This window comes from Miscanthus floridulus, chromosome 7 (assembly GCF_019320115.1).
Source record: "Miscanthus floridulus cultivar M001 chromosome 7, ASM1932011v1, whole genome shotgun sequence".
NCBI classification, from domain to species: domain Eukaryota; kingdom Viridiplantae; phylum Streptophyta; class Magnoliopsida; order Poales; family Poaceae; genus Miscanthus; species Miscanthus floridulus.
The window spans coordinates 18,350,881-18,421,459 of NC_089586.1; the positions used below are offsets into that span (position 1 = coordinate 18,350,881).

General features: G+C 44.5%; 3 protein-coding genes, 2 long non-coding RNA genes and 2 pseudogenes across 10 annotated transcripts in view; 1 reads left to right on the forward strand and 6 right to left on the reverse strand.

Moving 5' to 3' along the window:
* Positions 1–3,368, reverse strand: part of LOC136466653 (uncharacterized) — a 9,134-nt gene extending 5,766 nt beyond the window's left edge. For 3 of the 5 annotated variants that reach the window (XR_010761400.1, XR_010761399.1, XR_010761398.1), the window contains exon 1: positions 542–912. This is a non-coding gene — a long non-coding RNA (uncharacterized lncRNA). Of the gene's footprint in view, positions 1–511; positions 913–3,174 lie in introns of those variants that run through there. The other 2 variants (XR_010761401.1, XR_010761402.1) reach the window with 2 other exon arrangements.
* On the reverse strand, positions 2,550–3,167 carry LOC136466656 (uncharacterized). Its single transcript, XR_010761403.1, has 2 exons — positions 2,914–3,167; positions 2,550–2,810 (listed from the first exon to the last, which is right to left on the reverse strand). It is a non-coding gene; the product is annotated as an uncharacterized lncRNA (long non-coding RNA).
* Positions 3,369–12,970: 9,602 nt separating the features above from the next.
* On the reverse strand, positions 12,971–28,250 carry LOC136466657 (DNA-directed RNA polymerase V subunit 1-like). Of its 2 annotated transcripts, XM_066465120.1 has the most exons (20): positions 28,019–28,250; positions 27,457–27,675; positions 24,928–25,015; positions 24,707–24,833; positions 24,480–24,595; positions 24,290–24,346; positions 22,869–23,039; positions 22,603–22,761; positions 22,355–22,510; positions 20,394–22,124; positions 20,130–20,305; positions 19,556–19,631; positions 19,348–19,475; positions 18,197–18,363; positions 16,935–17,209; positions 16,457–16,630; positions 16,230–16,370; positions 14,411–16,053; positions 14,121–14,229; positions 12,971–14,000 (listed from the first exon to the last, which is right to left on the reverse strand). In XM_066465120.1, exons 3-20 carry the CDS (start codon positions 25,009–25,011, stop codon positions 13,461–13,463), a joined length of 6,030 nt encoding a protein of 2,009 aa, XP_066321217.1. In that variant the 5' UTR covers positions 25,012–25,015; positions 27,457–27,675; positions 28,019–28,250; the 3' UTR covers positions 12,971–13,460. The 2 variants fall into 2 exon arrangements, with proteins under 2 accessions (XP_066321217.1, XP_066321218.1); XM_066465121.1 differs by lacking the exons at positions 27,457–27,675; positions 28,019–28,250 and adding an exon at positions 26,560–26,578.
* A 3,009-nt stretch (positions 28,251–31,259) lies between these two features.
* On the reverse strand, positions 31,260–33,543 carry LOC136462709 (protein YELLOW LEAF 1, choloroplastic-like). Its single transcript, XM_066461768.1, has 5 exons — positions 33,420–33,543; positions 33,159–33,293; positions 32,923–33,008; positions 31,888–31,975; positions 31,260–31,729 (listed from the first exon to the last, which is right to left on the reverse strand). The coding sequence occupies exons 2-5, from the start codon at positions 33,232–33,234 to the stop codon at positions 31,509–31,511; spliced, it is 471 nt and encodes a 156-aa protein (XP_066317865.1). The 5' UTR covers positions 33,235–33,293; positions 33,420–33,543; the 3' UTR covers positions 31,260–31,508.
* Positions 33,544–37,989: 4,446 nt separating this feature from the next.
* Positions 37,990–43,836, forward strand: LOC136462710 (uncharacterized). The gene is made up of 12 exons (XM_066461769.1): positions 37,990–38,314; positions 38,421–38,568; positions 39,009–39,092; positions 39,186–39,302; positions 39,422–39,619; positions 40,253–40,456; positions 40,546–41,033; positions 42,182–42,281; positions 42,456–42,515; positions 42,587–42,679; positions 42,761–42,880; positions 43,128–43,836. The coding sequence occupies exons 1-12, from the start codon at positions 38,226–38,228 to the stop codon at positions 43,494–43,496; spliced, it is 2,070 nt and encodes a 689-aa protein (XP_066317866.1). The 5' UTR covers positions 37,990–38,225; the 3' UTR covers positions 43,497–43,836.
* Positions 43,837–44,870: 1,034 nt separating this feature from the next.
* LOC136465166 (1,4-dihydroxy-2-naphthoyl-CoA synthase, peroxisomal-like) lies at positions 44,871–49,320 on the reverse strand (annotated as a pseudogene).
* Positions 49,321–62,362: 13,042 nt separating this feature from the next.
* LOC136462711 (1,4-dihydroxy-2-naphthoyl-CoA synthase, peroxisomal-like) lies at positions 62,363–65,253 on the reverse strand (annotated as a pseudogene).
* Between the last annotated feature and the right edge of the window lie 5,326 nt (positions 65,254–70,579).

Here is a 70,579-nt window from a genome sequence, read left to right on the forward strand (position 1 = left end):
TCACTTTTAAGAACATTGTGCTTCCTCTGGGATACTAAGCCACTATTTTTTTCCCTGTAGCTTTACATTCAGGAACTTCTAATAAAAAAATGCATTGAAGCTAGAATTGCAGACACTAAAATTAACATATCCTAGATAGTATTAGTATGCTAAGCAGATGGTCCTTTTTTATAGCGGGAAAAGGATTTTTTTAGCCTGATAGTCGTACTTCTATTTGTGGTTAACAATGATCAAATAATGAGCCTAATTTCATTTGAAGCACTGTGGTTTGAATAGCTAATGAGCAGACCCTAGCAAATTTACAACATTACTTTTTAAAATCTCACAAAGTAGTCAAACAACATCCTATTCTGGTAACATAAGGTAACTTAGATCAATATAAGGAATCAAAACAGAACCCTTTTTTTCTAACCAGGAAAACAGCAGGGGAAGCCCCCACTGTTAGATGACATGAGACTGAATTTTTTGTACTTAGTATGAACACCATGCATTGAAAAGAAGCATTCCTTACTACAAATGAGGCATTAAGCAAGTTGCCAACCTGTAAATCAATCACCTTGTGCTTGCCGTCCCTAGCACAGTTTTCTCCGCGGACACCTTTTAGTCTGCACTGTTTTCATCTGACATCATATTTTAAAGGGAGGAGGGTCAGTCGAAAATGATAAAAAAGAAAAAGTAGCAGACTATCAGAAAAATTGGTTTCAAAAGGCTCTGAACCAATTAATCGCAGGAACTATCCTATCATAATGTGTTACAATGGGACAACATGAAAAAACAAAATGGATTATCTTGCAAGCAAAATTAAAAAAAATTCACAGTACTGTGTATGGTATAAAAGTCCCCAAATAAGTGCAATAGCTATTTAACATTCAGCAATAAATGGGCATATTTACAAAGGCTCAACACATATATGTATACCTTGCAGCAACAGTGCTTTGCAAAGGAAGCAGATTCAGCACAACCTGTGCACACATAAAAAAACAATTACATAAATTAGGCGGAACACATAAAATTAGTCAGAACAAATGAAATCATGTATTAACTGGTGCTAGAACAGATGGAGCCAGGTCGATGCTCTACGCTATTCATTTTAGGTCTTATTCGGTTGCACATCGCATAGTGCAATAAAAAAAGTGTACATGAACTGCCTCAATGTGAAATCAAAGTTTCAAAATTCATAAACTTGGGAACACACCTACAATCAAAAGTTGGCAGATATTTAGATATATCGGGAACAAAAAATGAATTTGAAATAAAAGCAGAAGAATTGAATAGTCGATTTTATACACCATAGTCAGGCAAAAATTGCACCTACACAAGATCCACTACAGACCATTAGCAGACTGACTAACTGTACAGAAATTGTTGTGAGACCAATAATTCAATGACCACATTACTTGTTAACAGTCCAATGCTGAGGATCCGAGCGGTCGCGTCGCCGGGAGCAGCTCGCGGTCGTCAAGCACAGGGAGTTAGGGTTTCGTGGAGCACACGCAGACCGGCGGGAGCAGTCAGCGCCGTGGGGCAGCCACACCGGCAGCCACCGGCGGTGCCTGCTAGCGTCGTGCCATGGTGGGGACGGCTGCCGCCGGGGTCCACGCGCGCCGCCGTGCACCAAACCGGCGGCGCCGTCGCCCAGGCAGCGCGCCGCGCGGTGAGGCGGCGGCTTTGGGGCCCGGCAGGCACACCGCGACGCCGGGGGAGAGGGAGAGGGAGAGGGAGAGGAGAGAGGAAGGGAAGACGGCGTCGGGAGCGGCCTAGGCGCCGTGGTGCGGGAAGACGTCGGGGTCGGGAAGAGTATGGGCCGAGGACGGAAGAAGCTGGAGTCCTAACTATATATTTGGGAGCTATGATTCTGTAGAGAAGCTAGGAGGGAACGGTCGTAACACAAGAAATCTGTGGAGAAGCTGGAGAAAGCCCACAGTGTAATCCGAAGCCGATTCTAGAAAATTCTTGCTGGGGGCCTGGGCCGTCGGATCGGGAGATCTAACGGTCAAAAAAATTTCTGCCGATGTGGACACGGCTTCCATCTCAGGAGCTAATGGGTTTTGTAACATAAAAGGGAGAATAATGCTTTGCTAATGCCATGGATCCGCAGAGACGGAACAAAGAGATCTATTTTCATTACATGGCAACCAAAGCATGGACATATTAGCAATTCAGACACATGATTCATAGGAAACATCTGTCAGCTCAGGAAAGACCATAGAAGAATGGTAGCAGGACAAGACCAAAACTACTAACCATGTGAGAGAAACACCAAGTTAGGACATTGCGGCAGAATTCAGCAAGACAATTGTCACTTTTAAGAACATTGTGCTTCCTCTGGGATACTAAGCCACTATTTTTTTTCCCTGAAGCTTTACATTCAGGACAACTTCTAATAAAAAAATGCATTGAAGCTAGAATTGCAGACACTAAAATTAACATATCCTAGATAGTATTAGTATGCTAAGCAGATGGTCCTTTTTTATAGCGGGAAAAGGAATTTTTTAGCCTGATAGTCGTACTTCTATTTGTGGTTAACAATGATCAAATAATGAGCCTAATTTCATTTGAAGCACTGTGGTTTGAATAGCTAATGAGCAGACCCTAGCAAATTTACAACATTACTTTCTAAAATCTCACAAAGGCGCATACATAGGTGCTGATTTGGGTACAGGACACTGCAGAAATGCGATGGTCGCAGCCAGAACGCACAGCACAGGTCGGAGACTGCAGACTACGGAGGTTCTAAATGGAGGATTGCCCTCAGGCAAGGAGAGGAGACCAAGCAGCACGGTGCAGCAGGAGCCAAATCGGTTACCAAACTGCAATCCACCAAAATAAAATACAGATTCACCAAATCAAATGTAGATCGACCAAATCAATCTAAAAACGCATCAATTAAAAGCATAAATGAGATGAACACACCCGCCCCGCGCCACAGCGCTGTTCGGCCGTTCCGCCTCCTCAAGCCACCACATGGTCGGTCCTGCCAGGGAGAGGTCCAGGAGGATGGCTCTTTCCACCCGTATGTCGGGGCCTAGAGGAAAAGGCGGAGCGAGGGGAGGTGAAGCGAGCGGGCCTCACGGGGCCAAGCTCGTTCGTTGCACGGCGCCGACATCGGACTGGGGAGAGGGGATCTGGAGGAGGAGGCATGGGAGGAAGTAGGAGAAGAAGACGGTGACGTACCGGCAGATGCAACCGCCGATCTGAGCCGCCGCCGCTAGGGTTTCGTCGAGCGCACGCGGACCGCCGGGAGGAGGCAACGCTGGGGGCACCCACGCCAGCGGCCAGCCGCCGTCGGGGCCTGATCGCGCCGCGCCGTGGCCGGGGACAACGACGGCCGGTGGCCACGCACGGCGCCGTGCCGCAGGCCGGGAGCACCGTCGCACCCCGCCAGCGCCTGGAGCAGTGAGCCAGCAGTGCTGGCACAGCCAGCACGCCGGGGGAGGAGGAGGGCGGCCGCTGCCGTGGCCCGCTCGCGCAGGTGGCCGTTGCCCTAGCCGCGTTGGGAGAGGTTAGGAGAGAGAGAGCGAAGAGGAGAGAGTGGAGGGGGAGAAAAGAAGCGTCGGAAGGAGAAGCAGAAGCTGGGTATATATTTGTTTCGCTGGATTCGGACGAGAAGCCAGAGAAGCTGAATAGAAGCAGAAGAATTGTAGGAGAAGCACGAGAAGCCGCTTCCCATCAAATCCGCTCCAAGCGATCTGGACCGTCCATCACAAGATCTAACGTGTGCGAAGATCTGGGGCGACGTGGAGGGTGGCTCCGGTCGAGGAGCTGGCCATCTTTTTGGCTTTTAAATGACACGCCAGGTGAACGTATCAGCGGCGTGGCAGCGAGCCTGAGGGTCCTGATTTGGCACGGGAAATGACCGATTTACTCATGCTACTTCTCTCCCTCCGTCCTCTGTCGTGTGGGCCCCACATGCCAGCTTCATCTTCGTTCTCCGACCATCACTTAGCAGCGACGGAAGGGGAGGAGCTCGTGCGCCCAGCTGCTGCGCTTGCTGGAGCCAAGGTCGAGCACATCAGAGCCGGGGAAGGAGCTGCGCACACCGTGCTCCTGGCGGCTTCCGCACCAGCGACTCAGGAGATGGCCTCCTCGCTCGCCGTTGTGTTCGGCATCGGCGCCTCGGCGCAAATGTGGGACCAGTGCCACGGGTGCGTGCGGTGCTGTGGTGTCACCCTGACCAGATGCGCTGCAATGCTGGCACGTCTGGCTCGACGAGCAACCCATGAGCAGTGGTCGGCGGTGATATGCCTGCCGTACCTTTGTCTCGGTGAATGCTCCCGATTCAGGGACCGCGCGTCGGCATCGCGGATGGCCTGGATCATCGCAGACGTGTTCCTGGCCATCGCGACGGAGCTCGGAAACGGACACCATCTTCTCGGACAACCTGGCGGCCGTGCTGTGCAAGTACAAGCACACGAGGAGAATCTCCTCAGGAGATGTATTATGTCGGGGCACCATCGGAGAACGTGGAGCAGGATATCATGCACTCGTGTGTCGTGCATCGCACTTCCTCTTTGCTCTCTGCTCGTCGCTTAAGCTGAGAGCACGCCCGCCATTGATGGACGCCAGGCAGGATCCACAACTGCCGCTTTATCCCAGCAATGGTCGCCATGGTGCCCACTGCCCAGGTACGACGATGTCCAAGCTGCTGCTGAGATGAGAACAGCGCGGCAAGTGCGGCTGAGCAGCTCGCCTGCGGCGAAGCTCATGTGTGCCGCGCTGGCGGAGTGGGCGTGCTGGCACGCGGCAGCTTGCGCACGGCACAGCTCGCCCGCAGCCCCTTGCGCGACCATGGCCAACTGCACGAGCTCCGACCTCGATTCGGGGGCAAGGGTATATCTGGGCACAAAGCCCGAGCCCGTGAGCCCGGCACGGAGCCCGCTATTTAGGCCCGGCCTGGCCCAAAGGTCAATGGGCCCAGGCTGGCACGGCACGGGGGTGCAGGCCGTGCTTGGGCCGCACCCTAGGCCCACAGGCCAGCACGGCACGGCCTGCAAAATAACGGCAGGCCTGTAGCGGCCCAACGGCAAGCAGGCCGGCGGCCACCGGCCCAAGAACTCCCCCCTCCTCCCCATATATAAACCGCGACCCCCCCGGCCCCCACCCCCACCCTAACCCTAACCCCATTCCCCTCCCAACCGCCGCCGCACTCGACACCCGCTCGGTCGCTCGTCGCTCTCGCTCGTCGCCACTCGCCTCCTCTCGTCGATCCATCTTCGCCGCCGGTGCGACCGTTGTCCTTGGATCCGGTGATATCGCCACCGCTCCATCACCTCTCCCTAAGTTCCCTGCTCCCTCAGTCCCTCTCCGTCTTCCTTTTTACTCCTTCTCCTCTGTTTGTCGATGAACATGTGAGTCCGCCTCCCCGTCTCTCTTCCGTCGTCGCTCGCCGTCCTTCTTAATCCTGTCTTGCCCTTGTGTGGCCCTCGTCTTCTCTGGCACCGGGCTCCGGTTGCGCAGGCAAGTCCATCCCCATTCGTAACCCTAACCCTAGCCCCTAGATCTATACGTTTCTCAGTGTTTTGATTCTGTTTTTGGGATCATTTTCTCATCCTTTTCTTCTTTTCATGTTCTTTTTCTTTGCAGGTCTGCTGCCGATGCCTCATCGTCAACTAGCCTTGGCGTAGACGGATGACGGGCAATGGCACCGCGGCCAAGCCGTAGCCGCGCACCGTTGAGGAACGGTGCTGGAGTTCAGCCATCCGCGGCCGAGGGCCCCATGGCGTGTGACCCGCAGGGCGACGATGCCATGTTCCCTGTGACTGGCGACGATGACTTGGTCGCGGCTGGGCTGTCCCTGGAGCGCGACGATGACGGCCGTGACCCCTTTGCGGTGTTTGATGACGCCACCCGCGGGACACAGCCGGCGATTGACGTCGATGCCATCGATGCAGGGGCAACGGGGACAGGGACGGTGGACTCCAACACCCACTTCAACAGCACTGGTGTTAATGGTAATGCTGATGGTAATGGTACTCGTACTCCTTCCTCTGGTGTTGTTTCTGGACTTGGTAAGCGCAAGTCTAAGTGCTAGGGTGACTTTGAGGAGGTTTATGAGAAGATTAATGGTGTCGATGTGCGTGTTAGAGCTATATATAAGATGTGTAGAACTGTGTTGAGTGCTAGATCTGCTGCTGGTACTGGTCACATTCTTAGGCACCAAAAATCTTGCAAACAGAAACTTGATAATGCTTCTAGGGTTCAGTCTCGACTAGCTTTTAATGCTGATGGGTCTTTGCATAATTGGAACTATGATCCTACTGTTGCTAGAACTGAACTGTGTAGATTGATTGCTAGGCTTGATCTTCCTCTTGGTTTTGGTGACACTGATGCATTTGAGGAATATATTAAAAATTCTCATAACCCAAGATTTGTTAGATCATCTAGAAGAACCACCACTAGAGATCTGGATAAGTTATTTGCTGAACGTCGTGCTATGATTAGGAACTATGCATGCTTCTGCATCTGTTGCTTTGACTTCTGACATATGGTCTGGTAATGCTAAAGAGGATTACATATCTGTTGTTGCTCACTATGTGAATGCTGATTGGGAATTGCAAAAGAAGATTGTTGGTCTTAGGTTGATTCAAGTTAAGCATTCTGGTGAAAACATTTTTGCTTCCATTGCATCTGTTGTTGAGGAATATGGCTTGGTTGATAAAATCTTTTCTATCACTTTAGATAATGCATCTTCTAATGCTAAGGCTATGGAAACTTTGACACCCATGTTTGCTGGTTATCTTGGTTGTGATCCTGCACCTGGTTACAGTCTTGTGCATCAACGCTGTGTTTGTCACATTATTAATCTGATAGTCAAATCTGGACTAAAAAGAATCAAACCTTATATAGAGGATTTTAGAACTGCAATTAATTTCTTGAACTCCTCTAATCAAAGAATTGCTATGTTTAGAAACTACTGTGAAGCTAATGGTATGAGACCTAGAAAATTTGGCTTAGACATGGATGTTAGATGGAATGCTACTTATCTCATGCTAAAACACTTGGTTCCTTATAGTGAAGTATTTTCTGTGTTCATAAATTCAAATTGTGGTTCTGCACTGTTGTCTCTAGCCCATTGGCACGTGGCTGGGAAAATATTGGAGTTCCTGGAAGTATTTATGACTCTACTGTTACACTGTCTGGTGTTTATTATCCTACCAGTCCTCTTGTGATGCACCATGTTCTGGAGATTGCAACCCATTTGCATGCATGTGAAAGGGATGTTAATCTTAGACCCTTTGTGTACCCTATGCAACATAAATTTCTTAAGTATTGGAAGGACATTCCTCTCTTATACTCATTTGCATTCATTCTTGACCCTAGAGCTAAGCTCAGAGGTATGCAAAGGGTCCTCCATTTACTTACTGAATATACTGGTACTAATTACACTACTTACTATACTGATTTGAAAACTGAGTTGCATAAAATGTTTGAGAAATATTTGAGAAAGTTTGGTGCAACCAGGTCACAAAGGGTTGCTGGTCCTACCCCACCCACTGGTAAGAGAAAACAGGCTTGGGGTAATTTTTGGAGGATCAGGTTTGCCTGGTCCTTCCAGTGGCACTGCCTGTTCTTCTTCTCACTCTACTGCTTCTGAACTTTCAAGCTATTTGGACAGCGACTGCATAACTGCTTATGAGGATGGTTTTGACATTCTTCTGTGGTGGAAGGACCACAAACTAACATATCCCATCATGGCTATTATGGCCAGAGATATCATGTCAGTTCCTGTTTCCACTTGTTCTTCACAGTCTTGTTTCAGCTTAGCAGGGAGGATCCTAGAAGAACGGCGTCGGAGCTTGAAACCAGAACATGTTGAGATGCTGACCTTGTTGAAGGACTGGGAGCTAGGAGAGAAGAGGGAACAACATGAAGCTGCTGATACCAAGGAAATTGAAGATGCATTCGAGAATCTGTTCCTGGATAAACCAGAAGGTGAAGATGATGCATCTGGTGGCTGAGAGTGGCATTGGTTGGCTGGGAGTGTTGGAGTACTTTTGTGTGAGTTGAGAGTGGATGTGTCCCTCACTCACTTGCTTAGTTTTCATTTGAACATTTGAACAATGGTCTGTAATAACTATGTAAGATTAAGACATTTTGAGCTAGCTGCACTCTTTTTTCCTGCCTAGGGTTTCTCACAAGGGTGAGTTTTACCTAGGTAGGTTTTTAATAAGGCAGCATTGCACAAAATAGCTCTTTTTGATATTTAAATCTGTTGTCTTCATCTTGCTGTTGCTGCTGTTTATTGCCTAAGTGTCCTAAATGGCTAAGTGTGAAAAAATTGTGTTGGTCAAAATTCATACTTATGTGTTCATGGTTGAAAAAATGGATTGAGATGTTTATTTGGAGGTGTTTTAGATTTAACGGGCTGTGGGCTGGCACGGCCTGCTATTTTTGCCGTGCCTCACGGGCCAGCACGGCACGAAAAATGGCCCACAGGCCCGTGCCTGGGCCGAAGGCCAGGCCCGCAGGCCGATGAGGCACGGCCCACAGGGCATGGCGTGCCTCCTTGGCCCAATAGCCATCGTGCCATGCCGGCCCATGACCGTGCCGTGCCGGGCCGGGCTGGCCTGATGCCCAGATATAGGCAAGGGAGGCAGCGGAGCTGTTGACAGCCAAAATTGTTCATTCCGTGAAGTTGTTAAAATGTGGAATGGACTTCATCATTGCGTTCCTCTCATCGAGACAGTAAAAAAACATATATGGAACATCAAATTCGAAGTCCAGATTAAGAAGTTATGCACCCGAAAAGATGCTCCTTTGTCGGGAGTTCCGACTGTCGGAAGTTCCGACAGGTGTCGTGATTTTCGGAAAGCCTAAAGAAATCTGCTCGGGAGTCTGAGGTTATCCCCACATCGAGAGTTCCGATAAAGTTCGGGAGTTACGACAAACCTAACAAAAAAAACCCTGTTCGGATCTGACCTTTTGGATTCCGATCCAAACTGTTCTAAATTCGTGGGAAACTTAGAAAATAAGGCTAGGAGAGGTTTCCTACTAGGATAAGACTACCCCCCCTCTCTATATATGAGAGGATCAGGGCCAATTGAGTTCTCATCTATCCAATTGACAAACAAATCAATCTACTACCTCTACTCCAACCCTTTTACTCTCTTCTCCAACCCCCATGCTGTTCGTCTCTTGATTCGACGACCAAGGATGGCGTCCTAGGTTTGTCGGCTGACCTAGGGCAACCCGGCGACGTCCTTGCCCTGATGGGGTCTCTCCCGGGTGAGAGCTTCGACGGTTTCTTTGCTAGTTTACTTGAAAACTAGCCGGTTTTTTGTCACGCAAGCACGTTAGTTATCATTTGGTGGTTTGCTTATAAACCTCTCCATTCTTCACCATGAAAGTGTGACATTATTGCTGTGTTCTTCGGTCCGTAGCGGCCCAGGCGTCCAAGGCCCTGTTGGTGTGTGATTTGGATCACTTCCGATGTCAACACACTTTTTGGCGACTCCGCTGGGGAAGATTGGTTCAGCTATCTCTTATAGACGATCTCTCTGACCTAGCCTTACTCCTCATTGATATATCTTCTCGTGCTTGCCATTACCGTTGTATTTGGCCTAAAAGGCCGATCGCATCTGGTTTGACCCCTTGTGATCTCGTTTGTGACTTTGCAACAAGTTACGCAGCTTATTGAAAATTTCAGCAAGGTGGTCAAGTTATAAACCATGGAGTACCAAGGTGTTGCATCACAATATTACTATAATCACCCCGAGATACAACTTGCAAATGCATCTTATGATTCCAATAGTTATTTTGCAAGTTCTATGAGCTCTCATGTTGGTGTTGCTAGCTGTAATGATACTAGATATGTTACATCGGCTAATACGTTTGTTAATGCTCATCATAATACACATCATGATTATGAATATTATGGTCAAGAGTCGATGTAAATTATAAATCCTTCGAGTTTTGATGCTACTAGCAACATACAACATGTAAATCATTATTCATCGGCTATAAGTTCACAATACGTGATTCCACCACATGACATGCCGATGAATGAGAGAATTGGCTATGATAATGCTAATTATTTAGCCAATTGCTCTCAAAATTCAGCACCATATGCCAATGCTAATATTCATAATCTGGCTTCACATGTTACTCTCAACTCGAGCCGAATTAATAAAAATTCAGCAAGGTATTTAAGTGCTAATACTCATGATTCGGCTTCACGTGTTACTAGTAACCATAGCCGAACTAATGAAAATTCAACACCTTATGCAAAGATCAATGCCCACAATTCGGCTTCGTATTTTGCTCATGACCATAGCTAAATTAGTGAAATTTTAGCAAGGCATTTGAGTGCTAATTCTCATAATTCGGCTCCACATATTGCTAATAATTATAGCCGAATCAATGAGAATTCAGCAATGTGTGCACATGCAAACAGTCATGATTCGGCTTTATATGATGCTATCAAATCAAGCCGAATCGATGAAGATTTAGCCCATACTAGAAATCTATATGGCTCCTCTAAATGGAAGGTGCCCGCGTATCATAGACCATACCCGTTATGCATTGATTACTTAAAAACTCCTGATGGATGGTGGGTACCGGATTTTTATGAATTTAGTGGTGAAGATGATAAGACCGTTGTGAAACACATTAGTATATAACTCTTACTGGTATTGCCTTTACATGGTTTACATCTTTGCCTCGGTGCACTGTTGGTTCATGGTCTCAATTAGAGAAGCAATTCTATGAATATTTTGTAAAGACCAATGAGAAAAGGTTGATCACAGTTGAGTCATCGGCTAAAAGAGGACTGCTAGTGGGCATGAAAGAAAGAATTGATTCGGTAGAAGCAAAGGTTCGGCTACAAAAGCCGAACAACGCAATATCCTTTTTGAATCAACCACATATCAAGAAACAAGTCTTACTACAGAAAAGCATGAGAAGCGTAAAAAATAGCTAGACTTGATTTTTTAGAGATAAAGGGGTTGTACACTTATCTAGTGATTACCGCATTATTGATGGAGATCAAGCCCCTACAAGCAACAAAGGAGCCGACTGAGCCGCTTGCCTGCTCAGAATCGGTTGAGCCGACTTTAAAGTCAGCTGAGTCGATTGCTGCCTTTCCAAAGTCAGCTAGGCCGACTACCTCTACCGTCTGCCCTAAGTCGGTTAGGCTGACTTCCTAGTCGGCCAGGCCGATTGCTCCTACTAGTGCCCAAGTCGGCTAAGCTGACTTTCTCGGTTCCGATAGCCGCTGATGCATCTTCAGATGATTCAGCACCTATTGTTGATAATTCTCTGGAGATGAAGAGCAACATCATTCAAATCAAGGACGTGAACTTCTCCAACATGATCAACAAGGTAGAGAACACAAATATTTTGCTCAAATTCAAATCTGGTCATACTATTTCAATTTATGTATATGTTAGAGATATCCTTGCTAATAGTTGTAAAAGACCGATTAAGAAAGGCATTTTATTTGTAGAGGATAACATAAAATCAGATTCTATTGGCCAACATATTGTTCCATATGGCAAGGCCAATAGTGGTAGTTTGTCAAAGCAAAAGCTTCTTAAAAGCAAGTACAAAAGTGTGGCCAAATGGATTGATGTCAAATCTGATCCATTCGTTTGCCTAGCTTTAAAGCCGACTCCACAAAAGAATCGGCTAAGGAAATCAAAGTACAACTTTGACTTTACTTTTTGTGATCATATCTTTGATATCTTGCTCAAGAATAATTTTATTAGAATCATTAATCACAATTCTTTGCCATATATTAAAAATTTAGAAGAGCTTAAATATTACAAATGGCATAATTCTTTTCATCATAATACTTCTAATTGCAATATGTTTTGTCGAGAGATCCAATCAGCAATTGATAAAGGACGATTGAGATTTTATGAAGCTCAACAAATGGACCAATTGGATTCAATTGGTCTTGATGGCAAACAGTTTTTGAATCAGCTTGCATTATCTGATTCACTCAAAGATCAAGGCTCGAATGCCCAAGAGAGAGATGTGGAGCCCTCAAGTAAAGACAAGTTTGTTGTCCATGAACTGCAAATAAAAGATATTTTAGAGGACAACGAAGTTATCATAGTTCCTGAAGACACTGGAGGGCAGGTGAAATCTCTCCAGCCAAAGCAAATGCCGATTGATCCCGTTGAGCAAGGGAAATCGGCTAAGTATCCTCCTTTGGAGCATATTTTTCAAGATGGTGAAGAAAAGGAGGATGCTCACAAAGCTATTGGAGGCAAAGGCCGAAGCTCAGCTTCGAGGAACTTCTAGCTAAATACAAGAAGGTAGTAGAAGCAAATGTCACTAATCGGCCATAGCGTGACATCCTCGCTGCGTTCTTCGGTCCGTAGTGGCCCAAGCGTCCAAGGCCCTGTTGGTGTGTGATTCGGACTTCCGACGTCAACATGAGCCTCGACCCCTCCTCCCACGCAAGCACCGAGTGATGGGTGTAGGTTGAAGGAGAAGCTGATGTGCGAGGCCCACGCGTCAACGAGTGGAGGAAGAGGGCCCACGGGTCAGCAAGTGGAGGAAGAGAGAAGCTACGAGGGTAAGCAGGTAATTTCGCATGCCCAATAGAGGTTCTCAGGGAGGCTGGTGCGCTAGCGTGCCCACATGGCATGCCACGTCAGCAAAAATGGTAAAAACGTAAGAGATTAACTATTTTGGATGGCAATTTTGTATGTGCCATTCTAAAACCGGCAAACGGAGGAGTGCCATTGATGGCAAAAAAGTTAAAAATCTCCGGTCAGACACTCGAGAGTCAAGACAGAAACGGCTTTCGTTTGGCGGCCCAAGCGGCGTGGTTGGGCCGTGGGTGGCCGGGCAAGTGCGTCTGGGCCGTTAGATGAGGATTGGAGGGCCAGATGAGGTTACTAAGCATGGTTTTTTTTTTATATATATAGCAGGTAACCATGTTTGTCCGTGAATGCAGATAGTGGAATGGAGTCATGGACCATCTTTTAACAGACCTAAATATCATTTTACTTATAAATATGCGATCATAATTTTTGTTACACTTGTTATTTCGCTCATACTGAGTATATTCCAACACGTGTTCAAGTAATGACAGCAACACCAAAGCACAAACAGAAAGACAGGCAGCCTGGAGTTCCAGACAGCTCAAACTAGTCATCCCTTCAACATGGCACGTAACGTAACACTATCTACTAGCTCAACAAGCACATCTCTGCAGGGCTCATTTGATGATCCACCTGACAACCAAACAACCGCACCAAACATAATACCGAGGTTTCCTGAGCTCAACAAGATACGGCTACAGTAGACGGGATAACATTGTTCTCAAGGATTTACATAGTTCCCATCAGGTCGAGGCAAAAAGGACGAGAAAGTGGCCGCTAAGGACTAAATGTTTACCGCTACCGCCTCTCCAAATGAAGTCAGGGGGAGTAACCGACGACTAGCAAGGGAATGCTCACTTGCTCAGAGCACAAGTCTGGCGTTTACATGCCGTAGTTTCACACAGCCTAAATATCAGTCCGCGTTGAGTCTGGGTCCGCAGTCGCTTGCATAGCCTCACCTGGAGAAGATGGAGTCAGATCAGCTTCCTTAACTAGAAGCCCAGCATCGTCGGTTGGGTCTGGCTCAGGAGCCTCTTGCGGTGCTGCAGCTGGAGAAGCCGGAGCCAGATCAGTCTCCTTTCCTAGAAGCCCTGTATCGTCGGTTGGGTCTGGCCTGGGACTGTGAGTTCCTTCCAGAGCCACTGCGGGAGAACCCAGAGTCTCTTGTGGGACCTCTGCTGGAAGGGCTGGAGTGCCTTGCTCGGTCTCAGCTGCGGTAGACGGTGGAACCTCAGCCGGAGCGCCTGGTGCTGTCCCAACATCAAGTGGTGGTGCTTGCCTGCGACGAGGCCTTAAGTATTTCATGCAGAATGAGTCGACATCCTCCGTGTAGTTCTTCCTCACAAAATTCTCCAGGCACTTCAAGTAGGAGAAATCTGCTTGGGTTCCATCTGTGGAGACCACAAAAAAGCACCGAGTGTCCTGGAAAGTATGATGCTTGTTGACCTGTCAAAGCAAGGCAATTACAAACCAAGCTCCAAAATAAGACTTATTTTTGCCATGGAATCTTTGATGGATGATCATGTGACGAAATGCAGAACCCAGAAGTCAAATGTAAAACCATACCATTATATGGTCGATTTCACCAGACACCTTGGATTGCTTTTCCGGGTGGTGCTCGAGAACTTTCTCCTGGATAAACTTTTCGTCTTCTGGCTTCAGCCTCACACCATCACTGAGAAAATTGAGATAGATAAAATTAGAATTCAAAATTATCATTGCATAAAACAATATAGCTGTCTTGCATATCGCATTCTTTCATGTAAAACATCAGTCACATTTTTCATTGTTTAATTAAAGAAACTTCAAGTACTAAGAAGCACGTAGAATCAGCAAGCGATTGTGAGTTAATTTACCATGCTTCCCGGAAGATCCTTCTCACACGGAATATTATGGGTTCAACTTCTAGAAGAATGTTCTTCTCCTCTATTGTTAGTTCAAACCGTTGTCTTGGTGGAGGTGGACCTCTCTCATCCGGTCTTCTTGGGGGTCTCCCAGGATTGTTTCTTTGGCTGCTCCAGTTACCAGATTTGGCACCCCATCCATCTACTTTCCAGTCCTTGTTACCAGAATCAGTTGTCTCTTTCCATTGAGCAGTACCTTGTGAGTTCTCAGCAGGCACAGCATTCCAGCCATCCCAAGAATCTGATTGCTTAGCATCTGAATTGCCCACTGGTGTTGCAGCCAGATTACCCCAGGAGTCTTCTATGGCAGAATTCGGGGCCTTATCTGCTACATTGTCCCAAGAATCATTCTGTGCATCATTCTTCTGGATTGTCACATTACTCCATGAATCTTGCTGTGAATCAGGATCCTTTATAGCTACTACTTTGTCCCATGAACCATCCTGAGTGTTGTTATTGCGAGTTGCACTGTTAACCCAGGAATCCTGTAGTGCATCAGTGTTATCCCATGGACTTTCATTAGATTTCTCCGTATTCCATGTGTCTGATTCTTTTGGGACTTTCAGATGCTCATCAGACTCCATCTTATCTTTCTCACCCCAACTGGATCCTGCATTAGACTTGGCATTTGGTCTTCCAATTCCATCTCCAGCATTCCAAGCATTGTCTGATGGTGGCATCACATTGTTATAGGAGGAATCATGATCAGCATTTGTCTTCTTCCGTTTGTAAGTGCTTGGCTGCTCCTCCCATTGGCAGTTACCATCTGCCTTCTTTTTGTCCCTGGCATTTCCCCACGTGTCCTGATCTACATTCAAACTCTGCCCATTCCAGTTGCTGGGATGCTCCCAATTGCCATGGCCATCATCAGACTTCTTCTCCCAGGCACCATCACCTCCATCTCCTTTTCTTTTGTCCCATGTATTTTCTGATTTGCCCCATGGGTAATTTTTATTTGATGCCTCAGGAGTGCTGGACTTCTCCCAATTATCATCACCTGCATCTGAATCCATTTTAGCACCCTTATCAGCCCAAGTATCCATTTCAGCTGGTTGTCCAGATACAGTTGTCTCGCCTGTTGGCTTCTCAGTGCTCCAGCCTCCCCAATCAGTGGAATTGTCCTGCACCTTAGCATGCACTTCCCATGAATTATCTTGATCTGCTGGCTTTGCAGCCACTCCACCTCCACTACTCCAGCCTCCCCAATCAGTGGAATTGTCCTGCACCTTAGCATGCACTTCCCATGAATTATCTTGATCTGCTGGCTTTGCAGCAGCTCCAACTCCATTACTCCAGCCTCCCCAGTCACCAGAATCATTTGCAGCACTAGCATTTTGTTCCCAACTAGAGTTCATTGTCGTGCCATTTTCCCATGAGCTGCCTTTCTGAATATTTTGCTCTTCGAAATTATCCTCAAAGGTGGGCTTACCAAGGGTCCCATCAGGCTCAGGAGATAAGCACATGTCATCTACTGCATTCTCTTCTACAAGGTAGTCAACATCATCCAAGAACATGTACCCTGTCTTTTCTTGGTCGGTTCTGACCAACGCTAAGAAATCATACAGCCCATCACCATACTCCTTGTTGCTTTTCAGCTGCAACAAAGAAATTAACCATTTTAGTGAAAAATCCATATGGTTAGATCATATCAACCAAAAGAAGAGCTTTCTGGTGACACCAAAAATAGTCTGGCCTGATAAGATAGGCTCAACATTTGCTACTGATATAGTGATACATAAGCAATAAGCTCCAGTTGATAAGATAAGCATACCTGATTTTCATTCCAGAGAATTTGAAAAGATGAGCCAGTACCAACTGCTGCATGCTTGCCCCATGAGGATGATGAGACCACACATCCCAATGAATCAGAATCGCATTTTTCTGCAGCCTTCTCAAAGCATTTCATAGGGGTCTACAAAAACAGAATATGTTATTTGAGTACAAAGCGCCAATGACATGTAAGAAATTATGGACAAGATATTTCAAGCACAAACTTACAAACAAAGTGGACTCGGTGAAAGGTACTTGAACTTTTAACGAACGGAAAGTTGCCTTGTAGCCAGCAATGTTGAACCCAATCAAACTTCCAGTGCACGTCATGCTGTTTGCCACAAGTATCAAATGGTCCTTGAGAACTCCTTTATTAACCATTTTTACAGTCGTTGAAAGCCGCTGAACAAATAAGCAAGCATAAGAACATCAATGCAAATGATGCAGGATGAATAAGAAAAGTACTCTCACTGTAATAAGTATTATACAACACGAGCCAACTGGATGCAAAATAAAATGCTGAGTCACGACACACCTCAGAATATCTAATTAACCCAATCAAACTAGAATAGACACTGATCCTAAACAAGGCAAGATCTACCAATCCCCAGAAGTCGTTGGGTGGGGAATAAATGTCCCTGTGGTGTTGCTGCAGTCAAAACTGCTGACTTAACCATTAATATTAAAACATGCTTGGTTGACAAACCTGCACAACTTGATCGAAGGCACATGAGATGCCAATAAGTTCCCTCACTTGCTGAATGCCATATGGAATAGACCTCCGTGTGTCAATGAGGTCAAGTACAGGTAAGCAGGCATCAATTGTTGTTCTCCAGGCATCACCAATGCTTACAGCATCATCTTTTTCAACAATGATTTCTAACGCCGGCTCACCCTTTGATACCTTCCGTGTGTTTTTTACCCAAGAGGTTGCATCTGATTCAACCCAGATAACTTTTGCCGCTTGAATTCGAGGATCACCTGCAGAACAAATGAACACCAAACCATTAAGATGGTCAATTCCCTTCATTAGGGAACATCTAATGGTGAATTTAGGATCATCAATGAGTTGACAAAAGAACATGTACGACCTCAAGCGTAAAAATAGTAAAACCCAGAATAGTGTAACATTTTAGTCACAGCTACCATTGCAGATAGTGAATGTAATATTTTTCCTGAAACTCAAAGGTGCCAGGAAGTAAATATTTTGATATAAGTCCAAATGTGTATCATCCACATTCACTATATTAATTTTAATATAGAGAAAGATTGACTATTATATCAGCAAAATGGAAAACATCTATTTGGTAGATGGGTGCATATACATCTCATGCGAATACTGAAGTATGTTCAGTGTATCTGAAATACAGAGTAGGCATCAGAAACCAAAGTTCTGCTGAGACCAGAACTCATAGTACTACGTCCTGACAAGAAAAAAACAAGTGTTTCTGCTGCATAACACTCTAGACAAATTCTGCCCAGTTTGTCGATTCTGCCTGCTGCCTGTATACCCCCCCCCCCCCCCCCAAATAAGTCATAAACATGAACTGGGCCTAAGGATAAAAGCCAAGGTTCTAAACGCTAGAAATGGGGGCCACAGGACTAGAAATAAAGATCCTATCTATTGGAAACAATTTCCCTTCAGCCAAGATAGTTATTTATGGAGATACAAGACCAAGCTGATGTTCCACCAATGATCCCGCATCAGCAGAAATAAGGAACCATGGTCCATTGGGAATGATGAGAGTTCAACCAAGATAAGCTTAATGTCTTGCCATCACAGGTATCCACTGTACAACCTCCCTACTCTACATGTGTCACTATTGTGAAATAAAAATTAGGCCCGCAGCAGTCCTCTCAATAAGATAGGAACAGTAAACTTTTATTTGAATGGATTAAGTGAAATTTGAAACTATCCAGTAAATGAAATTATAAAGGAAGAAGCTTAGTTTGTACAACTCACTATACCTTTAATAATTGTATCTAAAAGCACTGAGCAGACAGAGTCAGCTATCACATTCACCGCTCTCTCAACAGACTCAGATAATACAGTGTTGTCATCAGAGAAAGAGAACTGCACACATGGAACCTTATGTAGCTTTCCATCGATTGGCATCTGAGTGAATGAACAATCACTGCAAAGGATTAAATTGAAACCTTTTAGATCAACTATAACTAATGTAAATAATGTAAGGATCATGTCAAATAAACAGCAATGAGTCATAAAAAAAGTTACAGTGAAAAGACAGTAATACTTATAGATATAACAATATATTGATTCCCAATGCGCATGTCCCCACACAAAAACCCTGACAATACATTAACTAACACTGCCTCCCTTCTTCGTATTAACTCTTTGATACAAACAACATCAAACCCACTCATTAAACGTACTAGGAAGCAAATAACATTAATAAATGTATAATGCAACTAGCAAAAGATGATTCCTTTCAAATTTAAGCATAACTTAAGCTGATAAGCATGCCCTTGTAATGCTACAGAATAGACAAACTCACACCCAACTAACAAAAGGCAAAGGAAATGTCCAATTTTCATGCTGTTAACACTAAGTTGCTATTGTATCACTTCCCCTTTCTTTCATGTCAGCTGTAGTCTAGCGAATCCATTAGAGTTTTGATCTCTTTGTCGGCTTGTCCAAAAATGAGATGGCTCTAGTTTGCAAAGCAGACTGAAATTATTTTTGATCTCGTGTACTACAAGAGCATACCTTTCTAGCTTGATTATATGTCCATTCTACAACACTGAAAATTTGAATTTAGGCCTCCATGTGGGACTTGGTAACAAATCTGAAGTAGGATCACACCTCTCATCAAGAACACGTTCCCTCCCTCCCTCCCTCCCCCAATGCTAGGCCTCCAACTCAGGACCCTTGACTATGATACCCCCAATGAGTTTCATGGACTAAAAAGCTTGTCCAGAAGATTAATCTGACAAAATTTGGTAGCACTGCAGCTGTGCAGCATCGCCAACATCGATAGCAGGTAGCCTGGTACTAACACTATAACCGGAGGCATATCTAAACAAATCATGTATGTGATATTTAGGGTTGAACAAATGAAAGCTCACAGGATTATAGTAGGAAACTAAGAAAAGGTTACCCAGTAGCAAAAGTAATTTTTTTTAAGAGGTGGCAAAGGTGTCCTTTCTTCTTTCCATATCTCCCAGAAACTTCTTGGCATTTTTGGAGAATGTCTTGAATACGAATGTTTATCCTTTCTAAATGTCCCTGCAAAAAAAGTTATGCATATTTTTTTACAGAAACAGTTTATGCAAAAAAAAGCCAGTATAAATCATATACGATTATACCTTGTCCAGATGAATATGGCCTACAAGAGTTGGGGCAGCTTCAGATGTTCCATCTAAATTTATTTGCTTCTGATGCCTGAATGCAAACAACATATTTGTGGTTAACCCCAACGAAATAAGCACAAAATCTGCACATAAGCATCCTGCATCTATTCTCACTTTAAGAATGGTCAGACCATGCATTTAACCACTTTGATTAGAAAGCTTGCTAAGTTTTCTCATAACAATTGCTGCTTCGGTAAGTAGGCATGTCTGACCCAATTGCAGATGTAAACAACCAAGTGCTAAACTGATCTGTCAACTTGCATAGCATTGCACAATCTGACAGGGAAATCAGATGACTAAGGAAGCTCAAAAATGCTGCTTACACAAACATGGAAAATAAGCATCTAATTCCAAGGAACGTGAATATATGATCATTAAACGATCAAACAGAAAGGAGAATCAGAGTTTATCTAGAGAAAAACTGGTTAACTGGCTTTTACTAGCCATAAGACGGGATCTCAGAGCAATCCACAAAAAGAAGGGGGCAAGGTGGCAGTGATATTTGAGGATTTCATTTATGGTAACTTACTCAATGCAGATGTCAGTAGCACAATCCCCAAGTGTGACTCTCTTAAGACAACTCTGTACTGCAAGTGCAGCCCTTTCCTTGCAGAACTTCTTAGCACAAGAGCAGTCACTCAGGAACAGGACAACTTTCCTATCTTTCAAATCGTTGTTATAGGAAGTTCTTGTCTGAAGAATTTCCTGTTATGGTAATAATAAAATAAACTTGTTAAACAGTAACAACAAGGCCCCTTGATTAAATGCCAAGAAATATTTATAACGTTACTACCTTCATTGACTCCCAAGAAGCATTGTTACTTTGGGAGGAATCCAAGACAGCCTTGTATGCAGGGTTCGAGATAGCTGTGGCAGCTAAGACACCCACAGGTTCACCAGGAGGTACAGCACTTGAAGAATCAGCTTCATCATCTTCCCCATACTTAAGTTGAATGATGGAATTGCTACAAATGTTTCTCACAGTTCCATCATAACATATAACTACATCCCTCAAGATGGCCATTAAATTCTTAAACAAAGTTCCAGGTTCTGACAGCCCTCTAGATGAGCGGATCATAGTTTCTCTAGTACATATAGCATGTACCAGCTCTTCATACGGATTCAGACCATGAAAATATGAACTTTGCACGAGGCCAAAAGCTTCTGGAGGATACTCATCTCCAATGGCTGAGTGTTTATTCACAAAGTTCGAAAAGCAGTCCTCTACCAAGCGCCTTGAATACAACTTTCCTTCGCGGTAAAGTTGCAAGCCAACAAAACCAACTTGTTGTACTACTTTTGTCATTGAGGCTTCCTTTTTCGGATCAATAAGCAACCCAAGGTCAGAGAATTTCCCAACATATTCCGAAATCTGTTGCTTGACACTTTTCAAATTGTTTTCGACTCGTAATTCTACGAATTGACTTGTTGAACACCTTGACTGCTCAAGAATAAGGGACTGATTCTGAATGTCCTTTTGTGCTTCCTCCAATAGAGCCTTGGGAACATTAAAATCCCGCAGGCTTATACTCAAACCGTCGAGAAGTAAAAACTCCATCAACAATGGCTCCAGCACATTCAGAAATTGCAGAGCCTCTCTTGGACCCTTCTCACGAAGGATGGAGGACACCAAATCTGGGAATGAGTCCTGAACAGATTCTTTGTCAAGATCCAGCTTTATGATTGTGCTGTCCCTAACCAAGTGTGTGTCCCCTTGGCAAGTCAATTTAGCTGGTAACGCACCTTGCACTATCTGTGTGATTGTCCAAGACGGAATTGGCTTCATTACGGAAGGGGACAGAAGTGAAAATGGCACAAACATTGCCAGCTGGTTTGCTAGTTCCTTGTGTAACATCGTTCTGTGAGACATGAACTTCATAGCTACCAAACAGTCGTTACCTAGCTGGAGGTTAACCTTCCCACTGTGGGAACTAATCAGTTGTCTCTCAACACTAAAAAGCTCCAAGGCTTCAGCTTTTGCAGCAAGCGATTGCGGATAATATATATGCACGCAATCACCATCAAAGTCAGCAGAAAAAGGGCCACACATGAGAGGATTGATTTTCACCGTATGATCATCATGCACATATGCGTAGAAAGCTTGAAGAGAATGCTTATGTGTGCTAGGCGGCCTATTGAGGAACACAACATCCCCATCAACAATTCTCCTACTGATAGTTTGACCAACTTTAAGTGTTGTATGCCCTTTTGATCCAACAGTTATGGCATATGTTGCTTGACCATCTCTGTAGGTCAAGCAGAGTCCCTTGTCTACCACCTCTTGCAGTCTGTTAATGTTTATGTCAGTGACCTGTTCTTCAAAGGTCATCCTCTTAGCAACTTCAGAAGGAAGCCCTACTACACCTAGCCCAATATATGGGTCTCCTGTCAGAACGCTGCGAGATGAAAAACCTGACCCTTTGCTGATAAACAGAGTCCGCATCTTTTCTAGCCACTGTTTTGTTGACAATGCAGCTGAATCAGCACTGCCAACAGTAAACCGCTTGGTGTTGTCTTGAGGGCCCTTCAAAATAAGATGCAAAAGTTATCGTGGAGAATACAAAAAACAACTCAGTCAGAAATAAAAAGATTGATCAGAAATAAATGCCAGTGTGCACTATATAACAGATCAAAGCACAATAAGGTACTGCAAAGGTGCTGGGCTTTCTGTAATTCTAGTGGTTATAAACAAATTGTGACTGTGTTTTCCATGCACCATGTAAACAGGTTTAAATTATCTAGTTTTCCACATACCCTTGTAGTGCCCCTTAGACGTATGTACTGGCCAATCGCAAGCTGCAAATCGCATGATTCAAGATCATGTGATTCAAAGTTTGGGGAACCAGATCTTGATCTTTTAATTTGTTCTATCTTCTGAAGAACCTTCTTCAACAAAGCTATTGAAATGTCCTGATATGAGAAGCAAGTAAATCAGGACATTAGATAGGACTCAACAAGAAGTAGAAGAAGAAACTACCAGATACGTGTACTAGAAAACTCACATATGACATGATGCTCTGCCCATCGGTGAACTCTGGAATATATAGACAGTTCGGAGGTACCGGAAGGTACTTCATCACATACCCAGTCTGAACAATGTATCCCCGTGCAGCTAGCTTTCTCCTAGTATCATCAGGAACCTTCTTCAATATATTCAGAGCCTAATAAATAATGATGAATCAGTGGGTTATTCAAACAACCTGGAATTCATCAAAGCTACCAAAACAAATCTCTTGAAAACATAACTCATGACTCATGAGAATATCACCTCTTCTGGAAGCAGTGTCCTAACTTGAGAACATCCACCATGATGAAATCCATATTTATCAAGAAAGTTCCATGAACGTTCTGTCATGTGTCTCTTATGAGGTGCTCTCAACTCTAAACGAATCCAACCATCTGCTGTCTTGACTTCCTTCACAGACAGAGCTGGAATATCCTATAAACAACAAGTTCTGGGATGATCAGGAAACATGAGTGGACACTCATCCAGCCAACACAAGTTTAGTGTCAGCACTGGCACCAGACCAGCAGCAAGCAAGGATGCAAATTAGGAAGCCATCCACTAATGAACAAGGACATATGACTGAATTCAATGATAATGCTATATTTGTCAGCTATACTGAAGTCACTTATGAAGGATCAAGGATAAAAAAAGGCGACGCCTCCTCCCCGCCTAGGCGCGCCTAATCGCTGGGCGATGGGGTCCCGCCTGGCCTATGGGGGTAGGCAGACCCCTAGGCGCTCCCATTCCCGCCGGACGAGCTCCTCCCCGCCGGGCGCTCGCATCCCCGCCGGATGAGCTCCTCCCGCCGAACGCCCTCCTCCCCACCGGGCGCGCTCCTCCCCGCCGGACGCCCGCCTCCCCGTCGGGCGCGCTCCTCCCTGCCGGATGCCCCCTCCCGCCGGGCGCTCCCCTCCCCGCCGAACGCGCTCCTCCCGCCGGACGCGCCCCTCCCGCCGGTCAGTCCCCTCCCCACCGGTCTCCTCCCTAAGCGGCAGCAGCCAGCAGGTCAGTCTGTCCTCCCCTGCTCCTCTCCTCGGTTTTCTTTGAACTTTGAAGTGGTCTGAATGACTGAATCTGAAGCCTGCTCCTCTCCTCTGTTATTTGACTGAATCCTTTGATGGCTGCATGTATGTATCTGTGATTGCCTGAACTCTGAATGTATAGCTGATCTGAATGACTGATGGACTGAACGTATAGCTTAGCTAGTTAGCTGATTGACTGAATGCATAGCTCAGCTAGTTAGCTGTCACTTACTCACTTGTTAGTTTACATGCTGAATGCAAAATTAGGAAAACGCCTAGAAAAACGCCTTGAAACGCCTAGGCTAGCCTAGGCTCGCTTAGGCTCTAGGCCGTGGGTTGTCGCCTAGAAACCGCCTAGCGCCTTCTTGAACCTTGTGAAGGATATATTACCAGATTAGTTGCATTTTAATAAATTTCAGTGTGAAATGACACCTCCCTAAAGCACTGACTCGGTGTATCCTGTTATGTCTTCATTGTCTTAAATAACAATTCATGAATCATTCAGACCACAGAGGAAGGTGGTTGAATTTGAAACACCGGTATACTTTATTTTAGCTTAGGCATTTACTTCCATATCCCTACATATACCAGTAACTAGTCCAATGTATCTATTTACTCTTACTTCAAGCCACAAGAAAAAAGAAGAATGCTGGCATGTACCCGGCAATAAGAGCACAATGTTGCTGACACATTTCCTTTTCCATTACTTTGTTTCACCTGCAAAGGTAGAAAAGATTTCATAAATAGTAACCCAAGGTGAAGCATCAGTGTAAAAACACATATGGTTGGTTCAGGAAAACCAGTATAGGAAAACAACAAAGTAAGGTTATGCAGTTGGGTTTACAAGTACCTTCCCTTTCTTGATTCGAAGGCATTTCAGACATATCAAGCTCAATAGTTGCCTCAGTTCACTGACATGGCAGGGATGGTATATGGGTACAGGTAGCTCAATGTACCCAAAATGCCCTACATATGCAGAGAAACTTAATTGTTAACAAAGGAAAAAAGGTGTCCTCGCTAAGTCGCTCTCTAGAGCACAATGTATGAAAGTGTTACGAACAAAAAACCAGTGTGTACCTTCGCATTTGTCATTTTCAGACGCCCCACATGATTCACATTTCCCAGCTTCAAGGGGCAACCCAAGGAATGGATTTCCAAGCTGGCTAGGGTGGGTTACTGGACACTCGTTTACCGAGTAGGTGCACTTCAGAAACCCAAAAAAAATTAGTCATCATTGGAGAAAAAGCATCTCGGTATGCTAGAATTACTGGTAAAAGCATCAGATTTGTAGAACTTACTATCTCTTCTCCGGTAGAGAGGCTAAGTTTGATGCTTTTAATAGCACCTTCAGAGACTAGTATCGCCAAGTGATCCTCCTCCATTTCTCTGCAACCAACGAATGGATAAAAGGTGTCAGGTACACAGTTCGCAAGACAGAGAAAAAGGTAGCAAGAATACCAACAATGAACAAACTAACGGACCTGTTTGGAACTACTTATATAAGAATTGATTAAAATCTAATCTAAATTTGTCAAATAATCTGCAGTCAAAAAAATCTACAGTACATAAAATCAAAGTGTTTGGCAATCCTGATTATTATGTTGATTTTAAGTGTAAAAAGACCTTTGTGCCCTCTTTCCCAAACCACCATCCGTTATACTCCCCTTATTCTCCGTTGTTCGGCAACTTTCCCACCGCTCCTAGATCCTCGCTCCCTCGCCGCTCCTAGACCCGAGCTCCCACACTCCCTCGCCGGACACCACACAGCCACCTCCCTCGCCGCCACGGACGCCTCCCATGCGAAACCCGCCACCTCCATGCTCCTCCCCAGGGCTGAGCAGGTACAAAAAAGTGCTGGCCAACCGTGTTGGCAACTGGCAGTCAGAAGACTTTGGCAGTACCATGGTGGTTCTTAAAGATTTTCTTTTGAGGGCAGTAGCCCTTAAAGCTCATATGCTAACTTAAATAATAAAATAACATCATGCATATGATCTAGTACTGCATACATAAGGGTAAACAATTAAAAACAAAGACAATGAAGGAAAATGATATGACAAATGACCCATTTCGCTGCTCTTGGGATAATATATTGTAATACAACTATACAAGTATATTATACCCAACAAGCAAGAAGGCATAAGCACAGAAGTGATGTTTACCATACAGTTCAAAGTAAAGATGCTCACTTCTCTGCTTACAAAGAGTCATATGAATTCCCTAAAGCCTTAAATTGTAAATAAAGTATTAACTCACAACTAACATTCTCCAAACAGATTGCAGAGAAACACATAAAGTGTAAACTGCAAAAATACTCATAACTAACCTATCTATGTAGCATATGCATGGAATGGAAAGTATTGTAAATTCAACGGTGCCAGATTTTTTGCTCTGAAACCAAGAAATTAAATGACATCTACGACCTGCTTATCAAGACTGCTATCAGGAATGTCCTGTGAGATGCCAAAACCAAATGAGTATGCTAGACTTTCAGTCACAGGCTTCCATGTAATACCGAAGCTATCTTTTACAAGAAAACAGTGCTTAAGGTTACTCAGTTGCGTAAGAGAACGAGGCAACTTCACGAGATAGGGTGAAAAGAAAGACAGCCAAACAACCAGCTGGCTATTTTAGAGGACAAGTGTACGAGGTTAAAACGTAAAGGAAAAAATAATGCATGTCACATTCACATGAGATGTAAGAGTACTGAAATTGGTGTTAGCTGAACAGGATGGCATGTAACAAGACACTAAATTTGATTTCAAAGGACTTGACATGGAAGTCAAGTATCAATCACATCACAGCTTTTCAAGTTAATGTAGTCATTGCTACAAAGTGATTTGCCAGGTCCTTTGGAGCTCATGCTATGCAATTACAACTGGCATGGACAATTTATATGTTAGTGGACAACATCATCAGCAAGATCTACTCACGTCGCAAGAAGCAATAGCAGGCAGCCCACCAGTGGCTAACCTTGTCCTAGTTGAGAGTTTGTTCAAGTTTGTTTGAGCTCATTGCTTAAGTTGAGAAGAAATAGCAACTTTGTTAATCAATGTTGTAACAGCTGACTGTATATAACAGAGTATGGCAGATTCATTTGGTTTAAGCAGAAATAAACATAAAAACTAAGAGCCTCTTCAGAGGGTGAGTCCAGTCTATCTCTGCCTGTACTACTCCGTACTCTATCCACAAACAGTAAGTACACTTACCTAAAAGCCACAATAACAGTGTACTAAGAGAAATCACATATCACAGTCATGGAGAAAACAAATCAGCGAGTGACCACGGACTGAGCATGCACATGTATACACACAAATGGTCATTGACTGGCAAGATCAACCAATGCCAAGGCAAATCCAGCAAAACCCAGTGTTTAACTACTCTAGCGACCTGTTGAAAAAGATGGTTGAGATGCTAAGGATCATACAGTAGGAAACCCCGCTAGGAAACAGGGTCACGTCAGTATGGTTTCTTTTATCCTATCAGTTACTCCCTCTGTTCCAAATTATAGGTCATTTTGACTTTTTTGGTTCATCACCAAAGTCAAAGCGACTTATAATTTGGAACGGAGGGAGTATTTTTCTAGTTTTACTCATAGCTGACAATCTACATGCACAGATGTGCTAGCCTATGGCGACGGCAATTGCTCTAAGAACAAATACTGCTTAACGAAATCCCCAGAGCCTGAGGACATTTTGATAGGACCCATTCATTCAACAACGAAACTTCACAAAGAGTGGCACTTTACTGTCATTCAAACAACAAGACGACTACACAAATAGCTTGTGCCAGGACAAGTGGAAATGCAGGAGCTTATCAGCACAACTGACCTCGCCGGATGCACAAAACTCCCACTCCCCGCTCCTCAGCAAACCCGAGGCAGAAATCAAGCGGAGCCTCGTCACGCGGATCTCGCCATCTCCCCGCCTCCTCCCTGGACCCGACGCGAGCGGGAGATCAGGCGGAGCAAGCGTGGCGCTTGCCGGCAGAGAGCTGCTCGCGGTGCAGGATTATGCGGTTGTAGTAGAAAGGGCCGATTGTTTTCCCAGCTGCGGTCAAATAAATCGAGAAATAATCAAACAAACGACACATGGACGAGGATGACGCATCCCACTGGCTCAAGCGAAACGCCTCCAAATCAAAGCGATCAATCTCCCAGCACCACAAACATGCGCTGCACCGCCCTCAATAATCATTCCCCCCCCAAGAAAAAAGAAACCCATCAAAAACCTCGACAAAGGGGCAAAAGCCACACCGCCGCGGCGCCACCAGAACCCCCATTCCAAGGGACGGCTCGCGTCAATCCCCGATCGCCGGAAGACGGAGCCCCACCCGCATTGCACGGACACGGCCGCAGCCCTTCCCGCGGGCCCAATCAAACCCGCCACTTACCAGTACGCGCCGGCGAAGACCCCCGTCTCGGAGGCGTCCGCCGCCCGTCTCCTTGGCCGCCGTGACCCTCCCGTCGCGGTCGCGCTAAAACCCTAGCGCGCGCGTGGGGAGGGAGGGTTTTTGCTCCGCCTCGGAGAACACGAGGAGGAGACGGTCACTGTGCGCGTGTGAGAAGGGAGGAGAGGGGACAGGGGAGGGAGGGAGGCGGAGGAGGTGGAAGAGACGACGGGTCAGCCGAGGCCGAGGCGCACCGGTGCTCTCGGTCACAAAAGGAGAGGCGGGGTGAGCAGGTGAAGGGTGGTGACTGGTGAGCCCAGCTGCGTGACTGGCGCGGCGAACAATGCGCGTTCCACTGACCGGTGGGGAAACATAATGGCTGGACCTACCTGGCAGGCGGGTGGGGTGGAAGGGGCGACGTGGGTAACGGCGGCTGATTCGCCCCCTCCGCCGTCGGGAACCGTGACCAGCAGACTGGAGAGTGGGGGCGAGCATTGATGCCGCGAAATGACACTTTTCTATGCTGTGTGTTCCAGCGGACTGGCTGTGTGCCCCCGCACTCAATCCGTCTGTTCTGCTGGCGGCTGATTAATTAGAGAAAATTTAGGCCCCTTCGGCTTACCCCGACTTTTTTTTTTTCTCCAGACGAAACGATATTTTTCTCTTACAATAATTCAGTCAGAACAGTGTTTTTTAGCTAGTTTTAGCCAAAATTCTGTCAGCCGAACGGGGGGTCAATGGGTCGGGGCGGGTAGCGAAGCGGCTCGCCGGTGGCCGCAAGTGGTGGGGATGGAGACGGAGGCGGAGGCGGGGGCGGGGCGAGGACGCAGAGGTTAGGAAAGGGCGGGGTCGAGGGGTGCGGGCGGGAGGTGAGCGGCGTGGCCGGCGGCAAGGCAGCCGCAGTCGAGGGCAGCGGGGAAGGAGACGGGAGTGGGAGAGGCAGGGCGTGGCGGACGGTGGAAGGAGTCACGTCTCAAGGATGAAGACGTGCGGAGTCGGTCACGCGCTTCGCGCGCTCCTAGCGCGCAACAGGTCGTGCAATAACTCTGCCTGTATTGATTATTTTCAATAAAAATGAAGATTTGATATGAAGACCTTAACGTCACGCGCTTTGCGCGCTCCCAGAGCGCTCAATAAGTCACGCAATAACTATGCCCATATTGATTATTTTCAATAAAGACAAGATTTGATATGAAGACCTTAACATCACGCGCTTCGCGCGCTCATAGAGCATGCAGTATAACTCTCTCTATATTGATTATTTTCAATAAAGAGAAGATTTGATAATGAATACCTTATCTAGGCCATTGACACCGAGGATAGTCTAATAAGTACTCAGTTGTCCTCGTGAGATAGTGGAAAAGAAATAATCCATCTCTTTTATCTACAATATAGTGCATTCGTATTAATAGAAACATAAAAGATGCAGGACTATTCACTTTATTTCTTAATCAGATGTTATCATCAATATGATTAATAGTAATTAATTAATAAATAGAAAGTATTAAATGCAAAATTGTTTTTCGTCTAGAATCCATTATGTTTCCATGCAAATTTTGAAGGCTAGAATGTGGTATATTACATGAAAGAGGGTGTATCTGTGTTATAAAAACATAACCTTTGATCTAAAATTTCGTCAACTCTAAGACCTAGCAACTTAATCTTTCAAGAATGCTCGTAGAGATAGTTTTACGTTTGTGTTCATATAAGGTGAATAAAGGTGTGTGCTTGCTAGTGTTGGTGGTTTTGTCTGCGGTGTGGCGCAGGGATGGCATATGCTTCGAGACGGTTGTCCCTTCGGTCCTTGCGGACTGAGTAGGCGTGCCTGTCCTTGTCAGGACAGTCGTATTTGGTGGAGCTCGGCCCCTCTCCGTTCCTCCTAGGGGCCGGGACAGAGGAGAGGTCATGCAAAGCTATACAATGTGTAGTGAAGGGAGAGAGAAGAGGTCGTGGCCGACCTCCTGTCTCTGCACTTGGCCCAGCCTTACATAGTTTAGTTGGGCCACGGTTGCTTGGGCCTGGACTCGCTGGTGTGTCGTGGGCCGCTCGAGTGGCTGACTAATCGGTGTCTTAGATATCCGGAGTATTATAACCCCGACAGCTAGTGTCTGTGCATGTACGGTAGAATTCGTAAAAGGGGGGGGGGGGGGGGGGGGGGGTCAACTTTAGCTGTGGTTGGCTTGATTAAATCAACGTCATGCCTTCCTATGTGCCTGGGGGTTTATTAGGTTAGCGGGCATTAATACCTAGAAAAGTATGTACCATCCATGTCTATTTCATTTGACGCGCGCGTGAAATTAAAAAATGACTTCTATGAAAAATACTTTGTACCTCACAACTATAAAAAAAATAACTTTATATGTAAATTGAAAGTGCATCTAGCTATTTTTTAGTGTTTTTTGGTGAATTGAATGAAAACACAACTAAATGGCTACCATGTTTGATAAGTGTAGAGCAGGTATTGACTATCATGTACATTTATGATATGGTTTATTGAGTAAAACGTTATGAATTAAAGTTGTAATTGGATGGCAAACATGTATGGTATTTCATATGTGCCCTGTGCACACTTAGCAGTATGCATTAGACACTAAATTAGGACTTAACTGCACTCTCATAAGGAATTCTCTAGTCCTCTACTTTCTCTATAAAAGCACATAAATTTTTTTTTGTCAAAAAAAGTTCATGAAATTTATTTTGCAGAAATAGAGTTCATAATCTTTCATCTGAGACTTCGAACTTTTTTTAAGGTCACCGGGGGGGCGGGGGGGATCCCCACCTGAATACCGTTATTGATTGATCAGTGTCCTTAGGTAAAATGTTATAGATTACATAGTTTCACACCTTTTGGCAAGCACTGTGATAGAGACTTCGAACTTCAAGCATAGACATTTCATAATCTCTCTTGCTCGTTCCCTAGGTCCTACTAATATAATATCCGTTGATTGGCCATTTAAGCTAGAAATTTTTCTGTCATAAACACATTTCATTCGCCATGAGATAAAATAGGAACATGTAGCTTTGTATAACAAACAAAACATATCACATAGTTGGTAGTTCGATCTTTAGCCATCATTGTCTGTATCCAACTCTGCTCCGGCTCTTTATCTAGATCGTACTAACATTTTATCATATCAGGCCATTAACACTCCGCCCAATGCACATTCCTTTTTTTTCAATGAAATGTATACTCGAACTGGGAGCGCAGGCGCAGCTAATCCAGACATGGTAAACTACATGAAAATGGCTTTTCCTAGGAACCAGCCTAAAGAGTTCCTTTGAAGTTTCAGGTGTCAATGGCTCTTGTTCGATCTCAACATTACACATTCAGTCAAATGGCTAAAATTTGCTACTTCTCATTACCATTCCTCAAGAAAAATTCCCAGTCTTTCGATACATTACCTAGCAGAAAGATTACACCAACAAGAACCGAAGTGAAAGTCTCTGCAAACATGCTCTTCTATGTTCTTTTCCAAACCATTGAGAGAATAATCTACTGTGGTGCAAACCCATCGTTATAATCACTACCCCTCCGTGGCCCATTCTGCAGGTTCCTCTCAAACTCCTTCAGGTAATCCAGGAGCAAGACGATCACAAAGAGGATAAACCCACCAGAAGAGCTGCTGCCACCGCCGCCACCGCCGCCGCCGCCTCCACCGAACCGGAATGGTGGAAACCCGACGCCTCCATCATCAAGCCTCGGCTTCACCTTCTCTGCAATGAGAGATCGTCAGGGAAAGAAATGAGAAGTTATGACTAGTGAGCCAATGCAGGCCTAACTTTGCTGTACTCTGGAGTTCAGTTCTACAAGGATGCTAGGGCAATTGGGCGAACACATTCAACAAGGTTGTGCAGGTGGCTGCTTTCATTACCTTTAACTGAACCTGATGGTGGAGAGGTTGGCCCTGAATACGATTTGCGTTGCGCCGTTTGTGTCTGGTTTGCACAGCATGTTATGTCCTGCAGAGAGATTTAAACAAGCAGTCCTTTGTTAGTTGGTTTCAGATTCCCTGATTATTATACAGCTTAAAAAAGTGAACAAACCGTAGGACTAGTTCAAGTTATTTGTAACCTACAAACTACAAGCCTCTCCAGCTTTAACACTTCAAATTTGATCATTAGAATTCAGAGGCTGTCAGAACTATGTTTTGTAGCCAAACTAGCTTGAATTCAGATTCAATTTTCTTTAGAGGTAAACGAATTTCATGCCTTCAAATTCAATCTATGTCCAAACTGAACCTGCGCAAGCTAATTTCTTCAGCGTTTACCAAGGCCATTCTCTCCCTGTGTGGCTAAATCCCCAGATCCCTAGCCCCCCCCCCAGGGGTGATTAATCCAATTTACTGTCGTCACATTTTGATTTGAAGGTCTTCAAATTTTGAGTGATGTGCATGTGCATATTGGCCTCAATAAACTATTAAACTCTAAGATGTCAGTCGTAAGTTGCAATCACAATTATATGCCGTTACTTGTAACTTACTGTACGAACTACAAGCTTCAGCAGCTTTAACATTTCAAATTTGAGATATGTATGTCATGATTTGAATGAAATCTGAGGTGATGTCTCCTCGCAAAAGAAAAAAAGAAAAAGAAAGAGGTGTCTGCCTGGGCATACTGTCCTATTTTTTCAGCCAATTGAAGGCTGCAATTAGCAACACATAAGATACTCCTTTTTTTCTTGAAGAAGTTTAACTCTGCTTATATCGAAAACATGGTGTTCACATAAGGTATTCCTTATGTTTACTACTTGTTTTTAGATAATGATTCCTCATGTTTACTACTAGCAACTAAACTATCCTGCACACCACCTGACCAAGTAAAATTGCAAGGCAAGCGCAGGAAAACAGAGGAGCACGCACGCATGCCACACACAGCTCACAACCGCACCCAAGCACCGCGTGTCTTACCATGGAAGCTCTGGCAGAAACAGTGGCGCCGCGGATAGCCCTCTGATGCCGTGAACCGTAGCGGCACCGTTCTCCCCAGCCTTGTCCTACATTGAACAACATGAGCTGTTTCGTGAGATCTCTGAGAAGTAAAAAAAGGACACACTTTAAGCAGCAAAGACTGAAAGACAGTTCCCTGACATTAAACAGAGAGCATTTTTTTTTCCAAAAAGAAAAGCTGCACAATGCGGACGGACCTCCCCCGATCATCCCCTGGCGCGAAATGCGGAGCGAGCTTGGAGCAGACACCGCCGGCGCCACCATCGTAGTCATGATGCGCGGCCGCGTGCAGCAGAATCAGCTAGTCTCTGGGCGCTGGCGGCCTGGGCGAACTGAAACAGGAGAAGGGAAGCGCGTTAGAGTCGTCGTGAGACCTCACCTGAGATTCTGAGGATGGAGCGCGCGCGCAAGGACGCAGAAGATAAACACGGATGCTGAGAAGTGAGGAAGGAGGTCACCTCGCACTTGCAGCAGCTGCGGTTGGGAGGGAGCCTCCGCGGATTCCAGTTCCAGCAGGCGAGACGAGAGCAGTGGGAGAGCAACGAGCAGCTAAGGAAGGTTATCCATCCATCGGGATACTCGGTGAGCCCGTCAACGAGCCGAGGTCAACCGAGCCCAGCCTTCTAGGTTCCAGCTCGAGCCGATCTCGTGTGAGCGCCGGGAAATTTGTCGTTCTCCACCGATCGTGGTTTTTTTTTTACCTACGTTCGTTTTTTTTTCGGCGGACTATCGTAGGGACGCCGCGGCTGCCCTGTTTCCCGCGTACGGAGGGAACGGTGTGGCCCTCATGACGCTGCCGTCGGCCAACCCGGGGCCACCACCTTCGCCTGCTCGTCGGGCCACCCTATGAGGGCATCAAGCTCGAACTACCGCGTCGAGACGAAGGGAAGAGAGGGGAGGAGAGTAGAGGAGAGGGCGAGACGCTGCGGCAGGCCGGCCATTGGCGTCTTTGCAACATGTGTAACACCTCAATCTACTTTGAAACATACAGATATAACAATTGCAATATATGTCTGAAGACAAATGCAACATTTGAAACATACATATGAAATACTTTAAAAATATCTAAAAATACTTGAAAACTATTGCAAATATAGCAATATCCATATAAAACATTTGAAACATATGTGTGAAACATACTCCCTCCGTCTCAAAATAAATGCAATTCTAGGACTGGGCACACAAACCAATGCTAGGTGTGAAATTACAAAAATACCCCTTGTCTTTTGTGACTATTTTTTTTTGGTGTGCATGTGTGAATAAGAAGCATCTAGACATTTCTTTGTCTTTTGTGACAAGTGGGTCAAAGTAGCATTTTTTATGGGACAATTTTTAAACTATAGAGTTGTAATTATTTTGTGACGGATAGAGTAGGCAACATCCAAATAACGCACTTGCAGCATACGTCTAAAAACAGATGAAACAATGTGAACAGACGCTTGCAACATACGTGTACAACCATTGTAACATATACAACGTCCCGATCTACTTTTGCAACACCCATATGAAACACTTGCAACATACCTCTGAAACTGAAACATCTGAAACACTTCAAACAGACGATTGCATCATGCGCTTTCAGCAAATCCTGCCAAGTGTCTGAGTGGAAGGAGCACTGCATAGCGGGATTTGACTGCACGGGTCGTGGTGGAGAAGGAGGCGACGACGACGGCCATCCATGTCAGCCTAGGTGTGGCGCGGGACGGCAAGGCACGGCCGGCCCAAAACACAGCTGCAAGCGTAGGCAGCCCCGCGACTGCCCGGTCGGGAGAAGGCACCAGAAGGGGCAGGGCGTGCGGCGGAACGAGGAGCGTCTGTCCGGTCAGAGGCGCGTACCAGAGGGGGAGCAGGGTGCGGTGCATCTCAGGCCCCGTTTAGTTCCAAAAATTTTTGGCTTTTGGCTACTGTAGTACTTTCGTTTTTATTTGGCAAAAATTGTCTAATTATGGACTAATTAGGCTTAAAAGATTCGTCTCATGATTTCTCGGCTAACTGTGCAATTAGTTTTTTTTTCGTCTACATTTAGTACTCCATGTATATGCCGCAAGATTTGATGTGATGGGTAGTATGCAAGAAAATTTTGGTTTTTGGCTTCAACTAAACGGGGCCTCAATCGCTCACCGCGCGCCAGCAGCCTTCTCCGGTGTCCTCGTTGGTCGAAGAGGGCGAGCGCATCGCCGTCTAATCATAGGGTCCCGAGGCGACGATGGTCTATCCTGGTTTAATGTGGGGTAGGTGAGTAAGTGCTGGTTTAATATGAGGTAAGTAGGTGAGTAAGGGGCCGTTTGGTATGGCTCCCAGGGCAGCTCCTGGAGCTGTTTTGCTGCTCTGGCAACCAAACACATAGAAAGGGAATGGCTCCGACGAAGAATCCCCGGTTTTTGCGCTCTCACACGCCAGTGCCGTCGGTTGAAGCCAGAAAATCGAGCTCCCACCGGCTCTCTCTGACAAAGCACGGACCTAGACTCTTTTGCCCCAGCGCAGGTGGTCGAGGCCGCGCGGACGCGAGGGAGAGACGAAGCGCGGACGCGACGGCGAGGTGGAGTGGAGCGCGAGCACGAGCGCGACAGGCGAGGCGGAGTGCCTGTGCTCTGGCGAGGCCGCGCGCGTGGGCGCCGGCGAGGAGCGCGGACCGCGGGAGCTGCGAGCACGAGCGCAACGGGCGAGGCAGAGTGCATGCATGCGCGTCGTCGAGGAGCTCGAGCGCGTGCACGCCGACGGAGCTAGCGGCGATGGGAAACCAGAGGATAAAGAATAAAGAAAGAAACGATGCGTTTCTGTGGTTGGGAGGAGAGAGAAACAAGAGATAAGGAAGAAGAAAATAAAAAGAAGAAGAAGAGGGATAGGAAAATAAAATAAAGGAAAAGAGAAAAAGAAAAAAAAATAAGGGCAAGAATGAGATTTTACTCTTTCTAACTACTCAGAGAAGCTGTTTTGCCAAACGGTCTCTAAAAATGGATTCAGCTCCACGAGTAAAGCTGCTCCACAGGTGAAGCCACAGCTAGAGCTGTTTTAGCTGGAGTCGAAGCTCTGCCAAACGGGCCAAGTGCGTCACAGCTGCTGAGTCTGTGCGAACGATGGGTCCGCATAGAAGTAGGGCATGCAGACGTCCACATCACAGCATTATCGTTTTTTTTAAACTCAACCGACGTTCGTTCGAGCAATCGAGCTTGAAGCCAGGCTCGCGAGCTCCGCTCAGCTGTCAGCTCGGCCGGAAAGCTCCCGCTCCACGGCTCCAGCGCTCGACGACGAGCTTCACGAGTCGTTTTTTTTTCTTCGATCCAGTCGTTTTCTTCTGCTTTGATTTTGATCCACGTTCCTCCTTTTGTCCAGCGTGCTGGCAGTGGCAGTGTGCAAAAGCATGACATATAAAGCATTGGGAGTTCAGGTGTTTTGTGAATATTCTGCAAATATATATAGTGGTGAGTTCATAAGCTGGCAGGTATAATAAGGGCTTTGACGGTGGGAAAAAAAAAGAATGAACCTGCGAGGATAAGAGAGCCCCATATATTGTATTAGGAAGATCAACCTGCGAGGATAATAGAGCCCCATATATTGTATTAGGAAGAAGATTTTTTTCATACGGACTGTGAACCCCCCCCCCCCCCCCCCCCCCCCCCCCCGAACCACTGCTTTATCCATACATTGTGATATCGTAGCTCATGTGAAAATGACTAAGACCAGGGCTAGACCTCATACGAAAAGACTTTTTAACCCTAGCATGAACTTTGGCTCCTATGAAATTGAACTTAGAAACTTGAAGAGTGCTACTCAAAACATCTAGAGAAGACCCCCTCGCCAGTGAAAATATGTCAAAAAATCTAGAGACCCTTTCGCCGGTAAAAAGATGTCTATGACAGGCATCTCACCTAAGCCAGCGATTTACCGGTGTTTGTGGCTGAATCGATCTAGGGTATACCTCTCTCCGACAAGTCACAAACAAACAAATTGTTATTACTTGTGTCATGATTATCAGCTACGCACCGACTACCGTAGATCATGTGTTGTTTATAGGTGCCTTTCACGATATTGGTATAGGTCCTATCATTTCTGTTTATAGACCGATTTGTGTATCTCATCCACCATCTATACGCTCCTATTCCATCTTTTCGTGAAGGTAGGTGGTTGGAGACATCAACGTGGTCCTCAAGATTTCACTTTAACTAATACTAACAGAGAAAGTTGTATTTTATATAAAAAACATTTTCCCATGTCCAAAAAAAAAAAACAGTTCTTGCTTCCCAGATAATCAAGCAATTTCAAATTTGACCAAATCTACACAAAAATACAAATATTTATGATATCAAATAAGTAACATTGGATTAATTATGAAATATATTTTTCATAGTAAATCTATTTATATATATAAATGTTGAAACTATTTTTATTTTTATAAATTTAGTTAAATTTAAGAAAGTTTGACTTGTCTAAAATCTAGAATTGTTTTTTTTCGGATGAGGGAGTAGCATGATAATGTGTTGCTAATTTAAGTAATTTTTATATATATTGAAGAATCAAACCGACATGCCGTATGATAGAAGCAACAAATGCTGCCTTATTACTCGATATAAGAATCATTATGTAACCATTACCGTGTTAGCCGAGATAATCCTATATAGTACTCCCTTAGTTCTGAAATATAAACGATCTAAGTTTGTCCTAAATTAAACTTTTCAAATTTGATTAAATTTATAGAGAAAAATAGCAACATCTATCACACCAAAGAGATAAATTATAAAACTACATTTCATATGTACCTAATGATGTTAATTAGATGTTTTAAATATTTTTGCTATATTTTAACTTATTTAAATTTAATATAGTTTGACTTAACAGATAAATTTAGATTTGTTTATATTTTAGGGTGGAACTCGCAGCCACAGCCCATTTGTCAGTTTCGTGGCATTGCTGGTTGTTTGCTGTTCGTGTTTACAGCAGCCGTCACCAGCAGGATCCAGTCGGCAGCTTCACTCACCATCGTACTCGCCCCCCACTACTCTTCCTCCTCCAACCACGCACGCACGCACGCCGTGAGCATAAAGCCGTCGGGCGCCCACACGCCCTTGTCATTTCCATCGTTTCCCTTTCCAAATTCAACGCCGCGGCAGGGAGCAGGCACGGTCACCTCCCCGACCCGTTGAGCCGTCAATTCTGTCCCGCCCCGCGATTTCTTCAGCTGCCGATCGAGGTGCCGGGGAGGCGCATTGCCTCCGCTTCCACCGGGAAGACCTCTCCTGACCGCTCCCGGCGCCACCTTGGCCCCCATGACGTGCGCGAGCGCCGAGGACGCCATCTCGCCCGCCGCCGGCGCCGGCGCCGCGGGCGACGACGACGGCGTGACGGCTGCCCCGGTGTGAGTGGGACTCCCCTTCTTCTGATGCGTTTGTTGTCTTGTTCCTCTTGCTGAATCTTTCTTGGACTGTGCGTGTGCGAATGCCATGCTTCTGCGTGGGTTCCAGTTCCAGGGGCGGCTTGATCCAGAAGGTGGCTGCCGGCGGTGGCGCGCGGAGGTCGGCCGGCTCGGCGCGCTCGCTGCAGCTCTCGGCACATCTGGCGACCGGGGACGGCGACGCTCCGGCGCCGGTGCCGGAGGCCAGTTGCTCCGGGGTAAGCTCTCGGTTGACTTGCTTCTTCCTCCAATTAGCGCAGCGTTGACCCTGCACAAAATTCACAATTTTTGTCTGGATTCGGTACGACATTGTTGAGAAAAAGTTAAAGTTAATTTTTTTCGGTGAACAAAAGCGAGAGTTTAACGGCAAGCGTAGCAAAGTTGGTGTCCTTTCGCGAGTGCGTGCTGTGGTGCGGAGGGCACTGTCGGCTTCAGCTATACTGTGTGCCCCCCTGCGCACTTCAGGGGGGGGGGGGGGGGGGGGGGACCTGGATGCTGGATGAACTGTCCCTTACCTCCCTTGTCCCTACTTCCCATTGATTACCAGTCTGTTCAGTCAACCAACAATCTTGTTGCTTATTAGTTCTTCGATTTGGTTTATTCCCAGCGAATTAATGTGGCAGTGATTGTTTTTTTGGTTTACTCCTTTGTATTGTAGGATGGGATAGGTAAGAGCAATGGTGGTGGGAAGAGGGAAGATAGCCACAGGATGCGGCAGTACAGGTCGCAGCTCGAGCAGGAGGTGGGTGATCCTTTTCAGCCCTGTGATTTGTTTCTCGCTATGCTGTAATGGTGTCACCTGATGTGATTTACTAACCCTCTGAAAACTGTGCAGGTCAAGAAATTGCAGAGGCAGCTTGAAGAAGAGGTCGATCTGCATGTGGAGTTGGCGGATGCTGTTACACAAAATGCTGCGCCTCTATTGAAGTCTTCTATGAAGCTTCCACACAAGGTGCGGGCTTGCATAACTCAGGCGATTAATTTCACATGTTTCCTTGTGCTTATTTGATGTCATATCCTAGCCAGTTAACACATCCAGTGACCACACTCCTTCAACCTTTCGTTCTGCAGGCACAGGAGCTACTGATTAACATCGCCTCCTTGGAGACTACCGTTTCAAATCTTGAAAAGGAACTAAATGATCTGTACTACCATCTTTGTCACGAAAGGAATGAAAGGTTACTTGCTGAAAATAATCAGGGATGCTTGCTGTCTACATCCTCAGATGAGCACCAATCATTGTCAACTTGCACGTGTACGTGGGAAGAAGTAAGTATCATCTGAGTAAATTTTTTGTTAGCTTCTTTCTGCTATGGGATAGATTAGGGGTACCACAGAAGCTAAAAGGCAAGTTTTATAGGACAGCGATTAGACCTGCTATGTTGTATGGTGTAGAATGTTGGCCTACGAAAAGACGACATGTTCAACAGATAAGTGTCGCGGAAATGCGTATGTTGCGTTGGATTTGCGGTCATACAAGAAGGGACCGAGTTCGGAACGATGATATACGTGATAGATTAGGGGTGGCACCAATTGAAGAAAAGCTTGTCCAACACCGGTTGAGATGGTTTGGACATGTCCAACGGAGACCTCCAGAGACACCGGTGCGTAGTGGAATCCTAAGCCAGGATAGTAACGTGAAGAGAGGCAGAGGAAGACCGAAGTTGACTTGGGTAGAGGCAATAAAAGGAGACTTGAAAGGATGGAATATACCCAAAGACTTAGCTTTAGATAGGAGTGCTTGGAAAACAGCTATTCACGTGCCTGAACCTTGATTGCTTCTGTTGGGTTTCAACTCTAGCCTACCCCAACTTGTTTGGGACTTAAAGGCTTTGTTGTTGTTGTTGTTCTTGTTCTTTCTGCTATGGGAATCACTGACAGCTTCTTGATTACCAATCTTAGCACATATCATCGTTGAGAGATTTGAAGTTTGGGGGGTCTGAATCAATGAGGTCAACGAGACAGGACTTATTCCCTGAGCTTGAAGATGACCAGGATATGGGAGAAGATCCTGAAGGTCAACAGATGGTTTCTTTAAACAGGCTGCTAGAAAAGCACCGAGATTCTTCTTTGAATAGACTTCTTGAAAAGCACCGGGATGAAGAGGTCCCTTTCATGCCTACCTTACCTCTATAGTTTTAAGAACCAACTTTGGAACATATTAGAGTATCAATAATTTGTTTATCTTTCAGCAGATGCAAGAATCATGCTCCGTGGAAAATGAAGGCAATGAAGATGAGCAGCTTGACGCCTTATCCTTTGAACAGTCCATTCTAAAGATAACTAGCATGAAAGGAGGGAATCTTTGGAGCGACCCAAATGAGCTCTCTGAGGAGATGGTTCGCTGCATGAGAAACATTTTCCTACGCTTATCAGAATCCTTGAAGATATTGCCGAAGGCATCTTCTGATTGTTCATCTTCCTCAGCGGAGCGTCTATCAGGCTCCACATTAGCATCTTTCTCAGATTCATCCATAATGCCTTCAATGCTACGGAGTCCTTCAGTTGATTCTAACCACAACGACGAGACAATGAAGGAAGTCAGGAACTTTGATCCGTATAAAGTTAATGGAAAGGAAACCCGAAGAGATATAGGAAACTATCGTTCAGCAGCTGAAGTATCTTGGATGTCTGTTGGAAAGGATCAACTCGAATATGCATCTGAAGCTCTAAAGAAGTTCAGGTTTGCTGCTGCAACATTGGCTAAACCTATGAGTCCTCCTAGATATATCACAGGTTTACAACTGTAGAAATGTTAGTGCATATATACATAATTTTTTTCAGAACGAACGGGCACGAGACTGTGCACCATTTCTATTAATATAGGAGGAGTGCATATATACATAATTGTTAGCATACGATGTAGACTTTTAAATTTTGTTTAACCTTGTTAATGCTCCAAAAGAATACGCAGACAATTGAACCAGTCCAGGGATTTGGATTGGGGAACAAAAGGATGCTCTATTCTTGTCCGCTTGCAGTAAAGGAATTAGTTTCAAAATTGATTTGCGTCTATTTTTCTCTCATGTTGAGCCGTTAAAGAACTCCTGTCAGCATGAAATTTGCTAGTATGTTAATGAATTGTGGAACAGTCTTTTCCGTCTCCATTTTGACACACTTCTTGTGGTTTATGTTACATTTCTGACCCTGGATCTTAAAAACTGCCAATGAAAGTTAGTGTATCTTAGGGGGCTGCTTGGTTACCAGCCAGCGCCTGCCACCGCCACGGAAGCTGCGCCACAGTTTGTGGCGAAGAAAATCTCCGCCACACACGCCACGGAAAAGCGCGTAGAAAAAAGTGCGGCGGCGTCGTGAACCAAACACTGTCTATGTGCTGTGGCTGCCATCATTGTGGCGTGGCGAAGGACGGCCGGCAACCAAACAGCCTCTTAGTCGGTGTTTGGATGAGGAGGCCACTCTTGGAATAGAAAGATTTTGATCCAAATCCTCCGTATTCAAACAAGAAGGGCGGGCCTGGTGCAAGCGGTAGTCTTACCGTCTGTGACCAGAAGGTCCCGGGTTCGAGTCGCGGTCTCCTCGCATTGCACAGGCGAGGATAAGGCTTGCCACTGACACCCTTCCCCAGACCCCGCACAGAGCGGGAGCTCTCTGCACTGGGTACGCCCTCCGTGTTCAAACAAGAACTTATGAATTAGTGAATCCCCTACATCTCACAACAAACATATTCTTCGCTTTTTTTTTAAATTTGCATGGTGCGAATGCTGCTGCCCTACATTCTAGACCATGTGTACTGTGTTTGTTTGTTATTTTGAATGCAGGTGATATACTGATATTTAAGCACGGATTTTTTTTTTGCTCAATATTTTGCAGATCTCTAGTGGAACAGTTGTCAAAGGTTAATCCTAGCTGTATGAATCGTGATCAGCGGCTAGCCTTTTGGATTAACTTATACAATGCTTTGATAATGCATGTAAGTATGACCTGGTTACTTAAGATGCTGGCTTTGCAGACAAGGACAGGAATTAAATTTCTGTTTATAATTGGAAATAGTAACTCGTTTCAATTCATTGCATCTGTCCTCAACATTAAGTGTCATGCACTCACCAATTGCTTACCGTGGCATTTTTTTATCGGAATCTATTAGGCGTATTTGGCATATGGAGTACCTCGAAACGACATCAAGCTTTTTTCTCTAATGCAAAAGGTTTGAGCAGTATATCTTCTGCTGTTAGTCTAAGATCATACATCGGACTGTTAATCGTGTGAAATGTGCAGGCTTGTTACACAGTTGGTGGCCAGTCCTTCAGTGCAGCGGAAATAGAGTTTGTCATTCTAAAGATGAAGACTCCAGTGCATCGGCCCCAACTTGTATAACTTGTTTCTCCATCCTAGTCTTCGCCTTCTGGGTTTTATTGTCTTGTCTCTTATTTTGCTTTTGCTTTCTTTTAGTCTTTGATGTTGGCTCTGAATAAGTTCAAGATTACTGAGGATCACAAGAAGTACTCAATCGATGAATTTGAACCCCTTTTGTTGTTTGGACTTAGCTGTGGAATGTTCTCTTCTCCTGCTGTAAGTATGCCTGCTAATCTTACTCCTGTTAAGATGTGCATGTGCTTCAGCAAATTCGTCACTTAATAAGTTGTTGGACAAACTAGAGCCATGCTTGTCCTTCAGTGTGCTATCCTTGTCCTAGCCAAGACCTGGCATCCTTCAGATTTCTTTGTCCAATTTATCGTTGCTTGAGCTGGATGATTATAAGATTGCTAAAACTAAGTTATCTATATCCACGTTGCTGGGTCACCCTGTTGTGGTACAGGTACGTATTTTCTCCGCCGCAAATGTCAGGCAGGAGCTCCAGGAATCTTTGAGAGACTATATTCAAGCGACTGTTGGTACAAATGACAAAGGGAAACTGCTTATCCCAAAGTTAGTGCAGAGCTATGCCAAGGGATCTGTTGAAGACTCTCTGCTTGCAGACTGGATCTGCCATCACCTTGCTCCTGATCAAGCTGCAGTCATCCGAGATTCTTCTTCACAGAGGAAGCAGCGGCTTCTTGGATTTCGAGGTCTCACTGTTCTCGCATTTGACTCGAAGTTTCGGTACCTCTTCTTGCCTGACAGCAGTGGCTCTCAGAAGCTAGAGGCAAAACAATCTTACAAACTTCCTGAGCCGTGTTCAAAATAGATAATAAAAACTCAGTTGGTATATTTGGGCCATAATACCATTCTTTGCATAGCGGGACATGGGATTGGTGGTTGTATATGATGTAAATTTTGAAGAAGGAAAGTATATCATTCAACCAAGCTCAGAGATAGCTTGGAATTGCCGTGTTTGCAAAATCAGATCCTCTCTGCAGAGTTGGTGAGAATTTGGGGTTGTATTGTTTTTTTTCGTATTCACTTGCCTTTCATACTGAAGATAAACATCCTTTTGTTGTTTCTTCTTTTTTTCTGCATACCTTTTCTCTCTCTTTTTTTAAGCTCTTTATTCAATTGGTCTGTAACTTCTGCACAAATAAAGGTGGTGAGCAGTCTTTACTTTGGTTTCTCTGCATAACTGATCTGCAATTGATCTGTAACTTTCTGCATACCTATATGATACGTTTTCATTGCAAATCTTCACTTTGGTTTCTCTGCTTGAATGGGGTGAGAAGTCTGCACATAGCGGTTGGTGGTGTTTACTACTCCTACTCATGTCAATCTCTTATATTCTTGTTCTTAATGCATGCTGTACCTGGTTTGAAAGGGATTTGTCTCCCTCCATTTTGCACCTAAATATAAAATATTGTCAACGATAATAAAATTTTTGGAAAACATCTTTTGTGTGTGATTTCTACACACACAAAAGTACAATTCCTTTTGTATTTATTGTTTAGTGAGCATGTAACCTTTTAGGTGTAAATTAAATCCTTATATAGTGAGGACGAGTAAAACACATGCTGTACACTGTAAATAAAATCCAACATCCTCAGGAGCTGCTAAACCTTAACATTATGTTAAAACCTCTGCTTTTGAAATTGTTACAAATTTATCTGTGATGGATATTTTTCGCATCCCAAATTTCGGAGGTTGCAGATTGCTAGGCAAAAAAGTTATCGGTGTGCATGGATTCTGTTTGTTGTGCTAGCAAAAAAATTATAATCCTAGGGTTGATTAAAGAAATGCTAGCAAAAAGCAACATAAGTCTGGAACACAAAGCGCAAACCCAAACAGCAATCTGAGCACAAGCATTAAACCAATTAGAATTTACTTTAGAAGAGTTCCACGAAACCAAGAACCGGACAAAGCCAAAGAAAGACGAATCAAATGCATCTAGCTTTATTTTCCATCGATTTGAATATTCATACAAATTACATTTTTCGCATATATGCAAATAGATTGACAAAAAAAAAAAATGGTCCCATCATCCATCGCCTCACATGTAGTAAACGATAATGATATACACACTACCAACCTGCTGGCATTATTATTTTTGGGACCACACCTTTTCTGATTTCCAAGTTGGGGAAAAACATTCAATAAAGCAATTGAATGGGTCATTACAGAATCAAACTGAAACTCAAGGTTTCTGTGGGAATTTGGAGAAATCCGAGCATCGTCTCTCCATGTACGCATTCTTCCCTTCCTTTGCTTCCTCAGTGCCGTAGAATATCAGGGTGGCATTCCCGCCAAGCTCCTGCAGCAGCGGCGTCGTCACTCGTCAGTATTTCAACACACAAACAAAAGCTTAACTGGCTTTGTCTGTCAAGTTATACCTGAAGACCTGCATGGCCGTCATCAGCCGCGTTGAGTGCAGATTTCAGCACCCGATGGCCATGGGGCTGTTCCTTAAGATCTGCCTGCACCATTTGACAGTTTCTCGCTCCAGTTGAGCAAGCTGCGTGTACAGAAGCAGTGTACTTGTCAGTGCATCAGCAGGATCCAAACAGTTTGTTTTTCGGTAACTGACGATAGTTTTCAGCACTCACTGGCACCACAATGTTCACAAGTCCCATTTTGTCAGCTTCATCAGCTGTATAGAACCGCGACAGAAACCACATCTCACAGGCCCTCTTTGGTCCAACCTGTGCAACAGGGAAAGAATTGGACCAAGAATAGCATGCTACTTATATCATGTATATGGTGGTAATATGAAAATTAAATGCAATACTGGTCTACAACTCAAAATGCTTGATGGGACAAACTGTCCCGGACAATGTGTTATTCAGAACACTCTTTTGGGTATTGAAGGAGTTTTGGTTCTTTTTTCGAACAATGTGTGATAGGAGTAATGTCTCACTATAACTAGATTGATATGTGTTCTAGCTAGGACACCGCGAAGAACATCGAAGCAAGGAACCAAAAGACCAGCATGATAACTGGACATTATTGAAGACCCGTAACCAGCCTGTGATAGGAAGTACAAACTGGGATGTTAAATACATCATGTTTACTGTTATGGTAAAAAGAAGCAGAAAAAGATTAGTTAATAAACATAGAAAGGGTAATTCTATTTCACTTTATCGGTATTTGGTATTATATGCATCCTATACACCAAGATACAAAATAGACCAGCTGAAAATAAGCTTGGGCCCTGTATGCCCAAATATCGCATTTCTGCTGCAATTGTTATATCACACACCATATGCAAAACATGCCCACCACCAACAGCATAACCAGCAACCTGATAGTAAATGATGACAATAAATTCAGTCTATAAGATAAAGTATAGAAATAGGAAAAGGCGAATAACAGTGATAATAATACCATAGCAATAACAGGCTTTGGAAGACGACGAATTTGCACCTGAAGAAATGATTCATCTGATGTTCTTAGTATAAAAAATAATAACTCCTAATGTCTTATGAACTAAAAGATTACGTATCATTTTACACACTAATACTACAAGTGCCAACATGACAAGCAAAATCTGCTCCAATCCTGCAAATCAACTAAGCGGGACATCAACATATATTCAGTAGTCAGGAATTCTAGTCAGACTATACATTATCATATTCTGTGTCGAAGCTGAACGACGTAAATCAATTCAAACCTTAGTAAAGAAACCACCTACACTACAAGTGGAAAGAACGCCTGCATTGCGTGTAAAGAAATCATTGATAGAAGACGTGCATTATTAAAAAGAAAAAAGAATTCCGCCTCAAAAGAAAAGTTCAACGCAACGACGATTCTCTTTCAGGAAACAAAATTTGTGCCCCATAACTTATCAAGTTTATTTACTCATGCATAAAAGTGTCAAAGAGGTGTGTCTGACCTGGAGATCTAGAACGTTGAGGCGACCGAAGCTATCGAAGTCAACATACCCATCAGAATCTCTTAACGCCTGGTCACCGCCGCTGCAGAACGCCTCGGTTCCCTGGTCAACCAAAACATCGAAAATAAGCTCATCTCCGACACCGACAGCAAGCAAACCCAGCTCCATTATCCTCCATGGACGCGGAAATGCTTTTCTTTTTTTTGGAACTATCATCTCTAGAGTCGGTGGTAGTGGTACCTTCCCTGCCTGTAAGAATGATGACTCCAATGGAACTATCATCTCTAGCGTCGTTGAATGCGCGCATAAGCTCCTTCACGGTCAGCGGGCGGAAATCGTTCCTTCTATTTGGCCAGTTTATGGTGATCTGCAGCAGCGATGATACATATGCATTGGACAGAACATGGAATGCAAGACGCTCGTAATTGTAATCCGTAATCAACAAACGGTTAAAGTTCTTGTGTTGGGAGAATCCACAATCCAGCAGCAGCACTTTTGCCAGGAATCCAAAGCTTCACAAGGATGTCGAGGTCGACGGAAGAAAGAATCCTCCTCACCTTGGCGATGCCCTCTCCCACGGCCTTCTCGTAGACGATGTCGACGAACTCCTTCCCCGACTCGTCCGTGGCGGCGCGCCACTCCGGTGGCTCCGAGTGAAAAGTACACTACAAAATGTCCAGAGTGAATCAGTGAATTACATCAACAGTTGATAGTTGTATCACTTTGATCTAACAAGTTACAAAACGTGCAAACGGATGCACAAACTTGTCAAATATATGTATGCACGACTACCGGAGGCCGCGGCTTTGCCGAGTGTTTTTACACTCGGCAAAGAGCCCTTTGCACTCGGCAAAGGCTTTGCCGAGTGTAGCACTTGGCAAAGGCTTTGCCGAGTGTAGCACTCGGCAAAGTCCGCTCGGCAAAATTTTTCTTGGCAAAAGGTCTTTGTCGAGTGCTTTTTATCCGGGCACTCGACAAAATAAAAAAAATTTGCCGAGTGCTTAGGGCGGCACTCGGCAAAATATTTTCGGCCGTTGCGGCGCCGGCCGTTAACGGTTATTTTGCCGAGTGCCCGACCCAGCACTCGGCAAAATATTTTTTTATTTTTTTAAAAAATTACTTTGCCGAGTGCCCCAGCCCAGACACTCGGCAAAGTTTTTTTTATTTTTTTTTAAAAAATTACTTACTCGGCAAAGTTATTTTTTATTTTTTTAAATAATTTATTTGCCGAGTGTCCCTGTTTAGGCACTCGGCAAAGAATTTCTGAATTTTTTTTAAAAAAAATACTTTGCCGAGTGCCGCGGCAAGGCACTCGGCAAAGACCCCAAGAATTGCAAATTTTATATATATATATATATATATATATATATATATATATATATATATATATATATATATATATATATATATATATATACACATCAATCATCACATCTATATCACCAACATGCATTATATATCACAAGCACACGCATATTTAATAAATTCATCGAAAATCCATCACAAATGCACCAAAGTTCAACATCACAAGTTTATTATTACATGTTCAACATCACAAAGTTCAACATCCCTACTGCGGCGACGGAGACTGCAGGTGTGGCCCTCCGGACTGCGGTGAAGGACCGGACTGCGGCGAAGGGTTAACGCGATCAGCCGTCGGTGACACGGTAGCGGGATTGTTTGAACCCGCCGACGGAGGCTGCACAAAAGAGAAGAGATTGCATGTGTTAGACTCAAAATTGAAAATTTCGGCAGCACCTCCCCTGCACGGGGAGGTTTCCAACCTGCAAGAAACAAAGGCACGAAGGCCGACAATCACAACAGCACGAAGGCCGACAATCCCAACGGCACGAAGGCCGACAATCCCAACGACACGAACGCATTAAACTTTCATACTCATAGGAGTGAAGTGTCGAACCAGAGCTGGAGTTGGCAACTGCACTTGGACACCCGATGCTTGCCCGATGGTTTGCATGATCTGATACATGTCCGCCATCTGCTTCTTCGTGGCCTCCAGCTCTGCGGTCAGGTGCGCTTGCGTCTCCCTTGTCTCTGCCAGCTCGGGCTGCAGTGTTTCAATCACATGTTTCAGTATTGCAAATATGATCAATGTGTGTAACGTTCAATGTACGACGAGTGAAACCGGAATTACCTGAAGTTCGTCGACTCGCGACAGTGTTGGAGTAGGCCGTGCACGCATGGGAAGGCTTCTGGCCGTGCTCCGTGCCCTCACGTCGGAGAGAGAGGGTGCAGAGCTCGAGGAGTCGGCGCCGTCTGCAATCCACAACCGCACGTGCTTCCTGCCTTGCCCCAGCCTCACGATCACCTCTATCTCAAGGGGCTCAGTGCTCAGATTGTGATCTGAGCCACGGAGCGCCCTAACCGCCTCCGCGTAGTCTCTGACCTTAGCGTGGACGCTCGGGTCAGAGTAAGCCTGGGCAGTGGCATCCGAGTTGAATACGACACCGGATTTCACCGGGCCCATGTGGGACACAGCCCATGCCCCAAACTCCGACACCGGCACGTCCGGGTGTGTCACCTCCTGTGAGAAAGACGGCAAGATAATTAGAAATCAGACAAAATTGAGCGTTAGAATAGATAAATGACATCTCATACAAGTGCCCGCTTGAATGCGGGGAGGTTGCGGCTGCCTTGGTGGTGAGTTGGACCGGTCCTTAGTGCCCGCTTCCGCTTGCCTTGCTCGTGCTTTGCGATGTACGCCGGGTCAAGGTACCTGTCCACGATCCTCGACCATGCCGATCTATGCGACATGCACCACGAGGCCGGCACCTACACATCATCAAGTGTTTGACATATAAGAAGATCAATTCTGGACCTACTAAATCTCAAAACGAATCAATATTATTCACCTACCTGAAGGTACAGCTCCTTGGTCAGTGCCACCTTTCTTGCGCCGGTTTTGTTGAGGGGCTATGGCGAGTCGGTGCAGTGGTGCCGCGACGCGGTGTAGGCAGACCCGCAACGCTGACGAAGACAATCGGGGTCACCGAGGTCCCTCCATCGGGGCCTCCTCCTGCATAAAAAGGCAATACATTAGTGACAATTGAAAATTTCGGCAGAACCTCCCCTGCATGGGGAGGTTTCAAAAACCTACAAAAAAGATCGGCACGAAGGCCAACATCCACAAACAACGACTCGATGGCCGAAAACCACATACAACAACTATTACTACTAACAAGGGCTCGATGGCCGACATCCATTGCACGATTTGAATAGAAAGGGAAGGGCGAACCTAGTGTGCTCGTCGACGGTGGGCGGAGTCGGGAGCGGGGCGCCGAGGGCACGGCACCGCCGCTAACGAGGCGTGGACAGCGGCCGGGGCTCCTCCTCCCTTCTTCCTCCTCCCTTCTCTCCTCCCTCCCTTCTTCCTTCTTCCTCCTCCCTTCTCCCTTCTTCCTCCTCTTCTCCCCTTCCCTTCTCTCCCTCCTCCCCTGCTCCTCCTACCTCCCCTGCTCCTACGGGCGGCGCGGCCAGGGAAGGGACGGCCGAGACATGGCCGCCGCTGCCGGAAATGGCCGGCCGACACCAGCCAGCCACCTCTGGGTGGCCGAGGCGAGGGGGGCCGGGCCGCGGGGAGCTGTCGGGGCGGGGCGCGGCCGGCGACGAGGGTGGGCGCGGCTGGCGCGGCCAGCGACGGGCGCGGTCACAGGCGAGGCCGGCGGAGGGCAACGAGATGCTCGAGATTTCATGTGAGTTCCTGGATACGGCCTAAACATACCCTAAATATCATGAGTATCAAATTTTGGATGACCAAAGTCCATTATTCCATGTACCTGCAGTTCAAATTTGAAATATCCCAAAAAATTCGACGAAACGAAATAAACTAATGAAATATATAAAAAAAGTCAAAATTGCCCCAAATTTTAAAATAGAGTTTGAAATACTGTCACAAGGCCCCAGAAAAAAATTTGGGCCCAAAATAAAAATTTTTTTTTGCCGAGTGCCATGGGGGGCACTCGGCAAAGTGGGCTTTGCCGAGTACCGGCCCAGCAGGCACTCGGCCAAATATAATTTTCAAAAATAAAAAAAAATTGCCGAGTGCCTGGCGCTGGCACTCGGCAAAATAAGTTTTAAAAAATTAAAAAAAAAAATTGCCGAGTGCCCATGGCTTACACTCGGCAAAATACGTTTTTAAAAAATAAAAAAAAGTTGCCGAGTGCCTGGGTCTGGCTCTCGGCAAAATAAGTTTAAAAAAAATAAAAAAAATTTGCCGAGTGCCTATCTATTGCACTCGGCAAAATATTTTTTTTAAAAAAAATTTTTGCCGAGTGCCAGCACTCGGCAAAATATGTTTTTAAAAAATAAAAAAAAATGTCGAGTGCCTGGGGCTAGCACTTGGCAAAATAAGTTTTTAAAAATAATAAAAAAAATTTGCCGAGTGCCAGCCGTTAGGCACTCGGCAAAATCTGACGGCAGGTGGCCGCTGTCACGGGCCGGCCACCTTTTGCCGAGTGGGATCTCGGCAAAGCCACCTTTGCCGAGTGCTTTATTTTGCCGAGTGCGGCACTCGGCAAAATATTGCTTTGCCGAATGCCCCGATAAAAAGCACTCGACAAAGTCTCAGGTAGTCGGCAAAGTCTAGTTTTCCAGTGGTGACATACCCCACCATTGCATATTTTGCTGTCGTGGCATGGTAACGTGGACTGCTAGAGATATAGGGCCAAAATGCAAGTTTGTGCTTTGGATGTTTGCCATAACTTGTTACACGTTTCAGACAACACAAATATCGTATTTTGAGAACTCTGAAAATCTCTCGATATCGTTTAACAAATACAAGTTTTGTACATTGTTGCCCATAGTGGTCATGAACTAAACAAATATAAGATGTACGCTCTATGAAATTTAGTATAAAGCATTAATATTCAATACAAACTGATATTTGGTATAGGATTTCTCAGCTAAAGAATAACATTACATTTAGTATAGCCGTTGATCGCTTGGTTAATACGAACAGCTAAGGAGCGCAAATTTTCATTTTGGCACTTTTGTCTCCCGTAGACCTAACTGAAAGCGGATTGATAATCACGCAATAATTATATTCACTGATCAATCGTAATACATATAGGACTTGCCATCAAGAGCAAGCGAACCTGGCCGAACGTACGTCGGCTCTATGCGTGTATGGGCCTGTAGCAATTAGGCCCAATGACATGATTACAAGATGCTAACCGAAAGGCCTAATAAAACACTAACCAGCAGTCCACGTGACCCTGTCATGGTAGCAAGATATGGTGTGTGGTGTACGTTTGATCATACATGCACGTATTTTACAAGTTCATGTATTTGTTTGCGTGTTTCGTAACTTGTTGGACCAAAGTGATACAACCATACAAGCTGATGTATGGTTGGTGCAATTTACTCAAATGTCTATATGTTCAATTATTTGCAAAGCGTCTTACTTAAAATTTGTCATCAACTGTGTCTGTCTGGGAAATTAAAAGGGCTTATTTGGATTCGCTCTAGTTTGCCATGTCAGTTTTTTTTTAGAAAACATTTTGTTGTCATCACAACTCTAATTCACCAAACTTCTAATCCATCAATCATTTTTTCAATTATCCTTGTTTCTTGTCGGCTTTTTAGCTTTTCAGTTCCAGGAGCTGAGATGAGTTTGAAACTTCGAATCTACGGGCGGGCGGGCGGCTATGAGCCTGTGACCTGGTGGCGAGCCTTGCAGCTCGTCCGCTCAGAAAAACAGAATTTCCTCCCTGCAGCGACTGGAAAAGAAAGACGCTGGCAGCCCCAACAGGACGCGGGGATTCCCTCGGAGGCTCACAGAACCTCTGACCCCTGTTTCCCAGGCTCCTCTGTCTTACATCAGCAATTCCAACTACTGCAAAGGGCTGGTTCGCTGGTCTGGAAGAGACCAGTCAGCCGGCTGGTCCCCCTCATGTGTTACTGTTCATCAAACCAGTCAAACCGTGTTTTTCTCTCACAACAAACCAGCTAAAACAGTGTTTTTCAGCCAAGTTTTAGAATAATTTCCATAATGAATCTAGTAATAGGGTGTTTGGATCCCCCCGACAAACCCCTGTCACATCAATTATTTGGGTATCGATTAGAAGTATTAAACATAGACTAATTACAAAATTAATTGCATAAATGGATATTAATTCGTGAGACGAATCTAATAAGCCTAATTAGTCTATGATTTGCCCATGTGATGCTAATCATAGATTAATTAGACTAAATAGATTTGGCTCGCAAATTAGCATTGGTTTATGCAATTAGTTGTTTATGTTTGGTATTCTTTTCTCCTACATTTCAACAGCAATGATGCATACTGAAAATGTTCTGCAAGTTGCAACCTTTCATGTCTGGTCTGTGCACTATCGCATTCGAATATGTTCTGGTCTCTGCGCTATTGCATTCGGGTAATCTATTTAAATTTAATTTCCAAATGTCATTGCAGGGAGGTTTTCCTGGATGCTGCAAAAAGGTGGGCATAGAAGGAGCAGAAGAACTGCTCCAAGATGCTACCAATGGAGTTGATGAGGTATATTTTCAAGTGATCTCTCTCCCTCTAGCCATATATTCTCTTCTGGAAGGCTCTCATGTCATTTTTGCTCTAAAAGGTTCGGGAAGAACTCAACAAGTATTCATCTGACACAGTGGTATGTGGATTAGGCGACAGTTCTATTTACGTCTCGTTTCCAGTCAGCAACCCCCCGTGAAATTTTTTAACGCCTATGCTGTTGTTGGGTGTAATTAACTTGATGTTGTTTGCTCTTACTAATTTATACATACATACATGGGCTTCCATTATTTTATTTGGGCCATCTAGCTAGTGTCGTAGACTCGTGGGGGCCTGGGCCATCCGGCCATCAATGCAGGAAGCCAGGAAAGCACACGCAGAGCTCGTTACGGCCTAACGGGATATTCACACGCAACGAACGGAGAGCCCTTCGCCGAATCGCCGCTGCGGCGCCGCCTAGCCTCCTCGACCTCGTCTTCCAATTCACCAGAAATAAAAAAAAATCCCTAACCCTGGTCCTGATGGTCTCTTCCGTCTTCCTTCCCGGCCAAGCGCGGAGCCGCGGAGAGCGGGCGGAGGCGCCCAGGGCCCAGGCCAAGAGTGACGAGTCCGCGAGATAGATCGGGGAGCGGGGAGCCCACAGGCCACAGGCCAGCGGCCAGGACTCCAGTCTCCAGGAGGCCAGGCCATGAAAACCTAATCAAGCAATCAGTTGATCAAGGTAACTTAGCTATACTTTGTAAAATAATCTTGTTTGGTTAATCACTTTTATTTAGTTCAATTTGTAGTCTTTTAAAGCTTTACAAGCCTACATTTCTAGTATTGAAAGATATTGCTACTTGAAAGGTCCTAATGGCTAGAGGGGGTGAATAGCCTATTAAAAAAATTTATAACAACACTTAACAAATCGGTTAGACAATTATGAGGCGAAACAAGTGTTGCGCTAGCCTACTAAAAGGTAAGCCACCTACCACAATTCTAGTTTCTATAGTTTATATCCACACAATGGCTATATCACTACACTAAGTTAGTGTGCTCTCAAAAGCTATCTAAAGAGCCACACTAATCAAACTAACAAGCTCTCACAACTAGCTACACTAAAGAGCTTGATAACTAGTTTGCGGTATTGTAAAGAGAGAGCAAGATAGTTATACCGTGTCGAGGAGTGAACCAATCAATCATAAGGATGAATACCAATGTAGACCAATCACCTCGGAATCAAATGATGACACAATAATTTTTACCGAGGTTCACTTGCTTGCCGGCAAGCTACTCCTCGTTGTGGCGATTCACTCACTTGGAGGTTCACGCGCTAATTGGCATCACACGCCAAACCCTCAATAGGGTGCCGCACAACCAACATAAGATGAGGATCACACAAGCCACGAGCAATCCGCTAGAGTACCTTTTGGCTCTCCGCCGGGAAAAGGTCAAGAACCCCTCACAATCACCACGATCGGAGCCGGAGACAATCACCAACCTCCGCTCGACGATCCTCGCTGCTCCAAGCCGTCTAGGTGGCGGCAACCACCAAGAGTAACACGCGAATCCCGTAGCGAAACACGAACACTAAGTGCCTCTAGATACAAACACTCAAGCAATGCACTTGGATTCACTCACAATCTCACAAAGATGATGAATCAATGATGAAGATGAGTGGGAGGGCTTTGGCTAAGCTCACAAGGTTGCTATGTCAATGCAAATGGCCAAGAGAGTGAGCTTGAGCCGGCCATGGGGCTTAAATAGAAGCCCCCACGAAATAGAGCCATTGTACCCCTTCACTGAGCACAACACGGGGTGACTGGACGCTCCGGTCATATTGACCGGACGCTGGATCTCAGCGTCCGGTCACGCGATGCGTGCCACGTGTCCCCTCTCTTCAAATGTCGATCACCCGATCTCAACGGTCAAGTGCTGACCGGACGCAGCAGCTCAAAGTGACCGGACGCTGGACCTCAGCGTCCGGTCGTTTCTAGTAAGCATCTAGAGATGACTTTTCACGACCGGACGCGTCCGGTCATGCTCGACCAGACACTCCCAGCGCCCGGTCACACGACGACTCCCTAGTGCGCTGCCACGTCAGCAGCACCGGACGCAGCCCTCCAGCGTCCAGTCGTTAAGTGACCCAGTGTCCGGTCAGAGACTGAAACACGCGCCCTCTGCTGCCACTGACCGGACACGCCGGTCCAACCGAGGCCAGCGTCCAGTCACTTTCAGTGACCTCCGTCTTTTCTGTATAGGGCGCCGGTGCCACCGTCGAACTATCCGCACTCTACGGGCGGACACTCTGCCGGTGAAATCTCTTACCATTGCTCAAATGTGCTAACCACCAAGTGTATCGCCTTGTGCACATGTGTTAGCATATTTTCACAAACATTTTCAGGGGTGTTAGCACTCCACTAGATCCTAAATGCATCTGCAATGAGTTAGAGCATCTAGTGGCACTTTGATAACCGCATTTCGATACGAGTTTCACCCCTCTTAATAGTACGGCTATCGATCCTAAATGTGATCACACTCGCTAAGTGTCTGGATCACCGAAACAAAATGGCTCCTACAACTTATACCTTTGCCTTTTGCCTTTTGTTTATCTCTTTCTTCTTTTCAAGTCCAAGCACTTGATCATCACCATAGCATCACCATCATCATGTCATGATCTTCATTTGCTTCACCACTTGGAATGTGCTACCTATCTCATGATCACTTGATAAACTAGGTTAGCACTTAGGGTTTCATCAATTCACCAAAACCAAACTAGAGCTTTCACTACTGCTAAAGGTTCAGGAAGCACACCTGCTGGACGAGCAAAGGTTGCTGGTGCTGTTAAATTAATGATGTCATTTGACTTTGTTTTTATTTTGCATGTTATGAAAGAACTCATGGGCATCACAGACCTACTTTGCAAAAAGCTACAGCAAAAAACTCCGGATATTGTCAATGCTATGGATGATGTGGCCACTACCAAGGAATTGATCCAAAGTTTAAGAGATCATGGCTGGAGTGCCCTTTTTAATGATGTGACATCATTTTGCATAAAACAAGGAATACAAGTGCCAAATATGAATGCCTTCTATGCGGACTATATTCGATCTCGTGCTGAGAATGAGCTATCAGTTGAGCATCACTACAAATATGACATTTTCACAGTTGCTATTGATCAACAATTACATGAGTTAAATTGCAAGTTCAGTGAACAAGCCACGGAGCTTCTCGTTTTGTGTACAACTTTGGATCCTGCTGATTTTTTCTGAACAAGAAAGAAATAACTTGAGACATCAATTACAACATTATGAGCTTGGTGTCCTCGCAAATCCACAGTTCCAGAATTTATCAACTATTGCTGATCTATGCCGTCGACTAGCTAAAACTAGAAAATCAAATGACTATTATTTGATTGACAGGTTATATAACATCCCTCATTTTTTATCTACTATCCCAAATCATTTTTATAGATGGCAAATACTAAGCATTTTTTTCTTTGACAGATTGATTCGGCTTGTTCTAACTCTACCAGTTTCGACAGCTACGTCAGAGCGGGCATTCTCTGCAATGAAACTTGTGAAGACAAGACTCTGAAATAAAATGGGAGATGAATTTGAGAGATTGCTTGATAATATACATTGAGAAGGAGATTGCAATTGAGTTCACAACTGATACACTTATTGATAATTTCTATGATATGAAGACACGCAGAGTAAGACTAAAATGAAAAATGTTAGTTTCTATGAATACTTTTGCTTGCAGTAACTTTTATGTAATGAAAAATATGAAACCATGACTTTATATGTGATATATCTGGTAAAGTATATCCAATCTTCATCTTCCCTGGGAGTTCAATTATAGCAATCTATTAATTAAACTTGGCTGCCCTCCCCCTGTCTAAAAATCCTGGCTCCGCCACTGCCAATCAGCCGCTAGCAACTTATCCATTGCTGTTCACTGCACTGTGTTTCTTTCAGATTAATGGAAAATATCAACTCAATGGTGGCCAGCCCTCAAATATATTGACGAGGGCCCTTGAGATGGCAGCAAAACACTACTACAGAAAAACACTAATCTAGCCATGCCAAACCTTGGAGTCTTCGGCAATTTAGTTTTATTTTATTTTATTTTGTTTATTACCATGGATGGCCTTTTAGGTTGCATATTGGTTGTTAAGAACTTGATAGCGTGCCACCTTTGTGCGCGTCACTATAGGCCTTTTAGGTTGCATATTGGTCGTTAAGAACTTGATAGTGTGTCATCGTTTTTCTAGGGGTTGGCTTTTATGGGTCTTACACTCATTTTACCATTGCGGAGGTTCTTTCTAGTCTTTCACCAAACCTATCTTGGCGAAGAGATCTCATTGGTCCCAAATTAGTAGCGTGGAACAATTTGTTGCCCGTATTGCTAATATAGAGTTGGCCCATGAACAAGATGAATTTCACTGGAATTTAAATCCAAATGGAAAATTCTCGATGAAGTCACACTATCAAGCGTTATTACATATTGATATCCCAAATATTAACAAACTCATTTGGAAAGTGAAAGCCTCACTGCAAATAAAATTTTTCCAGTGGTACCTAAGACGAAGAGTTATATTGACAAAGGATAACCTAGTAAAGCGTAATTGGCAAGGTAGTAAAACTTGTTGCTTTTGTCATAAAGAAGAGACAATTAAGCACTTGTTCTTTGACTGCCGGTTTGCTTGTTCAATTTGGTCTTTTATTCATGTTGCGACAGGTCTTTTAAAACCCCACAGTATAGGTTATATGTTCACTGGCTGGCTAAGAGGTGTTAACAAAGATGTCAAGCTTTTACTCCTGCTAGGAGGAGCTACGACTTGTTGGTCTATTTGGCTCAGCAGGAATGATATTGTTTTTGAAAAGAAAAAAATTGTTTCTCCTGTGCAGGTTATCTATTTGGTTACCCACTAGCTACGTACTTGGGCTATCCCGCAGAAGCCGGATTTGCAGGATACAGTTGTAGCGGTATCACAACAGTTGACGCAGGTGGCCAATGATTTTTTCTCCCAGGCACATGGGTGGCGGTCTAGTTTACAAATTGATAGTCACTAGATTGTACCGGGTTTCTTCTCTTTCTGGCTGCGTGCCTCATGTTAGGCAGAGGCCGGAAGTTGCCCTCTTTAGCTTTGTATCAACTCGATGTATTGGTTGTGAGATTTTAATAAAAGCTTCCTTTATCAAAAAAAAAAAAATTCCATCTCTTGAAGGAGGTGGATGAAGCCACATGTTTTTATCAATTATTAAAAAAATGCAAGTAAGGTCACGATCGAGTAATCATCTAACCATGTAACGTGTTTCCCCATTACCAATAAAGATATGATTTTTTATATCAATTTTATTTAAATGTGCGTATCAGCTATTAATCCAGGGACTGATATATGATTCACGGAGGACCCTCAGTTAGGGGCCCTACACATTGGGATTGGGCATCGGTAGCAATGATGCTCTGCATATCAATCTCGATGTCCCTGCCGTGGCGGAAGCTGGGGGTGGCTCCGCGGCAGGGACGCGACGGCCTCGCGCCGCACCGGGACGTCGTTGAAGAGGTGCAGATCCGAGGTCTGGGAGGACTTCGAGGAGATCTTCACTGAAGGTGCCAACGGCAATAGGGTGAGAACTCATGCTAAGTGCGTCTACTATAAGTCTATGCTCACTGGTCGTTCTTGTGCTGGTACTGGTCATTTGATTCACCATAGGAAAGCTTGCAAATTGAAGGCTAACCATGCTGTTCTAGTGCAATCCCGCCTTCAGTTAAATCCCGATGGCTCTGTCCGTCATTGGGATTACAGCCCTAAGACTGCTAGGGTTGAGTTGTGCCGTTTGATTGCTAAACTTGATCTGCCCCTAGGCATTGGTGAGACTGTTGCATTTGAGGAGTACATTCAACATGCTCATAACCCTAGATTTTCTAAAGTGTCTAGGCAGACTACCAGTAGAGATATTGCTAAATGTTTTATTGAGCGTCGTGCTAAGCTTATGGACTATTTGCAGAATTCTGTTTCATCTTTTTACCTTACCTCTGATATATGGTCTGAAAATGCTAAAGAGGATTATTTATCTGTGGTAGCTCATTATGTCTCTGCTGATTGGGAATTAGAGAAGAGAGTCATTGGGCTTAGGCTGATTGATGTGTCACATTCTGGTAGTAACATTGCTGATCGTATTGAAGCTGTTGTATCAGAGTATGATTTGAAAGATAAGATGTTCTCTGTTACACTAGACAATGCATCATCTAATTCATCTGCAATGCCATTCTCACACCTAGGTTCATTGGTTACCTTGGTCCTGATCCTGAACCCCTTGAACATGATCCTGATAATGTAAACATGAACACTCTCATGCATCAGCGTTGTGCTTGCCATGTCATTAACCTTATTGTGAAATCTGGTTTAAAAATACCTGAAGTCTTATACAGAGGCTTTCAGAACTGCAATTTCTTTCTTAAATTCTTCTAATCAACGCATTGCTGCATATAAGAACTTCTGCTATCTTAAGGGGATGCGTCCTAGGAAGTTTGGCCTGGATATGGATGTTAGGTCGAATTCAACTTATCTCATGCTTAAGCATCTCATGCCACACAAAGCTACATTTTCAGTCTTTGTTATAGCTCATTATGGTTTGTCTGGAGGCCAGCCTCTATTGACTGATCAACACTGGCATGTTGCTGACAAAGTTTTAGAGTTCCTGGAATTGTTCTATAATTCTACTGTTGCTTTGTCTGGTGTTTATTACCCAACTAGTCCATTGATGTTGCATCATCTCATTGAAATTGCTGGGCATTAGCATAACTATGAGAATGATGATTTGCTTAGACCTATTGTTGTTCCTATGAAACTTCAATACCTCAAGTACTGGAAGAAAATACCTCTGTTGTATTCATTTGCTTTTATTCTGGATCCTAGAGCTAAAATGAGATGTTTTCATAATGTTTTGACAATTCTATCTCGGTCTGTTAGTGCTGATTACGCCACTTATTATGCTGAGGTTAAGAATGAACTGTACAAGCTCTTTAACAAATATGAAAACAAGTTTGGTGCAGTTAGGTTGCAGAGGCCTTCACATCCAAGAGGTGGTTCTGGTAAGAAAAGAGTCTTAGGTTGCAGAGGCCTTCACATCCAACAGGTGGTTCTGTAGAGTCTTGGGCAAATTTTGGCCTTCATCCGGTGCAGTTGTAGTTGGTTCTCCTCCTCCACATGTTTCTAGTCCATGTTGCATCTCGTATGTCATCTGTTTCTGAATTGTCAGCTTATCTTGATAGTGACACTGTTACTCAATATGGAGAGGATTTTAACATCCTTAGTTGGTGGCAGCAGCACAAGCTAACCTATCCAATTCTGTCCATATTAGCTAAAGATGTTATGTCAGTTCCTGTTTCCACAATATCTTTGGAGTCTTGCTTTAGTCTTACTAGGCAGGGTGATCGAGGAGCGGCGTCGGCGCTTGGCCCCAGAGTTGGTGGAGATGCTGACTTTGATCAAGGACTGGGAGCTGGGAGAAGCAAGGGCACAACACAGTGTGGGGAATCCGGAGTTAGAAGAGGCCTTCTCCAACCTATACCTTGACGAAGATGAAGCTGGTGCTGCTGAAGCTGGAGCTGCTGGAAGTGGTGCTGCTGGAGCTGGTGCTGGTTCTGCTGGAGCTGGTCCTTCTACTAGGACCTGATCTGCTGATCCTTGATCAATATCATTTATGTAATGGGGACTGTAATGTGACTATGTGACTAAGTGAGACAGACATTTGAACTCTGAGCTGGGCTGTACTCTTTTTCTTTCTAGGGTTTTCTCACGAGGTGTGAGTTTTTACCTAGAAAGGTTTTTAACAAGGCAGCCACTAAAACAGTTCAAATAATATTTGATCTTTTGAATGTTCTTGTGTCTCACTTGATTTGTTAAATTGTTGATCGGGTTAGTCTTAGAGACATTGAGTTGAAGTGGAAGTGTTGGTACTTGATCTGTAATCTGTTGAATTGTTGATTTGTTTGAATTTAACATTCTGTTGATCTGTTTGAATTTGAATTTGAATGGAGATTGAAATTTGGAGTAAAAAGTACATCCGAGATTCTTCTTCACAGAGGAAGCAGCGGCTTCTTGGATTTCGAGGTTTCACTGTTCTCGCGTTTGACTCGAAGTTTCGGTTACCTCTTCTTGCCTGACAGCAGTGGCCCCCAGAAGCTAGAGACAAAACAATCTTACAAACTTCCTGAGCCGTGTTCAAAATAGATAATAAAAGCTCAGTTGGTATGTTTGGGCCATAATACAATACCATTCTTTTGCATAGCGGGACACGTGATTGGCAGTTGTATATGATGTAAATTTTGACGAAGGAAAGTATATCATTCAGCAAAGCTCAGAGAAAGCTTGAATTGCCATGTTTGCAAAATCGGATCCTCTCTACTGAGTTGGTGGCAATTTGGGGTTGTATTGTTTTTTTTTCGTATTCACTTGTCTTCCATACTGAAGATAACATTTCTTTTTTCTGCATACCTTTTCCTTTTCTCTCTCTCTATTTTTCTGTAAAGCTCTTTGGTCAATTGATCTGTAACTTCTGCACAAAAAAAAGGCGGTGAGCAGTTTTTACTTTGGTTTCTCTGCACAATTGATCTGTAACTTCTGCGCAATTGATCTGTAACTTTCTGCATACCTATATGATACGTTTTCATTGCAAATCTTTACTTTGGTTTCTCTGCTTGAATGGGGTGAGTCTGTACAGAGCGGTTGGTGCTGTTTACTACTCATATCAACTCTCTTATTCCTCTGAATGCATGCTGTACCTGGTCTGAAAGGGATTTGTCTCCCTCCATTTTGCACCTAAATATAAAATATTGTCAACGAGAACAATATTTTGGGAAACTTCTTTTGTGTGGGTTTTCTACACACACAAAAATACAATTCCTTTTGTATTTATTGTTTAGTGAGGACGAGTACAACACATGTTGTACACTGTAAATAAAATCCAACATCCTCAGGAGCTGCTAAACCTTAACATTATCTCAAAAACACTGCTTCGAAATTATTACCAATTTATTTGTGATGGATATTTTTCACATCCCAAATTTTGGAGGTTGCAGATTGCTAGGCAAAAAAGTTGTCGGTGTGCATAGGATTCTGTTTGTTGTGCTAGCAAAAAAAATTATAATCCTAGAGTTGATTAAAGAAATGCTAGCAAAAAGCAACATAAGTATCTGGAAACAAAGCGCAAACCCTAACAGCAATGTGAGCACAAGCATTAAACCTATTAGACTTTACTTTAGAAAAGTTCCACGAAACCAAGAACTGAAGAAAGCCAAAGAAAGGTGAATCAAATGCATCTAGCTTTATTTTCCATCGATTTGAATATTCATACAAATTACATTTTTCGCATATATGCAAATAGATTGACAAAAAAATGGTCCCATCATCCATCGCCTCGCATAGTAGTAAACGATAATGATATACACACTACCTACCTGCTGGCATTATTATTTTGTGAGTTGTGACCACTCCTTTTCTCATTTCCAAGTTGGGAAAAACATTCAGTAAAGTAATTGAATAGGTCATTACAGAATCAAACTGAAACTCAAGGCTTCCGTGGGAATTTGGAGAAATCCGGGGCGTCGTCTCTCCATGTACGCGTTCTTCCCTTCCTTTGCCTCCTCAGTGCCGTAGAATATCAGGGTGGCATTCCCGCCAAGCTCCTGCAGCAGCGGCGTCGTCACTCGTCAGTAGTTCACCACACAAAACAGAAGCTTAAATTGGCTTTGGCAAGCTATACCTGGAAGACCTGCATGGCCGTCATCAGCAGCATTGAGTGCAGATTTCAGCACCCGGATGGCCATGGGGCTGTTCCTTAAGATCTGCCTGCACCATTTGACAGTTTCTTGCTCCAGTTGAGCAAGCTGCATGTACAGAAGCAGTGTACTTGTCACTGCATCAGCAGGATCCAAACAGTTTGTTTTTTGGTAACTAATTAATGATAGATTTCTGCACTCACTGGCACCAGCAATGTTCACAAGTCCCATTTTGTCAGCTTCATCAGCTGTATAGAACCGCGACAGAAACCACATCTCACGGGCTCTCTTCGGTCCAACCTGTGCACGAGGGAAATAATTGGATTTGGACAGAGAATACCATGCTATTTATATCATGTATATGCTGATAATATGAAAAATGCAATACTGGTCCACGACTCAAAACACTTGATGGGATAATATGTTATTCAGAACAAACTCTTTGGGGCATTGAAGGTGCTTTGTTTCTTTTTCCGAACAATGTATGATAGGAGTAATGTCTCACTAGAACTAGATTGAAATGTGTTGTAGCTAGGACACCGTGACGAACATCTGAGCAAGTAACCGATAGATCAGCATGATAACTCACCAACCGGGACATTATTGAAGATCCGTAACCAGCATCAAAGCTTCCAACCTGTGATACGAAGTACAAGATGGGATGTTAACTATACATCATGCTTACTGTTACGGTTAAAGAAAGGAAAAGGATTAGTTAATAAGCATAGAAAAGGTAATTCCAGAAGGACACTGATTATTTCACTTTATTGGTATTTGGCATTATCTGCATCCTATACACCAAGATACAAAATAGACCAGAAAATCACCTTGGGCCCTGTCTGCCCAAATATCGCATTGTCTGCTGCAATTGTTATGTCACACACCATATGCAAGACATGCCCACCACCAACAGCATAACCAGCAACCTGATAGTAAATGATGACAGGAAATCAGTGTATAAGATAAGATGAAGTAAGGAAATAGGAAAAGACGAATAACAATGATGATAATCATACCATAGCAATAACAGGTTTTGGAAGACGGCGAATTTGCACCTGAAGAAATGATTCATCTGATTTTCTTAGTATTAACGATAGAGTGCTAATGTCTTATGAACTAAAAGATTATCATTTAATTTTACACACTAAGACTACAAGTGGCAACATGACAAGCAAAATCCGCTCCTGCAAATTTACTAAGCGGGACATCAGCATAAATATTCAGTAGTCAGGAATTCTAGTCTAACTATCTATCATCATATTATGTGTTAGAAGCTGAACGATGTAAATCAATTCAAACCTACTAAAGAAATCACCTGCACTACAAGTGGACACCTGCATTGCGCGTAAAGAAATCATTGATAGAAGACGTGCAATTTTTCTAAAAAATAATTCATTCTCAAAAGAAAAGTTCAGCACAACAACGATTCTCTTACAGAAAACAATAATCGTGCCCCATAACTTATCAAGTTTATTTACTCATGCATAAAAGTGTCGAAGAGGTGCGGTCTGACCTGGAGATCTAGAACGTTGAGGCGGCCGAAGCTATCGAAGTCAACGTATCCATCAGAATCTCTTAACGCCTGGTCACCGCCGCTGCAGAACGCCTCGGTTCCCTGGTCAACCAAAACATCCAAAATAAGCTTATCTTATCTCCGACAGCTAACCCAGCTCCACAAATGTTTCTTCTTCTTCTTTTGTTTCTCCTCTAAAAGCATCGGTAGTAGTAGTACCTTCCCTGTAAGAATGATGACTCCAATGGAACTATCATCTCTAGCATCGTTGAATGCGCGCATAAGCTCCTTCACGGTCAGCGGACGGAACGCGTTCCTTCTGTTTGGCCGGTTTATGGTGATCTGCAGCAGCAATACATACGCATCATTGAACAGAACACCAAATGCAAGACCCGTGTAACTGTAATTGTAATCCAGTAAGCAGCGAACGATTAAAGTTCTTGGAAATCCACAATCGAGCAGCTGCACTGTTGACAGGAATTGAATCCAAAACTTCACAAAGGATGTCGACGGAAGCAGGGAGACTCACCTTGGCGATGCCCTCTCCTACGGCCTTCTCGTAGACGATGTCGACGAACTCCTTCCCCGACTCGTCCGTGGCGGCGCGCCACTCCGGTGGCTCCGACGGCACGTCGCCGTGTACGCGCCGGTAGCTGTCCCTCGCCGGCGAGGACGACGACGACGACGACGCTGCCGTGGAGGAAGGCGCCAGGGGAGGGACGGTGGCGTGCGTAACCGGGAACGACGACGACGGAACGAGGTGGGCGGCGATGCGGGCCAGCCTCCTCCCCGCAGCGTCGGCCATGGCGAGAGCTAGCCAAGGTTATCCGTATCGCTTTGCAGCTGCCTTCTGACTTCTGAGGAACCAATTCCGACCGCAGAGGATATCATCCTGCCTGCTGAACCAGGAGGACGGCGTGGTTAGAATTGTTGGATTTAGTTAGAGGGACATGCATGTGCACGCGGAGTCACGTTGAGTGCTGTCATGTGCTTCACCAGGATGACGATAATAATATTTCAACGGTTATAAAAACAAATGATATTTTAACGCACTCCTTTTTTTGTTTGGGATTTTTAAACTTAGATAAAAGTAAAATTCATTTTTGAGTTAACGTGTATAACCTTTTATGTGTTAAATCAAATCATTATATAGTAGTGACGAGGACTTGAGAGGAAAACACACTGTATAAGTTAAGATTAATTAGGCCCTGTTCGGATCCCATGGCGAAACTTTAGTCCTGCACTTTTAGCTCTTTTTTTTTACCACGGAGATCCAAACATGGAGGGTTAAAAGTGAGCAAATGCCTAAAAACTAGGCTAAAATATTTTGCTCCCAAAAGGACCTTAAACTGGGCTAAACTCCCTCGGGGCGGGCGCTGGATGCCCCATACCCCTTGCCGCTTGTATGTATGTCTATGCATGGATAATTAAATGAGGGTAAACCAGTTATGGTAGATTAGAGGACTAAAGTTTAGCTCATAGATCCAAATAGCCCAACAAGACTAAAGTTTAGGGGCTAAACTTTAGTCATTGAACTAATGATCCAAACACCACCTTATTTAGTGATCAAATTGTTAATCTCGTCATAAGCAACTAGTAACGATGGTTCCCTGTAGACAAGATAGATAGACACCTTTTCACTGACTCACTGACAACCTGTTGCTATATATATACACGTACTGTTCATCAATGAGAGACATCGGTAATTTTCACCTATGCGACATTTTTCACTCAACACGTTATTACACACTGCTCTCCACTGTCGCTAAGACGCCAGAAGAGGGAGAAAGGAGTTAAACCTTAACATTATGTTAAAATAAAAAAAAACTACTTTTAAAATTGTTACCAATTTATTTATTTATCTTTTTTTGAGAAATATTTATTTATTTATCAGAGAACGACATTTTCCCACCACAAACTTTGGAAGTTGCAGATTACTGAAAAAAAAAACTGTCCTCCCCCCTCTCCTAGAAAAAGGAGAAAATATGCACTTTTTTCTGGGCCAAGAAGGCCGATGTTGCTCAATTTCACTGCTCAATACTTCATATAGGGGCTTCTCGTGGACCCATCCTTCCAGTCCCCAACCTTATCTCTCCCGTTTTTTGTTCTTCTTTTCCGAGACGAATTTCCTCACCGGTGAACGGCGGCGCTGTCGTCCGCGGGAACCCGAGCAGATGCACGGAAATTCAACGGCACTCTTACTGAGGTAGGGTGCTTCCCATATGCCCGCTGATTGCAATGTGTTAGCAGTAATATCCTTGGGGCTACATTTTCTATTATGCCCTACTGCGGATACGTTGAGATGGTAGGCTATGAGCTGATAGGGTTCAGCATAGGACTCGAATCTGAGGTCGCTGCTTCATGCAGAGGATAGAGACGCAGTACATGGAGATCCTTCACGGTTCGGGAATCAGTCATCGATTTGCCCATTTTGTTATTGTTGGTGACACTTTACTTTCCTTTGCATTTCTATTCTAGGAGCATTTTGTTATTGGTGGTGACACTTTACTTTACTTTCCTTCACGGTTTTTTTATGAAACAGGAGGGGTGGAGCCCCTACTGGACGCCCCATACCCCTTACCGCTCGTATGTATGGCTGTACATGGATAATTAAATGAGGATAAATCAGTTATTATAGATTAGAGGACTAAAGTTTAGCCCATAGATCCAAACAGCCTAGCAAGGACTAAAGTTTACTTGGACTAATGATTCAAACACCACCTTATTTAGTGATCAAATTGTTAATCTCATCATTAGCAACTAGTAATGATGGTTCCCTGTAGACAAGATAGATAGACACCTCTGTTAGATTTCTTTTTAGGCATATTCATCAGATCGGGATACATAGTAGTAGAATAGGTGTTCGGGATTCACAGGGAGACAGAGAGAAAGGGGGTGATAGGTAGCAAACCATCGAAGGCCGTAGTGGTTGAAGCACCGGCCGGGGTCTCGTTGACGGACGCCATCTGCGCGCCGGCAGCGATGTTCGGTGGAGAGGGAGTCGGCGCTGTGGCGTCCTCAGCGGCGGCGTGTGCGTCGGGGTGGCGTTGCCGGCGTCGGTGGTGCTTCCCGTCGCTGGCAGCGCCCCTTCTCAAGATCGGGTCTAGGGTTAGGATATCGGTGGGGTGACTGGCGGCGCGGTGAACCTCGTACTGCGAGTCCCGGCTCCCACCTTTCCTTTATAGCGCTGTGCGACGGGGGCCCACCAACCATGTAGAGTTGGGTGCCCCCGATCAGGGCGCGAGAACAAGGCCCAAATAGACCGTTGGGCCTAACTGGTGGGAGATCAAACCTAACATTCTCCCCCTTGATCTCTCATCTATTTTTGTTCTTTAATTTCATACTCAAAACTTTCAATTCATAATTTTCTTGCTTCCATCCTATTTCATCACAGATTAGTGCATAGAACTGTCCCATCGTCACAGCAATTAGTGCCGTTAGACTAACAGCCACAATACATTTCTCCGTTTTGAAATGTAAACTTTCTTTAGGCCCTTCGTATGTTCGGGAATCATAAGCTTTCCCTTAAACCCATACTGGCTACGTGTTCTCTGAACACGTTGGGTGGTAAGCCCTTTGTGAGCGGATCCGCGAGCATTTTCTCTGTACTTATATGCTCAAGATTTATTATATGATTCCAAACTTTATCTTTCACAACATAGTACTTTATGTCAATGTATTTGGCAGCACCACTTGACCTATTGTTGTGAGCGTACTATACCGCTGGATTGTTATCACAATACAATCTCAGTGGTTCATTTATATCATCAATCACTTTCAATCCGGGTATGAATTTCTTTAGCCAATTCACCTGCCCCGTTGCCTCATAGCATGCTACAAACTCGGCATACATTGTCGAGGATGTAGTTACGGTTTGTTTAGAGCTTTTCCACGATATAGCCCCTCCTGCGAGAGTAAATACATATCCTGACATGGATTTTCTTTCATCTCCCGCATAATCAGAATCTAAATACCCCTCTATCTGTAGAGAGTCAGATCTTCTATACGTAAGCATGAGGCCTTTCGTACCCTGCAAATAACGCAGGACTTTCTTCACTAATTTCCAATGTTCAATTCCTAGATTCTTTTGATATCTGCTAAGTAACCCGGTAACAAAAGCTAAGTCAGGGCGTGTACACACTTGAGCATATTGTAAACTTTCAACAGCTGAAGCATACGGTACCGCTTTCATTCGATCAATTTCATATTGGTTCTTGGGACACTGATGTTCCCCAAATCTATCGCCCTTGACTATAGGAGCAGGTGAAGGACTGCACGCATGCATACTAAATTTCTTCAGGACCTTTTCTATGTATGCCTTTTGCGATAATCCTAGAACCCATTTTCTCCTGTCTCGGTGAATCTCTATTCCCAAAATGAACGAGGCCTCACCGAGATCTTTCATATCAAAGTTTGAGGACAAGAATTTCTTCGTTTCCATTAGTAGATTGATATCACTACTAGCAAGCAAGATATCATCCACATACAAAATTAGGAATATGTACTTTCCATTCCTGAACTTTGCATAAACGCAATTGTCCTCAATATTTTCTTCAAACCCAAAACATTTTATCGTTCTATCAAACTTCAAATACCACTGTCTTGAAGCTTGCTTCAATCCGTAGATTGATTTCTTCAGGCGGCATCCCATATTTTCCTTTCCTTTTACGACAAAACCTTTTGGTTGTGCCATATAAACATTTTCTTCCAAATCCCCATTTAGGAAAGCCGTCTTTATATCCATTTGATGTAACTCCAAATCATAGTGGGCTACAAGTGCCATTATAATTCTAAAGGAATCTTTACATGAGACTGGAGAAAACGTCTCATTGTAATCAATCCCTTCTCTTTGCGTGAAGCCTTTCGCCACAAGTCGTGCTTTAAATCTTTCTATATTCCCTTGGGAGTTATATTTTGTTTTGTAGATACATTTACAGCCTACTATTTTGGCTCCTTTGGAAATATTTTTTAAGTCCTAAACTTTATTGGTACTCATTGATTTCAATTCATCTTCCATGGCCTTAAGCCACTTTGATGAGTGGTCGCTTCTCATGGCTTCTTCAAATGAGGTGGGATCATCCCCCATCTGACATTCTTCTGTTTCATAAACTTCATAGTCATCAGTAATAGCTGATCGTCTTATTCTTTGAGACCTTCTAGGTGCCTCCGGCACTTGTTCCACATTGGGTTGTTGTTGTTCTTCCTCATGTGCAACATTTGGTTCTATAGGTTCCTCAAGGATAGGTTCCTCAAGGACAGGTTCCTCATGTTCATTTATTGTCGCCATGGGAGAACTTGCAACAGGTGTTGGCACTATAGTATCCTGCACTGTCGGTGCAACAGTAGCAGGTAGCGTGAAGAATGGTTCTTCAACCATCGGAGTGGGTACATGTACCCGCTTCTCCTATAGGCTGATTTCTCGTGCTACCACGCTCCTCCTGATCATGTTATCCTCCAAGAACACAGCGTGTCTTGTTTCTACAATCTTCGTATGTCTGTCAGGATAATAGAAGCGATATCCTTTCGATCTTTCTAGATAGCCAATAAAATGGCAGCTGACTGTCTTGGAGTCTAACTTTCCTATGTTTGGGTTAAACACTTTTGCCTCAGCCAGATAGCCCCACACACGCAAATGGTTAAGTGAGGGTTCCCTTCCTGTCCATAATTCATATGGTGTTTTAGGCACCGATTTACTTGGTACTCGATTAAGTATGTGAATGGCGGTTTTCAGTGCCTCCATCCATAAACTAATCGGTAATGTGGAGTAGCTCATCATGCTTCTTACCATATCCATTAAGGTACAGTTACGTCTTTCAGCCACTCCATTCTGCTGAGGCTCCCCCGGTGTGGAGTACTGAGCAACTATACCATTTTCCTGTAGGAACCTTGCAAATGGTCCAAGAATTTGGCCATATGGGGTATGTCGCCCATAGTACTCTCCACCTCGGTCTGATCGTACTATCTTGATTTTTTTATTGTGCTGATTTTCAACTTTAGCTTTAAATATTTTGAATTTATCCAATGCTTTCGATCTTTCTTTAATTGGATAAATATTGCCATAACGAGAGTAGTCGTCTGTGAATGTTATAAACGAGTCATAACCATCCACACTTTTCATAGGAAAAGGACCACATATGTCTGTGTGGATTATTTCTAAAATTCATGTGCTTCGTTTGGCATCTTTCTTAATTTTCTTGACATACTTTCCTTTGATGCAATCAATATATTGTTCTAAAT

Bases quoted from the DNA above. Each gene is read 5' to 3' on its own strand.
- LOC136466657 (XM_066465120.1), bottom strand. From the start codon at position 25,011: ATGGAGGAGGATCACTTGGCGATACTAGTCTCTGAAGGTGCTATTAAA. The intron at 24,834-24,927 runs GTAAGTTCTACA...GGGTTTCTGAAG, and splicing joins TCTCTACCGGAGAAGAGATA to TGCACCTACTCGGTAAACGA. The intron at 20,306-20,393 runs GTAGTAACGTTA...TTACCATAACAG, and splicing joins CTTCTTGGGAGTCAATGAAG to GAAATTCTTCAGACAAGAAC.
- LOC136462709 (XM_066461768.1), bottom strand. From the start codon at position 33,234: ATGACTACGATGGTGGCGCCGGCGGTGTCTGCTCCAAGCTCGCTCCGC. The intron at 31,976-32,922 runs GTAAGACACGCG...ATCTCTCTGCAG, and splicing joins TTTCTGCCAGAGCTTCCATG to GACATAACATGCTGTGCAAA. The intron at 31,730-31,887 runs GTAATGAAAGCA...CTCTCATTGCAG, and splicing joins ACCATCAGGTTCAGTTAAAG to AGAAGGTGAAGCCGAGGCTT.
- LOC136462710 (XM_066461769.1), top strand. From the start codon at position 38,226: ATGACGTGCGCGAGCGCCGAGGACGCCATCTCGCCCGCCGCCGGCGCC. The intron at 38,315-38,420 runs GTGAGTGGGACT...CGTGGGTTCCAG, and splicing joins GGCGTGACGGCTGCCCCGGT to TTCCAGGGGCGGCTTGATCC. The intron at 42,282-42,455 runs GTAAGTATGACC...GGAATCTATTAG, and splicing joins ACAATGCTTTGATAATGCAT to GCGTATTTGGCATATGGAGT.